The sequence below is a fragment of the Myodes glareolus genome, chromosome 4, assembly GCF_982192425.1.
Source record: "Myodes glareolus chromosome 4, mMyoGla1.1, whole genome shotgun sequence".
NCBI lineage: Eukaryota > Metazoa > Chordata > Mammalia > Rodentia > Cricetidae > Myodes > Myodes glareolus.
The window spans coordinates 95,375,027-95,447,115 of NC_142029.1; the positions used below are offsets into that span (position 1 = coordinate 95,375,027).

The 72,089-nt window shown below is 43.2% G+C and overlaps 1 long non-coding RNA gene and 1 pseudogene across 1 annotated transcript; one reads left to right on the forward strand and one right to left on the reverse strand.

The window, feature by feature from the left end:
• The first annotated feature begins 2,254 nt into the window (after positions 1-2,254).
• On the forward strand, positions 2,255-3,369 carry LOC148122396 (uncharacterized). The gene is made up of 2 exons (XR_015737632.1): positions 2,255-2,372; positions 2,957-3,369. It is a non-coding gene; the product is annotated as an uncharacterized LOC148122396 (long non-coding RNA).
• Positions 3,370-31,211: 27,842 nt separating this feature from the next.
• On the reverse strand, positions 31,212-35,436 carry LOC125416087 (sorcin pseudogene; annotated as a pseudogene).
• Between the last annotated feature and the right edge of the window lie 36,653 nt (positions 35,437-72,089).

The following is a 72,089-nucleotide window of genomic DNA, read 5'->3' on the forward strand; positions in this document are numbered from 1 at the left end:
GGTACAAGCAGCCTCAGCAAAGCTTCCAGAGCAAGGTGCTGGTGATGTGACCGGGAGGACTTCGTGCCCTAGGGAAGTCCCAGGAACCTGACAAGGGTCACTAATATGAGAATTTGCATAACCGTGGGATGGTTCCAAAAGTCAGCTTAAACTGCGAGAGGGCTTACAACCTTCTGGGACCTGAAAGTAGTCTGGTCAGATGGGAAGTGAAACTGGGGCCAATTTGAATAGTCTTCCACTTGGAACTGCAGCTAATGCCATACGTTTATGAGAATTCCCTTTCCTCATACCCTTTTCTTTGAGTCGAGAGTGACCCCTGTGACAAGAAATCTAGAATTAGTGACCACACTGAAGGAAATATGGTTTGGATAAATATTTTTATTTGTAGAGTCTATGAAATCGGAGTCCCCATATACCCCACACAAACAATAGGATGCACTTTCACCATCAGCACACAAAGGGCTTTCAAACGCTGAAGCTGAACCAAGAAGCAGAGCAGCTGCGTATGGAGGGTGAACTGTGACATCAGGGGGGTCTGCTCCTTTAATCGCCTTTATACTCCAGTTAAAATCTTACACTTGAACAATTAGTGGGCCACATCCTAAACATTGTACTTTGATTAAAAGCAAAACAAAACAAAACAAAAACCCCTAGACTGTTTGTACAAATGTCTGCCCTACCACTGGAAGCTTCTTACAGAAAAGAAGGAAAAGATTTAGGCTTTGTGCCCAGCTCCCATTGATTGGTCTCAGCTAGGCTTCATTCTTGTGCTTGCTGTTGTTTGGCAGGTGGTGGTGGTTAGGCTTAAAATCAGATTTAGAGCAATAATTAAGTAGTTCAACCGAACAAGGGGAAGAGCCTCTTGACTCAGTTAACTTTCTGAATTGATTAAAATGGCTAGAAGTTGAAAAGGTGAATCATTTTCAGAAGAATGCATGAGCCTTTAGAACAGTTAATCACAATAGTTCTGTCTGGAAACTGCCTTTGTGTAGACTCTTCAATTGGACAACAGGATTACTCGAATCAGGACAAAAGCCTGACATCTCTGTCTCCGTATTTTATCTGTTGCCTCGAGTTTGGCCATACTATAATTTACCTCTGCATTGTGAGCACGCTGTGTCAGAAACTTAGACCAGCAGTCTTTGTCTTTCTGAGATGTCAGGTTTCATTGAATGGCAGCAAATTTACAAGGTAAAACGGTTTTACTCACAGCTGTTCGCCAGCTAAGTCTGCTTCCCTTGACAGTCTTGGCCCAGGCAAGCACTTGCTCTTTGACTCTAATCTTAATTACTCGCCTAGCTCTCAGAGATCCTGCATTACAGATCAGACCTTGCATTTATCTCTGCATATGTAGGCCAGAGAATTGGTTGTGCAGTGTTAAAGGGGCAAAGGGTTTCAAGAAGGACAGAGAAGCTACAATTTGGGAACTGATAGGTGTGGAAGATAATGTTATAAGATAATGAACTCAGGGAGGAGGCTGGTGAAGAAGCTGGAAAAGCCATGATGTCTGCAAGACAGGCCACTGTGGATTGCAGGTTTAAAATAAAAGCTGTAGGGGTTGGAGAGATGTGATGCATTCAGTGGTTAAGGGTACTTGCTGCTTTTACCGAGGATCCCAGTTCAGTTCCTAGCAGCCACACCAGGTGGCTCCTAATCTGTAACTCCAGTTCTCGGACAACCTTGGGCACCAGTACACATACACATAATTAAAACTCAGACATATATACAGAACTGAAATTAAAATTGCTGGAGAGGTAAAGGGCCAAGCCTGGACTATTTATTTATTTATTAAAAATTTCCACCTCCTCCCATCCCCCATTTCCCCCCTCTACCCACCACTACCTCTCCCCTTCTCTCTCCAGTACTAAGGGAAGTGAGGGTGCCCTGCCCTGTGGGAAGTCCAAGGCTCTCCCCCCTCCATCCAGGTCTAAAAAGGTGTGCATCCAAACAGACTAGGCTCCCCAAAAGCCAGTACATGCAGTAGAATCAAGACCTGGTGTCATTATCACTGGCTTCTCATTCTGCCCTCATTGTCAGCCACATTCAGAGAGTCCGGTTTGATCACATGCTCATTCAGTCCCAGTCCAGCTGGCCTTGATGAGCTCCCATTAGATCAGTCCCACCGTCTCCGTGGGTGGACGCACCCCCACCCCTCGCGGTCTTGATTTTCTTGCTTATGTTCTCCCTCATTCTGCTCCTCATCTGGGCCTTGGGAGCTCAGTCCAGTGCTCCAATGTGGGTCTCTGTTCTCTGTTTCCACCCATCACCAGATGAAGGTTCTATGGTGATATGCAACCAAGCCTGGATTCTTGAAAAAGAATTGGAAAGACTAATGGATTGTCCAGACAGGTGAATAAGAAGATGGGCAGAAGGTAATTAAGTAAGCCAAATCAATAGCTGAGTCTGAGCAAAGCCCAAAACTAAGGGGCAGCTAGGGTATCTTGGAAAGTGGGGAGTTCTCTGCCTGTTGGTGTACTTGATGTACATACCAAGTGGTCAGACAGCAGGTCAGTGGGGCCCAGAACCTTTGCAGTGCTAAGTGTCCATCTCGGTAGGAGACCCAGGCAAGGGTGTTATATCCTTTTATCTTTTTCTGGTATACCTTATAACGTCTTGGGCTGGTTCTGATATAATTTTAGTATGTGCCTACGCCCTTGCAGTTTTAAGTAACCCCAATACATTTGTAGGGTAGCATTTTTCTACTCCCAGGAATAATTTATTCCTCCGTCGATGCTGCGTGAGCAGTGCTGTGCAGATGGTCCCATTTGTGTATCCATTTGGGTGCACAGTTATCCTCTGTATTCACAATAGAGTCAAAAGTGCCTTTGTAAAAATGGAGTCTCTCTGGGCAAGGCACAGTCTGTACAACCACTGCTTTATATATTACGTTGTCACTTAGAACAGGGCACAGCCTGATCCTAACATCTACCTCCATGTGTATGTGCTAATCCCTCAGGAGGTGTCTGTTTACATTCGAGTGGTGCAGCACTTACCGCACTCCCCGTCAAGGCTGACTGAACGCAGATAAGAGCAACAGGACCTCCACTGTCAGCTTCTGCCACGACGTTCTCCAGACCCACAAAGAGTTCCTCAAGGTCTCCAGTAATTGCACTAGCTCTGGAGCCACCATGGATAGCAGAGCCTGCAGACAGCCCAATCATGAGAATGCATTGTGTTCTCAACTGACACCGACTGGTACAGCCACTTTGCAGAACCAGGACTGAGAAAATAAACCAGACCACACTTTGACCCAACCTGCTTAGTTATTATATCTCTCGTCCCTTGCCCTGTTGTTCTAAAACACATGGCAATACCCTGAAGATGGACTGAAAAGATCCAACTTCTCCAAAAGCCCATTTTTATATATATATATATATATATATATATATATATATATATATATATGTAGATATATATTATATATACATATATTAGATATATATATTATATATATACATATATTATATATATATATATATTAAAAAATTGTTCCTGTTATTACTTCTGTTTGCTTTCTTTGGGGCAAGTGGCCAGACCGGGTATGTTGGAGCCCTGAATAGTGGGTGTCTGGCCTAGGGCTCTAGTTGCTGAGTTGTGGTGACCTCTCATTGCCTGTGCTATGCTAGCCTTCAAAGGATTGACAGCAGCTAAGTCCCCTAGAAGGATCTATAGAAATGGAAGGGAACACAGAGGCTTTGTATTTTGCTCTTTTCAAGGGCACTTGATTTTAACTAACCAGTGTACTGAGTCAGGGTGCGTTGGTGTGGTATGTTCTGAACCCTTCCCATGGCTAACTTGGTTTAGTGAGCTATTCAAGGCTAATGGTTAAGAATGAGTACATTAAGTGAGACAAAGATGGAACTTTGTAACGAGCCTGCCATAGTTTCATGAATCTCTTCTAATAATATGAAGTTTGGAGTTCTGTTCGATTAAATTGTAGATCTTTATTTTAAAAGTTTGTTATTTTGTCCATTAACCAAGCTGAATGACTGTGTATGGAGTAGTACAGCCTGAAGACAGGATTCATGTGGTTCTGAGTAACGGTAACTTTCTGGATTCTGTCTGTTGATAAGGGCAAGTTACTAGAAGTTGTTCTGAGAGAAAACAATTGTTCACTGCTTTAACAGAGAAAATCAGCAGGTCTTGAGTAACTGGAAAAAACCACCAAGCAAGGAAATGAAAGGTTAGCTGAGGAAGAAACAGTAGATTTGTGGAGTGGACGTCAGACCATCTGCATAATACATCTTACTAGGCTACAGATATGATGGCAACCAGAGTAAATGGTGTTTCTTCTTTTATGGAAGACCACAGCTAAAACAATGCAGATATAATAAATGACGATATGATGCAGATCACTTGAACACACAGGCCAAGGAGGGGAACAAAGGACGTTGGGAACAGGACTAAGTGCCATGAAGGAAAGGACTGTCTGCTCTCATTGGGCCACTCTCTGCAGGACCAATGGCTGACTGAACTCCTTGTAGCAGCTATTTTATCTTTGCTATTCACTCAGAATTAAGCATAATTCTGCTCTCACTGTTTAATATTTGATGATATATTTCTAGTGGGCTTTCCTGCTTTTATGTGGCTCAAGGTCCATTAGGAGACTTGAAAAGGTCGTATTAAAGAATGTAGGCCTCTAAAAGTATGAAATTGTACACATCTATCAAATGATGATATAAAACAGGTAAAAGTTGCTTTTTGGTAGATTATTACAAAAAGTTAAGATTTTTAGGTGCTTCAGATAGCTAAGTAATATGTCACAATTCAAAACAGAAGCAACTCCTTATATGAAGAGTGTAAGATATTTTTTGGTAAGCAAAACTATAAATTATAACTATAAATTTAGAGTTTGGCTTTGTTGGAGAATTGGTGACCTCTTAAATAGGTTATGGGGCTTTATTTCTTCCTAGTGGCAGGAATTGACATATTCTGGGTAAACACTCTGCTCTTGGTTGTTGAGACACCATTTTGCTTTGTAGCCCAGGTTGGCCTGAACTCACAATCCTCCTGCTTCAGTCTCTTGAACGCAGGGATTACGGGTATGTGCCACCATGCCGACTTTATGAAAAAAAATTAATCTTTTGATTATTTCAGAAAACTGAATTCTGTCTATTAAAAAGCATCTTTTCCTGTGGTTGTGTGGCTTTTACAATCGCCTTTCTGAGATATGCACTTTAAATGAATCCCTTAAAAAAACACCCAAATTCGGTTGTCTCTGCTGCCCTGTGTTAGGAGAGCATGATACACCTATACACTCGGTGTTAAGCTGGGACAGCCACCTGCTGTCTCTCCTGACACTTTTTGTCTTCCATTATTGACAGTTTAATTAATAGACAAAATGCCTCAAACTTTGGGAAACACTAATGTGGTGATTGCCTTCAAATTCCTCAGGTAGTTATGGCCAATATTTGATCTCTCAAGCTCAAAATTCCAGGGAGGTGATCAGAAGTTAAAGTGAGACGTTCTTTTTCCCTGATGGATTGTTCAAATATTTGCAGGGGATTTCATTCAGTTGCTGTCCTCAGTGAGCTAGGATTGCCCCTGCATACTAGGCTGCTCCCTGGTTGTCTAGAAGCTTCCAAAGCAGGAACGTCAGTGTTGTAACAGTAGTTAGAAGGTTCCTGGAAAATGTGTTTTCCTTGTAAGAGGCCCCTAGAGAGACATCCAGCAACAGTGAAACCGGTTCACTAGAGGAACGATGACACCGGGTATTCGGCTGCACAGTGCTGCTATTGCTCCTGTCACTCTGGTTCTCGTGTGTAGTAAGAGTCAGTTAGCGCTGGCAAAACTGGATTGCCTTAACCAAAGGCGCTGTCGCTCATTTCCGTGGATAAAAGAATCACTAGAGAGCTCCTGCCCTTTGTAATAGAACTTTACATAGGCCCCGGTCCTCCAAACTCCAAGATGACCAAATACTACAGGGATTTGATGGCCTGGGCCAAGACATGTATTCACCTGGCAAAGGAAGCACTTTATGGCCTATCAAGTGGTGACAACCAGACCTTGTGTAACCTTCTACAAGACCAGCCTTCTGGGAATGAGATCAGAGGCAACTCGATGCTGCTATTGTATGGGCTAACACTGAGTGAGTTCTTTGTAACCCCATCCTGCAGTGAAGCCCCAGGGCCTTGGACCTGGGGTCCATATATAAACAACTTAGGGACTCCCGCTGGGTTCCTACAGCTGCACACCTTCTGGAAGCTTGAAAGCAAAGCTGGCTAGGGAAACATTTTGTTCAAAATAGACGATATCCTAGGTGTGCAGTTTTTCTCATCAGTAAGATTCTCCAACACCGTGAGATTGTTTCTTTCACTTCTCCTTTGCTTGTGCCTGCCTCCTTTGTGGAATAATGCTGTAGGCAGGTTCCTGGACCCTTTTAAATACTTGTTTTCACTCCCTGTTCTGAGCTCCCTGTGTGGAGAACTAGATTATGTACTGGCCGATCAGGGAGATGCTTGTGCGGTTGCTAATAATTAATAATAATGCACAGAGTAAAGTATAAGAAAACTAATATATAGGTTTTGGATTTAAATGGATAAATTAATTGTTTTGCTCAATCTTTGATCACCTGGTTTCATTTGGTTTAAGTATGGGGGACCTGGCTAAAGTTCAGGGAGGACCTGGCCAAGGATTATTTTGAAAAGGTCTTTGTATTGCCTTCTTAATAGTCCTAATAGTCTGGTGTGTTATACCCTCTTGGGGTTTTAAATATCTACATACAGGCATCTGCTCAGTGCTAAATAAGCTGCCTTTGGCTAGGAAGATAGAAACTTAATGAAATTTATGATTGTTAAGACACGAATCAGTGGGTGGTGGTCAGAATCGTAACCCAGGACAATGGTGACCTAGAGTGATGCTAATACCCTAAGTTTAGGTTAAATTCATACTTAGAGATTAGGTAAAAGGGTATGTGTATAAAGTAAAATACATGGATTTGGACTGGGGGGTCTATATGGAGCTCTAGGGACCGAACCAATACAGAGATTGACAATGACTGAAGAAGGTGATTTCAGAATTCCCTGTGGCCAATTAGCCCACCAAACTGTAATCAATGTCTCTCTCCATGCCTCACCTGTCTTCCTATGCATTTCATCAGGTAACACTTGGTGGAATTCTCAGAACATTTTCTGCTCTGGAAGCTACTTGATTCTTATGTGATTTCATTTCATTTATTTTTGTTCAAATAAACCTTGCATGACATAATTGGCCTTGGGAACTTCTGCTTTAACACCAATACCTGAAACTTTCTCGTCTTCATTCTACTGAGTATTCACTTGGTGCCACAACCACTTTTCCTGAGCTGTTTCACCAGCTCCCTTTCCTGATTTGGTGGTTTTCATTTCTAGCATTTTGAACTGACTATGGATGCTTTATGTTTCTCTGCAAAAATTCTCTATCTGTTCATACACATTACCCACTTTTTCTGAGAACTGTCAACAATTAACCATTTTTATTAAAACCGCAGTCTAATATTTGGGTTATCTGTGGATCCAGACCAAGTGGCTTTTTTATCTTGTGATGATAATTGTTTTCTTTTGGTTTGTGCATTTCATTGTTTTTTTTTAAATCAAATAATGGATATTATATCAGAAGAACAGGAGAGACTGAGGTAAATAGATTGTGGGTCCGACTTCTTCCAGGTTCCCGTGTTGAAAGGTAGTCACTTGAGCCAAAAGATGAGCTAAGCTGTTTTGTTTGTTTATTTAGTTTTGTTGTTTGTGAGATGCGCCATCTCAGCCAACGGCTGAGCTATCTCTCCAGCCCAAATGGAGAGAAGCAAGTTCCACTGAGATTTAAGTTCAGATCACTGGATTCAGAGTGCTACCCAGCATGCCACTGTAAAACACTAAACTGTGTTTTGCATTTTATTGCTGCTATATTTGCTATCAATATTGTACTGGTTTGAATAGGTATGACCCCCCACAGATTCACATTTGAATGCTTGGCCTATGGGGAGGGGGCACTATTAGAAGGTGTGGCCTTGTTGGAGGAAGTGTGTCACCATGAAGGTGGGCTTTGAAGTCTCATATATGTTCAAGCTACACCCAGTGTAGGATGGTTCACTTCCTGTTGTCAGAGGATCAAAATGTAGAACTCTCAGCTCCTTCTCTATAACCTTGTCTGTCTGTATGGCACCATGTTTCTTATGATTCCAGTAATGGACTAAACCTCTGAAACTAAATCCCAGTTCCAATGAAATCTTTTCCTTTATAAGAATTGTTGTGATAGAGCTCATCTACCACCCAGGGCCACAGCTGGGCATGAAGTTTGCCTGTCATAACATCTACCCTATCTGGGACCTACTGGAGCTTGTGGAGGGACTGGTCCTGTAGAATGATACCTGCAGGATCTCCATGACTGGGAGTGGCCTTGGGATGTCCGAGAGGAGTCTCACTGAGACTCCAGTGATGATGGTGTACCAGAGAGTAGAGGCCTTGAACCAGACCAATTACTCATTGCAGTGAACACTTACTAGTAAAGCTGACTGGAAGAAAGGGTATATTATGTCACACACCACAGCTCCCAGTGCAGTCAGGATGAATGAAGAGGTGTGGAGAGGCAGGAAAGATGGAGAAGTGAGGAGGACTTTTTGTTCATTTGGTTTGTTCTTGGTTTTATCTGTTGGTTTGTTTGCTTGCTTTTGGTTTAGTTTAATTGTTTTTTAATTCTCTTTTGGGGGTGCTGCAGGGGTGAAGGAGGACATGGGCGGGGGGGACTGGGAGATGAGTGGAATGAGGATGCATAATGTGACATTTCCAGGGAATCAGTACAGATTTTTTTTTTTTTGAAGAATTGCCATGGTTATGGTGTCTCTTCATAGCAATAGAAACTCTAAGACAAGTGTGTTGCAGCCTTCAGTCTCCAGCAGTAGCTGCTGCTCCCTTGGATTTAGTATGGAATCTGGGATCCTTTCAGCAGGTCCTGCACAACGGTGCTGTTGGAAGCCTTCCTGCTTCCATTTGTCTTCCACCTGCAGCTTGCTCCTCACCTGTTATCAGGCTTGTGTTCTCCATGGGGTGGTGGCGCTGCTGGTTCTTAGACCTTCTGCTCTAGTCTCTGTTTGGGTCACCAATGCACCCCGGATTTGGACATGAGCTTTCCTTCTATCTTTTCTTCTGTCACAGTGGACTGACATGGTGACAGGAATCTGGGATATCGAGTTTTCCACCTCTTTCTCACTCTCAGTGGGAGCTGACCTCTGCTCGTGACCAGTTTAGAACCTTCCCGGGCATACGGTATTTGTTCCCATTGCTCCATCAGTGACAGGTAGCTTGGCTTATGGCCGGAGATGGAAGGGGACCTGTCTGCTTCTCTGACAGATGCTGCTGCTTATTACTGGATACCAAGCTCATGACGGACGCAGGGGGCACTTGCCCCCTTTACTGCTCTTCCTTTCTCTGCGGCAGCTTCTCTTTGCTAGAATTTATGGGTGGGGAGGGCTTCTGGCCTCTTCCCAGAAGAACACGAAGCAAACTGCTCCAGTAGTATGGTGCCTGGGTACTGCAAAAGGGGCGCTTAGGTTTCTTGCCTTCTTGCCTGGTCCCTCTTCCTTGTAAGCACCCAGAGGAGGCCGTGGCAAAGCACTTGTGGCATCCCCTGGGATGAGACCTCTCAAGAATTCTTTTTAAAAGTGATTGAGTAATATTGCTCTTTTTTAAAAAATTATTTTTTCTTTTATCAAAAATAGATTTTTTTTCATATATTATATTCTGATTATGGTTTCCTTCCCTCTTTTCTTTCCAGTCCCTCCCCACTTTCCTTCTCATCTGGATCTATGCCCTTTCTGTCTCTTATTAGAAAGAAGTCTAGTGAGGAATGAAATAAAATCTAATAAAATAAAACAAAGCACACACACTGTAATAGGACAAAACAAACAAGCAAAGGAAAAGAGCCCAAGAAAACGCACAAGAAACAGATGTCTAGAGAGATCTGCTTGTTCGTGTACTTCTTTGGAATCCCATAAAAACACAAAACCCAGGAGCCGTAATATATGGACCTGTAGGATAAAAGAGAGAGAGGGAAAGGAGAAAGAGAGAGAGAGAGAGAGAGAGAGAGAGAGAGAGAGAGAGAGAGAGAGAGAGAAGGCCTTACATGATATTATAAGACAAGGAATTGGCAAAAATGCCATTGAGTTTGTTTTTTGTTGGCCATCTACTGCTGGGTATACAGCCTACCCTTAAGAATAGCTTGTTTCCCTGGTGCAACTCCTTTCGAAAAAACAAGATTTTCATTTGTAAGTGGTTATCAACTGGAAGAAACTTCTGGGTTAGGGATGGAGGCTTGCATCCACTTCTCCTTTCAGCTCTAAGGCCCCTCCCCGGGCAGACCTGTGCAGGCCCATGCACACTGCCTTATTTCTCTGCGGGTTCGGTCCTGTTGTGCGTAGATGGCCTTGCTTCTTTGGTGGCCTCCAGTCCCCCTGTTTCTCAGACTATAGCTGCCTCCTCTTCTGCAGGGTTCCCTGAGCCTCGAGGTGGGAGATTTGACTGAGACATCCTGTTTAGGACTGAGTGGCCCAAGTTCTCTTATTATCTGTGTATTGTCTGGTTTTGGGTCTCCTTATTCGATCTCATCTGCTGCAGAAGGAAATTGCTCTGATGATGACTGAGCGAGACACGGATCATTCAGTACAGCAGAGTTGACTTGACAGCTGATATCCACATAGAAGTGAATACATGGCTACTATCCACATCATACAAGTGGATACACGCAACATTTGCTTTTCTGGGTCTGGGTTACCTCACTCAGGAGGATCTTTTTCTAGTTCTATTCATTTACCTGTAAATTTCATGATTTTATTTTTTTAAAAAACAGCTGAGAATTACTCCATTGTGTAAATTACCACATTTTATTTATATTTTCATTTGTTGAGGGGCATCGAGATTGTTTCTAATTATGGCTATTATGAATAGAGCAACAATGAACATGGTCCTACCACAAGGACACTTGTGGGTAGGTTCTTTAGGTAAATGCCCAAGAGTGGTATAACTGGATCTTGAGGTAGAGCAATTCTTCCTGAAGAACGACCACATTGATTACCATAGTGGCTGTACAACTTTGCTCTCTAACCAGCAGTGGATGAGTGCTTCCCTTGCTCCACATCCTCACCAGCATGAGCCGTCATTTGTGTTATTGATCTTTTGTTTTGTTTTGTTATGGCAATTTTTATGTATTGGATTGTTCTTTCAAATCCATTGCTCTTTTTTTCTTTTTCATACTAATCCCAGTTTCCCCTCCCTCCTCTCTTCCCACTCCCCACATTCCCCCCATCAACTCCTCAGAGACAGTAAGGTCTCTCATGAGGAGTCAACAAAGTCTGGCACATCACATTGAGACAGGACCAAGGCCCTGCCCCCTGTATCTAAGCTGAGCAAGGTATTCCTCCATAGGGAATGGCTCCAAATAACCAGTTCATGCACTAGGGATAAATCTTGATCCCACTGCCAGTGTTCCACAAACTTCCCAAGCCTCACAAATTTGCAGACAAATGGATAGAACTAGAAAAACCCACCCTGAGTGAGGTAACCCAGACCCAGAAAGAAAAACACGGCATGTACTCACGTATAAGTAGATATTAGACATAAAGCAGAGGATAACCAACCTACAGTCCACAGTCCCAGAGAAGCTAGGTAACAAGGAGAAGCCTAAGAGAGACATACATGGATCCCCCTGGGAAGGGGACATAGAAAATTCCTGAGTAAATTGGGAACATGGCAGGGGTGAGAGTGAAAGGGGAGAGAGAAGGAGATCATGGGAAAACAGGATGGTCAAATTGGAGGAAGGACAGAGAGGGAGATCAAGAATCCACAAGGATGACCCCAGCTAAGACTCTAAGCGGTGGTGAAGAAGGTGCCTGAACTAACCTTTCTCTGTAATCAGATTGATGACTACCTTAATTGTTATAATAGAACCTTCATCCAGTAACTGATGGAAGTAGATGCAGAGATCTATAGCTAAGCACTGGGCCAAGCTCCCAGAGTTCAGTAGAAGACACGGAGGAGCGAAAATATGAGCATAGGGGGTCAAGGCTATGTTGGGGAAACCCACTAAAACAGCTGACCTGAGCTAGTGGGAGTTCACTGACGCTGGACTGACAGCTATGGAACCTGCATAGGGCTGAGGTAGGCCTTCTGAATGTGGGTGTGTTATTGATCTTAACTGTGGAGGCTGAAAATGCAGGCCCATTTCCACCTTGTCTGACAGAGAGTTTGGAGACTGACAGGCAGAACTATACACCTCAGGAGATAGTTGTCTGGCTCTTTTTTAAAATTAAGTTAGCTCAGAGCCATCCTGAGGGGTGGTCAGGATGTGCAAATGTATTTCTGCTCCCTCAATTGTCTAGGAAAAGGTGGTCTTCAGCCTAAGTGACTTAGAACACCTTAGCTACCTAGATGACAGAATGCTAATGATTTGATGTCTCAGAGTGATAAAACCATTGACTGTGTGAGTTGTCCTTTTGTATCATGTTAATAAAGTCTTTTGTTACCTTCACACCCGCCCCCCTTATGCTGAATAACAAACACAGGTGAATTTCAGGATTTCAGACACTGGAATGCCCTCTTGATACTTTCTATGTTTTCTGCCTTTTTACTCTGTCTTCATATTCTTTACTTATATTTCTTCAATTCACCCTACCCTGGTAAGAAGTATTTTTGTTGAGTCTGGTCCTCAACACTTAACCATTCTGACAGTTGTAAGATGAAATCTCAAAGTATTTTAATTACATTTTCCTGATGGCTAAGAATGCTGAATATTTTTTATTTCTCAGCCATTTAGAGAATTCTGCCTTTAGGTCTGTACCCCACTTTGAACCGGGTTATTTATTTTCTTTTTACACATTAAGATTTATTTTATTTCTTGAATATGGATGGGGTTTTTTTTGCATGTATATTAGTATATTTCATGTGTACTTGGTGAACTGGGAAACCAGAAGATGATATTGTATCCCCTGGAACAGAATATTTTCTTGATACCTAGTTTTTGGAATTCTTCATAGATTTTGAATATTATCCCTTCAGCAGATGTGGAGTTGGTAAACAAACAAACAAACAAACTAAACACAATTTCCTCATTCACTAGGCTGCCACTTTGTCAGAATGATGGTGTCCTTTGCTATCCAGAGCTTTTCAGTTTCATGAGGTCCCATTTATTAGTTGTTGATCTTCGTGCCTGTGCTGTGTCTGCTCAGAAAGCCCTTTCCTGGGTCGGTGCATTCAAAGCTACTCAGCACTTTCCCTTCCGTCGTCAGGTTCAGTGTGTCTGGTTTCATGTTGAGGACTGTGATCTATTTGGAGTTGAGTTTTATGCTGGGTGATAAGTGTGGATTTATTTGCATTCTTCTGTATGCCAACTTTCAGTTTGATCATTTGCTAAATATGCTATCTTTTTTCTAGTGTGTACTTTTGACTTATTTATCAAAAATCAAGTGCCCACAGGTATATAGACTTATGTATGGATCTTTAACTCTATTCCATTGATCAAGGTGTCTGGTTTTGTGTAGTGTATGATATTCTTATTCCTATAGCTCTGAGTACAATTTGATTTAGGAAATGTTGATATCTTTCACAGTTTTTTATTATTATTATTTAGGATTGCTTTTGGTTTTTTGTTTCCATTTGAGGCTTTTTTCGGTATTGTGCTTTTCCTATCTGTGAAGAATTGTTTTGGGATTTTTATCGCTTTGAATGCGATTTCTAAATTGTTACAGTAGCCCAAATGTGGCGCTGGGGAAGTCTCTTCCTTTCTGCTGCAGTGACAACTGTGACAACTGCGGAGGGTCCCTGGGAACTCGGTCTACTTTGTTGTCTTACCTTCCAGATGTGCCCAGAAGAGTTGTGTTGATTTTCCAGGGTTTTTCTGGCTAGTAGAGTGTAAGATGTGAGCTCTGGAGCTTTCTATATTGTGAACAGAAGCTGGATGCTCAGGAGAGCTATTGTGTGTCACAAATCACTGACCAGCACCATTTCCTACACAACATCCTGCATTGTTCTCTTAGGAAGTCATTTATCCTCCAGGATTGACCAACATTACTCTTCTTTACATTTGAGCTTTTAGCTTACAGAGCGTTTTCTCAAATATTCTTTGTGACTCTCGTTCTTAGCATGCTTAATAAGAGCATTCAAATGGAAAGACCCTTGCTACAGCTTACCTTGGCATATGCTGCTCAGAGCTATCTGGAAAGAAATATCCCAGTGGTAAATAATCACTGTGCCTGTTCTCATGAGCTGCATTTGGGGGCCCAAATTGAAGTTTTTTTAAATGGTTTGGTGTCTGTAAAGTCACATTATGATGTTTGGGACACCACTTAGCCTCTGTGTCTTCTTCCTTCTGGCTCAGAAATCAATTAATAAATATAAGCTTTATATTGGTAACAGGTGGCTGCCTTAGTTTTATACATTATATTAGTATGCACTAACAAGGACATGGCACAGAAATTTTGTTTATGTAAATTTAACCCATATATCAAGATGAAAAGAAGACACAAAAACTAGGTAACTTAGTCAAGACCACTCATGGTCCAAACTCAGACTGGATGGCTTCAGAGCCTGGGTGTGTAATGACTGGGCTATGGTATAAACCTTGCATTATTTGATTAAATCTTTCAGAAGGGAGAGAAAGGTGAATCACCCAGCTAAATACTCTAAACACTCTGTGCCACTTTACACTAGAAATATTAGCCCAAAGGAGGCTGTTGACATGAAGTACTTTGATATTTTTGGCTATGTATGTGAGCATGTAGAAGAAATGATACCACACCATCCTAACTATTATTTGGCCGATCCAGTATTAGTTAGGATACTTTATTTGAAACTTCATTCATAAAGGTCTCTTTAGGGGAATGTCAAGAGCAACAGAGGTCTCAGACACTTTCTTAGTTTCAGAACTGCTGTAAATGAATGATAATGGATGATAACTGCTTGACCGTTCCTCTCTGCCCCCGCCACCCCGTAGAGAGATGCAAGGCCATGCCATGTGTGCAGGCACTAGAGTTTGCTCAAGTTTTAGAGTGCTGACACAAACAGATGGTTGTGAAACTCAACACTTATTTTTAAGAAGCAGATGTTTCTAGAGATAGAAAGAGCCCAAGAAAACAGCTGGGGTGTCTCAGTGACTCCACGCTGGCCCATTTCCAAGAGCAGAAAGTTTCATATCTATGGGTGCTGCTGATCTTTGGAGCCTCCAGGAAGGATTGTCTCTGAGTTTCTAAACGCTTCAGATCCAAGGGAATGGAGAAGTAGAAAAAGTATCAAAAGGCTAGGTGGATACAGTTCAGGATAAAAGCTGGTAGCAAGGCAGAGAGGAGCCACTGGAGTGGAGATGACTGCCAACTATTCAGTTCAATTGTCGAGACACCTTCTTCAGTATTCTAGGATACAGATAAAGAAAAAAGAAACATAAAAATGGATGCAAGAGTGAAATGCCAGTTGGGAAGCTGCCTCCATGTGATCCAGTAAATGAAAAGAATCATAAGAAAATGTAGACTCTACTCCAAAAAGCAGAAGAGGAGAAGAGTGTTAAAAATTCAGAAAGACAGTAAAAGGATAAGTGAAAACTAAAAAGAAAAAGACAAACCACTCATAGAAGTCATGGCTTCCTTAAAACAGGAGACGGGGCAGAAGACTCTCCCCAAAATCAGCCTGGTGGTCCTGGGGGAAGACACTGGGAGTCTTACCCTACAGGAGATGCCCACAACCCCAGTAACCCTGGAAACCAGTTGTGGATTTTTGTGAGATAAGAATTGGTATAGTGAAGGGATCAGCAGTGAACAGGACTCCAATTGTGTCTCTCTTTATGGTTTAGAGGGAAGGGACAGAACACCATCTTGAGAGACAACCTATTATTTGAAGTAGAGATACTCTGAGAAACTAGGGATGTTCAACAAACATGTGACAGAGACCCTAAATTTAACCTGCCACATCCCTGGGGCAAGAGACAGCCCTGGGAAGCAGTTGTGCCTGGTAGCCCCAAAGGGCAAATGGCAGAAGGCTCAGCTGAGAAGCAGTTGGTTCGCATAAGATCCAATGCTTTCTCTTTACTTTATGATGATTCTGCGGGGGAGGCTGTTATTTTCCTCCTCCTCCTCCCTATACTCTTTTTGATTTTGTGGATTTATTGGAGACAGACAAACAGCATGAAGTTGGGCAGATAGGAAAGTAGAGAGGATCTTGGAGGAATTGGAGGAAGGGAAAGAATATGATCAAAACATATTGCATGAAAACCTATTTAAAAGAAGCCAATAAAAGAAGAGTAAGCTCAATAGGAAGAACCACAAATAAATTAGAAGAGATAAACAAACCAATAGATATGCAAAATATATCATAGAATCATAAGAAGTATGAGAAAACAAGATGACACGACTACTTCAGAAGATCAAAACTTGTTCCAGGTGGTGAGGACAAAAAACAAACAAACAAACATACAAACAAAAAATGTGACTCCGTGTTGTCGGGGTTTCTGTCCTGCCTGGTTCCCATAGTTGTTAAGTCCTAAAGAAAATCACACAGAGGTCTACATCAACTATAAACTGATTGGCCCATTAGCTCAGGCTTCTTATTAATTCTTAGAACTTATATTAGCCCATTATTCTAGTATATGTTAGTCACATGGCTCAGTACCTTTTTCAGTGAGGCAGTCACATCTTGCTTCTTCTGTGTCTGGGCCGGGGACTGCAGAGAAATGGGCTTCCTCCTTCCCAGAATTCTCCTCTTCTCCTTGACCCACCTCTACTTCCTGTCTGGTTGTCTTGCCTATACTCTACTGGCCAATCAGTGTTTACTTAAAATATAATTGACCCCCCACACAAGATAGGTATTTTGAAAATACCTTGACTTCAAAATTGAAATCAAAAGATATGCTACTTTGGAGAAGAGGATTTGCTTTTGTTTCCAAAATGAAAGACTGTGGATTCATTCTGAGTTAAGAAAAATCAGGTTCGATTAAGGAAGATCACCTGAGAAATCTCCAGTAGGAACAAATGGCCCAGATGTCTGAGTTCTATATCCAGAACAGATTCAAGATGTTGCCTGAGATGATCAAGCCTCACAGGATACTCCAGTCAAGACTTGATCATAACTCTAAATTTTCTTTAGGTCCACATAAGATTATCAGCACCCCCAACCCGTAGGAAGTAGTCTGGAAAACAACGTCCACATTCCCAAAAAAAGGACTATGGGTGTTAAAAAAAAAGGGTGAAGTGGTATGGGACCCTATATTCTGTCAATTATATTTTAAATCAATGCTGATTGGCCAGTAGTCAGGCAGGCAGGAAGTATAGGCAGGACAACCAGATAGGAAATAGAGGTGGGTAGAGGAGAAGAGGAGAATTCTGGGAAGGAGGAAGCCCATTTCTTTGCAGTCCTTCCCCAGTCACAGAAGAAACAAGATATGACTGCTTCACTGAAAAAGGTACCATGTGGCTAACATAGACAAGAATAATGGGCTAATATAAGTTCTAAGAGTTAATAAGAAGCCTGGACAAATGGGCCAGTCAGTTTATAGTTAATGTAGACTGTAACATGAGGGGGCCTGCTTGTTGGGGTTTCTGTTCCACCCGGTACCCCACAGCTGGCAAATCCCAAAGAAAATCACACAGAGATCTCCATAAGTTATAAAACTGATTGGCCCATTAGCTCATGCTGCTTATTAGCTCTTGTAGCTTATATTAACCCATTTTTCTCATCTATGATAGCCACATGGCTCAGTACCTTTCTCAGCAGGGCAGGTTACATCTTGCTTCTCGGTGATCTGGGCAGGACTGCGGGAAGAACTTCCTTCTTCCCAGAATACTCCTGTTCTCATCGTCCCGCCTCTACTTCCTGTCTGATTGACCCACCTATACTTCCTACCTGGCCAATCAGCATTTATTTAAAACATGATTGACAGAATACAGACAATTCTCCCACTCCAGTAGACTTCTGTGTGATTTCTTTGGGACTTAATGACTGCAGGAACTGGGCAGAACAGGAAACCCCCGAAAACAACCCTGTCCAGTGCCATTAAGATTGAGCAAGAAAAAGAGGCCCACATGTCTCCCTGGATGACCTGCCCTGGGCCTTGAATAGAAAACACTGACTGTTGGGCACGATTGTGGTGAGCATATATTTGGTGGGGTATGGGAAAGAGAGAGAGAGAGACAGAATGGTTCATATCCTGCACAGAGAGGCAGACCTGAAGAGGTAAAGGCAGTGGGGAGCCTGCTGAGGTGGGTGACTTGCTTGCCACCTGGGGCCATGGTGTTAGCCTGGGCTGCCGCTAAGGCATCTGTGACTCTGCTATAGCCGTGGTCTGTTTTGATGTTCGTGGCCCCTGTTACCACTGAAGGCTGAGAGGATAAGGCTGCACAGCGTTGGTCCCTCCCCTCTCTAGCTGTAACTATAGGAAGAAGTGGTCCTGACCTCACCAGCTGCAGCACCAAAGAGAGTAGTCCCTGAACCTTGCTTGGGCAATGCAGTAGAACTGGCCCTGGTGATACAGGTTTGAGTGAGTTGACCTTGAGGGTGTGAAAGCAGGAGAACCGGCCCTGCCCCCTGCTCCTTGCTGCCTAGGGTGAACTTGCTAAGGCAGTGCTCACCCTGGTGGTGGGGGCTGGTGGGCTGATTAACCCTGCAGCCATCCGGTCCCAGAACCAGGGTTATGAGTTGACCCACCCCAACATCCACCCCATCTATGATCTGCTGGAGCACATGAAGGGGCTTATCCTTCAGACCCAGCGCTGCAGGACTGCCATGACACAGGGCAACAACAGGATATCCAAGAGGAGTCCCAGTGAGGGACCCGTATTGATAGTGTAGCAGAAACCAGAGGCCTCGAACCAAACCGATGACTTTCTGCAATGGACTCTTTACTTGTGAGTAAAGATGTATGGACTAAAGGGTATACTGTGTGGCTCACTGCATCTCAATATAGCTTCCATGATGGGATTTTTCTTTTTCTTTTCTCTTAAATCTTATTATTTTATTTTATTGGGGGGGGGAGTTGCAGGGGCAAAGAGTGTATACAAAGAGACAGGGATATGAATGGAATTAAGATGCATGATATAAAAGCCACAAAGAATAAATAAAAAGTTAAAAAAAATGAAAGATCATAGCTTCTCATCAACTGAACTCAAAGACATTGAAATGGCCAAAGGCCTGAAGACTCTTTTAGAAATTTATTAGTAAAATGATCAATGACCTCAAAGAAAATACAAATAAATTAATGAATTCAGTCCAGGTCCTGGGGAGGAAAATTATCAACATAGAAAAAAAATCAACAAAATGTATGAGAAAAAAAAATCAACAGATATAATACAGATATAAAAGTAAGCAACATGGAGAAAATATCAGTAAGGAAATCAAGTTTTATAATAAAACCAATGACAAATAGAAATTTTGGAAATGAAAACTCAGTGAATCCAGTGTGTGTGTTTGTGTGTGTGTGTGTGTGTGTGTGTGTAAGGAGGGGTTGGAGGCAATGGAAAGTCTCACTAATACACTGACCAAGCAGAAACAGAATATCAAGGTTAAGGACAAACTTGAGGAAATACTACATTCAGATAATAATAAGGAAGCAAAGAAATGTCTATGAACTATGGGATACAACCAAGAGATAAAGAAAAGAATTCATGGGATAGAAGAAGGAGCTGGAATAGCCAATAATGGCATAATTTGACATATCGTAGCCTAAATTTCCCCAAATCTGAAGAAAGAAATGATCATTTAACGCTAGAGCACAGACATAGAAGCGCTCCATGTCATACTATACAGTCAGGATTTGAAAACAGAAAGTAAAGAAGCAATATTAAAAATTTTAAGAGGCCACGTGTGGTGGTGCAAACTACTCATATTATGGCCAGAAAGTCAAGAGGAAGAGGACAGTAGCACCCAGTCTTCTTTAAAAGAATGCCACTCCAATGGCCTAAGGACCTCCCACTATCCCCTTCCTCACAAAGGTTCCACCATGTCCTCAGCACAGCTGAACTCTGTTTTGTTACTTTAACACATGAGCCTTTGGGGGACACAACATCCAAGCTATAATAATGGTTATTGAATCTAAATTTCGTAAAGAACAAGTACCTACATCCCTAGGCTTCCATTATAAAGTACCAGAACTGGATGACTTAACAGGACAGAAGTCACTGTCTCATGGTTCTAGAGGTAGAAGCCAAGGTCAAGGTGTCTGTATGGCTGCTGCTTCTTTTGAAGGACTGTAGTGGATCCTGATCTGGGCTTCCTTTCCAGCATCTTGGGTATTGTTGTTGAGGTTTTCTTAGTCTCTTAGCTTGCTTGTCTGTCTCTGCCTTTGTCTCTGTTCTTTCTCTTTCTCTGCATCCATGTCTATGTTTATAAGAATTCAGCTATGTTGGATTAGGGGCCCACTCAACCCAGTGTGACCTCACCTTAACTAAGTCACCAGTGATATATTTCCAAATAAAGTTATATTTAGAGATATTAAGGGTTGAAATGGATACATATAAATTTGGGGCATGCTATCTGCAATTATCATTTAGAAAAAAGAATCTTGGAAACAATACAAAACATGGCATTGATAACTCATACTTGGGGTGGTTGGCATGGTTGGCAAAAAGTCTTCTTAGATTCCATAGAGAATTGGCCTAGAACACGACAATAGTGGGAACGTGGTAGGAGTAAGGCATGCAGCTGGGGTAAGGTACTCAGTCAGTGGAACAAGAGGAGATCGACACGTGAAGGATAGTGAGGAACACAGCCAGCTGGACTTCTGAGGACAGGCAGAGAACACATTGGAGGTCCTTTATGGCTAAAGGAGTTTGCACTTCATACTCTTGGCAGGAAGAAGCCACTGAAGGATTATGACGCACACCACTGGGACAAATAAGCAGTTCAAATTAGACCTGTAGTATGTAAATATTTGTTCAGTTATTGAGAATGACACTGGGGACCCATGTGACTGGCGCACCCACTTTAACGTCTTTTGCGGTGGTGAACTGGATAGCCACTCTGGTGCTCTTTGCGCATATTTGGCCTCTTGGCCTTGGCTGTGAATAGTCTGTGATCAGATGTGAGCCAAGCGATCTGATTTATATGGGGATCAGACCAAATGAATGGAACACACAGTGTTCTCAGGACTGAAGGGATACACAACAGAGGCCTGGCAGACTGCGTCCCAAAGTGCTGGCTAGGAATAGGGAAGTCAGACAGGAGCAGGTGGCCCATGGAATAGAGACCTGATTAAAAAAGAAAAGAAAAACAAAAAAACTAATAGCAATCTCAAGAAGCTCGGGTTTCATGGCTTGCCAGAGCACACTGTCCAGAGTGTCATCCTCTTCCTACTAGGAAGGTCACACGGGAACCAAAACTTCATGGAGAAGTAAAAACTTAGTCAGCCAGTCAATTTGGTCTGTGTGATGCCAACTCATTTCAAAGGAAACCACTGTTTAACTTAGTGGTTGGTTGCTGTGGCAGCAGCTCAGCACAGTCCCAGTGTCCGTCACTTTGGTGTGTCATTCAGTGCAACAGCAACATCTGGCATCACACAGCTCGTGTGGGCAACCCCACCGTCACCACAGACTATGTAGAGTGATAATTAACTCGTCAACACCCCCACCCCCAGCAATTTCCACTCTTCTAGGACGGCTTAGCTCAAGGTCTGAGCCACTGCAAAGAGAGGTTTCTAGTCCTGACTCTAGGATCCATCAGCGGCTTTTCTGGTGGGGGAGTCTGCTGAGATACCCATGTAGTCCTCTGCCTGGGTGATTTCAGTTCTGCCGACTTCAGAGGAGAAGGGCTCCATTGTTATGGTTTAGAGATTGTTACTATGGAGAAGCTAAACTCAAAGCAAATGTAAATTGGCAACACCCTTCTGACACAGAAGTGTGTTCGTTTGTGTGCACTTGGAGTGCCGTTCACTGTAATTTGAAGGACACTGGTCCCCACTGGGACTTCTTCTCTAAGGTCTTCCATTCACTTCGGAACTGAAGAAGATACCCATTTCCCTTCTGGAATGCCCTGACCTGTCCCCAACATTGAAAAAAAATGAGTGCAAAACTTGGCACTGTACATGTAGAAAGCACTTGGTAAATGGTGGATACAAATAATTATAATCTATCTCTCAATATGTCAAGTAGTGAGCTGGGCATAGTGATGCACACCTTTAATCCCTGCACTTGGGAGGGAGAGGCAAGTGGATCTCTCTAAGTTCTAGGCCAGCCTGGTCTACAGAGTGAGTTCCAGGCCATCCAGGATTGGGAGAGATCCTATCTCACAAAAGAAAACAAATAAACAAAAGTTAAAAACAAACAAAACCACAAAACCAAGCCTAATCAAAAAACAAAACCAAACAAAAAGCATGCCAAGTACCGTCAATCTACCTTATGTTGACTTCTTCTGAGCACTCATGTCTAAATCACATCACTGGCTGGAGGTATCAGGGAAGGAAAGGTGTTGATGGCTCTGATGAGGCCAGCAGTCATGGTATGGTCAGGATAAAACTATTGTGCAAAAAGAGTATCTGTGCCTTCCCGACACGTCAGGAATCCATGATCTCTTCTGTTGTCTTTGTCAATTCTCAGCAATGCACTAGAAACTTTTAGTGCTGGGAGGGAAGTTTTTACATAGTGATTGATTATTCCTCATTCCCCCCATTAACATATACAGTTAGAAAAATAAGTATTCAACTTTTTGTTTATGGTTTAATGAGATAGAAAAGATGGGAGTCATAGTTCTCATGGTCAGAACCGTGTAATTTAGTTAAAGAAGTTTGCATCAAAATGATCCTCAAAGGTCATATGCTAGAGGCTTGGTTGCTACTGGTGGGCTTTTGGGAGTGTTTGGATCATAAAGGCTCTGCCTTCATCAGTGGATTATTGGGAGGTGATAGACACACAGGAGGTCCCAATTTAAGAGAGTAGATCTTTGGCAGAACAACTTTAGGAACCATATCTTGTCCCTAACCCCTTTCTGTTTCACCCTCTCTGTTTCTTGATTGCCACAAGATGAGCAACTTTGCTTTGCCACACCTTCCTTGCTGGGATGCACAGAGTTGACATAGAACCACAATGGTGGGGCCAAGTAGCCATGGACCAAGACAGCTGAAGTTATAAGCCAGTCAGTCAGTCTTCCATCCTTTTACACGCATATTTTATTCACAGCTATAGAAAGCTGAATAGCACATACAGTTTTAGGGAAAAGCTCTCAAAGCTTCCAGGAATTACTCAAAAGGACCGATTTATCGAATACAATTGCTAGAAAAAGGTCAATGATTATTTAGGCAAAATTGAAGAAGCCATCTTAAAATTCATATGGAATTGTAAAGCTATTTTGGAATAACTAAAATAATCTTGGAAAGGAACGAGTTGGAAGACTCACGCATCTTTAGTCCAAAACTCACTACAAAGCCACATTAATGAAAACAGTGTGCAACTGGCATAGGCACCGTCCTATAGGGAGACAGAGGAGAGAGCCCAGAAAGAAACTATTTGATGTGGTCAATGACTTTAAGCAAGGGTGCCAAGACCACTCAATGGGAAAAGGACAGTCATGTCAACAAGTGTGACTGGGAAGCCTAGATACATATGCAAAAAGAATGCAGCTAGACCCTTACCTCACACTACATATAAAGTATAACTTAAAATGCATCAAAGACATCCATGTACCAACTAAAACTATAAAATCTTAGAAGAACATAGGAGTCAAGAACTTCATGACTTTGCACTTGGCACTGATGCTTGGGAATGTAATACCAAAAGCACAGGCAAGAAGAGAACAAATAAATAGAATGTAATCAAAATTCAAGGCATTTGGCCCTGGGTATGATGTAGATAAAAGCTATAGCACTTGCAACCAAACAAACAAAATATTTGTTCATCCAAGGATCTCATTAACACAGAAAACGCATGCCTTGCAGTGAGAGAGAATGCCAGCAAGTCATATATCTGAAAATGGAGGCAAACTCAGGACATATGAAGAATATAAATAGTATGTACATGGTCTACAAAGTACTCTTGTAACTCACCTTTCCTGGAGCAGTCTTCATGAAGGTCACGGTTACTGTCTCAGTCAGTAAAGTTGGAGATACCTCTCTAAGACAAAAGGTCTCAGGTGGGAGCTAACAAAACTTAAGATGGAGATGGGAGGCACACGGTGAGACTGGGACCACCACCCTGGTATTTCTGAAGTACAAAGAGGAGTTTCAAGGTCTGCGGAAGGGGAAGACTATGCAGGCTCTTTTTAGAGAAAGTGTGTGTTGGCAATCAGTGGCAACTTCTCAGCGTGGCTTTTCTTCATGAGTGGTCAGTTTCCTTGGATTACACTTGGTTAAGACAGTTTCCTTTCTTTTTTATAATTCCTTTTTTTTTTAAAAAAAGAAACTATCTTTTTTCATTTTACATATCAATCCCAGTTCCCACTCCCTCCCCTCCTCCCATTCCCTCCACTTTCTCCCCATTCCACCCCCAATCCACTCCTCAGGGAGGGTAAGGCACATTGCTTTGTGGAAGGACCAAGTCCTCCCTACTATATCTAGGCTGAGCAAGGTATCCATCCAAAGAGAATGGGTTCCAAAAAGCCAGTACAAGCAGTAGGGATAAATCCTGGTGCCCCATTCATAGGGTCTAGTTTGATCTTATGATGGTTCCCTATCTGGCCGGAGTTGGTGAACTCCCATTAGCTCAGGTAAGCTGTTTCAGTGGGTGTTCCCGTCATGATCTTGACCTCTTTGATCATATTCTCACTTCTCCCACTCTTTGAACTTTGGGAGCTCAACCCAGTGCTCCTCTGTGGGTCTCTGCCTGTTTCCATCCATTGCTGGATGAAGGTTCTTTGATAAAATTTAAGATAGTCATCTATCTGACTACGGGGCAAGGCCATTTCGGACACCCTTTCCAGTATTTCTTAGGGTCTTCGCTGGGGTCATTCCTGCAAATTCCTGTGAATTTCTCTAGTGCTAGGTTTCTTGCTAACCCCATAATGCTCCCTCAATCAAGATATCGCTTTCCTTGATCTCCGTCTCTGTCCTTCCCCCATCTCAACTATCCCATTCCCTCAAGTTCTCCTCCACACCCTCTTTTCCCCTTTTGCCTTCCCTCCCCTCACCCCTCGCTCCCAATTTTGTTAGGAGATCTTGTTCCCTTCCTCTTAGGGTTCACCTTGTTACTTAGCATCTCTACGGTTACAGACTATAGACTTGTTTTCTTTTGCTTTACAGTTAGAATTCTCTTATGAGTGAGCACATACCATGTTAGTCTTTTGGGGGCCAGGTTACCTCACTCAGGATGGTCTTTTTTTTCCCTAGTTCCATCCATTTACATGCAAATTTCAAGATGTCATTGTTTTTTTTTTACCACTGAGTAGTATTCCATTATGTAAATTGCCACGTTTTCTTTATCTATTCTTCAGTTGAGGGGCATCTCAGTTGTTTCCAGGTTCTGACTATCACAAATAATGCTGCTATGAACACAGTTGAACAAATGTCCTTGTAGTATGATTGAGCATCCCTTGGGTATATGGCCAAGATTGGTATTGCTGGGTTCTGAGGGTAGGTTGATTCCCAGTTTTCTGAGAAACCGCCATACTGATTTACAGAGTGGTTGTACAAGTTTGCATTCCCACCAGCAATGGAGGAGTGTTCCCCTTACTCTGCATCTTCTCCAGCATAAGCTATCAATGGTGTTTTCTATCTTAGCCATTCCGACAGGTGTAAGATGGAATCTCATAGTTGTTTTGATTTGCATTTCCCTAATGACTAAGGATATTGAACATTTCCTTAAGTGTCCTTTGCCCATATGAGATTCTTCTGTTGAGAATTCTCTGTTTAGATCTCTACCTCATGAATTATTTAGAATTTTGATGTCTAATTTCTTAAGTTCTTTATATATTTTGGAGATCAGTCCTCTATCTGATGTGGGATTGGCGAAGATCTTTTCCCATTCAGTAGGCTGCCTTTTTGTCTTGTTGACTGTGTCCTTTGCTTACAGAAGCTTCTCAGTTTCAGGAGGTTCCATTTATTTATTGTTGCTCTCAGTGTCTGTGCTAGTGGGGTTATATTTAGGAAGTAGTCTCCTGTGCCCATGCATTGAAGGCTACTTTCCACTTTATCTTCTATCAGGTTCAGTGTGGCTGGATTTATATTGAGGTCTTTAATCCATTTGAACTTGAGTTTTGTGCATGGGGATATATGTGGATCTATTTGCATTCTTCTACATGTTGATATCCAATTATGCCAGCACCATTTGTTGAAGATACTTTCTTTTTTCCATTGTATAATTTTAAGTTCTTTGTCAAAAATCAGGTGTTCATAAGTGTGTGTATTAATATCTGGGTCTTCGATTCAATTCCATTGTCAACCTGTCTGTTTTTATGCCAGTACCAAGCTGTTTTCATTACTGTAGCTCTATAATAGAGCTTGATGTCAGGGATGGTGATGCCTCTGGAAGTTCCTTATTGTACAGGATTGTTTGGGCTATTCTGGGTTTTTTATTTTTCCATATGAAGTTGAGTATAGTTCTTTCAAGAAGACAGTTCTCTTAAAATCCATAGCAGGCCATTGGGGCACAGAGTTCCTTGAGTGAGCACTGTTGATTGGTGCATTTCCTACTGTGATTTCTAGGGTTTTTTTTTTCTTGTTTGTTTGAGACAGAGCCTTGGTGGGTAGCCCAGGTTAATTTGGAACTCATGTATCCTAGCATGGCCTAGAATTGAACGTTTTTCTGTCTCATCCTCCTGAGTACTGAGATTATAGGTGAGTGCTGCCATTCCTGGCTCTAGATTCTATGCTCTCTTGACAAGGTTGGCAGTTGAGTCTGCTTGACTGTGTGAGGAATGTGCAAAGGCCTGATAGGAGCAGTAGGCGAAGAAAGGACTTGGAGACCAAGACTGGGTGAGCCCGTGGGAGGAGCTAGGAGGTGGGAGGCAGCTGGGAAGGATGTTCCTTCCTGAGAGGGAACATCATGCTATAGAGAGGAGTGCTGCTGTGTTCTCGGAGTCATCTGGGATGAAAATCAGAGGAGAAATATGCAGGGCAAACCCTAGGATCTTACTGAGACCACTGTTCAGGTCTTAGCACATGGAAGTTTGGAAACATTTGGATGGTGAATCTCTAGACTCTGACATGAATCTCACCGCTCTTTTGGTTTGTGTCCTGCACAGTGGGGAGAAAAGAGTCAAAACAGTCCCACCTTCCTCCATGTTCAGCTCTTCTGTGTGGGCCTGGAGAGCCTGTCCCTTCTAAAACACGAGTGATGCTTATGAGGGATAGGTGGGAGTGTTTTTCTGTAAGAATTTCTCCAGTGGGCCTTGTGTGCAGATGAGAGAACTGTGGTTCTTTCTTGCTTTTAAACATGGTGACTCATGCCTTCAGTAACAATTTCTCAGCTCTCACTTTGCACTAGGCCCTGTGTGAGGTGAACTCAACAGTGAGCAAGATGACAGGCATCCGCTGTCACGTGGCTGCCTCTCCTTAGTGTATGTCATTCCTGGTTAAATGAACACACAGATGCCAGGGTGTCTGCCTTATTGCCTGGCATAGACAGGATGCTGAAAACGGTGTGATTGTTACTTCCCATGGCTCCAGGTCCCCTGTTGGCGTCATCCTTCATCACACTGTCACTTCTCATGTGCACTATTTGCGCGCACACCTTTCCCCCTCCCTCTCTCCGTTCTGGTTATTATAAACCTAATCCAGATCACCCACAGCACAACCATGAGCTCACCAGGCGTGAAGCACGATTGACATTGCCTAGCAACCATGAAAATAGCTCAGCAGGCCCCACAGGGGGCTGGGCAGCCTCATCCTTGGGGCATGTGGGAACGGAAGAGTTTTAGTTGAAATGAAGACACAAACAGACTGAACTGGTCCCCAAACATCACGTTTCTTGTTGCCTGACACTCGAGGGGATTGTTTTGTTTGTATCCCGCCTATCCGCTTTCTCAAGCGCCAACATGTACCTAGAATGGTCAGCTAGGATGGGATAAAAATAATTAGTCATAAAATCTAGGATTCCCTTTTATACTGCACAAAGATCCACATGAATGCACACTGAGATGTGGACTGGATCCAGATGCAGAAGTAGTTTGGTTTGATGTCCTATTCTATGTTAAATCGAAGTCAGAGGCAGTGTGTCAGAGCCCATTAGCCATTCTTGGTGATTAGATCAATGAATGAAGACAGAGCTTGGTTCAGAGATGTCATGCAGCTAATACAATGAGTGCCTGCCCTCATTCTTGGTCCTTCTGCATTGACACACTTTGTCATAAGTGGGAAGGTTTAAATGGGGCCGTCAGTCAAACCAAACAGTGAGGAAGAAGTAGGCATTAAAGATCTGCTTCTGGGAGTGGCTGTGGTTCTGGACTCCTGTAAAGGATGGAATCAAAGAAACAAGAAGAGAATATGCAGCTAGGGAGCTCAGAAGAAGCATTTCTGTTAGACCGGGGCTGGGTGAAGCTGAGTGACTCAATGACTGGGTGTGGATTGCCCAACCAACACCTTACTGATGTATCAATAGAATGAGGCACAATGTGCCTTCTTGCCTGAAGAACACTTATCTCTATCCCAAAGTGATAATTTGTCACACCTCATCAGGTATGAAGTTGGTTGGGCACGTATATTACAAAATCACATTCTAATCTAGGATAAACTATGATAAAGTATGATGTTTCATTAATGGAATGTAAAAAATACCAAGACTGATGTCCAACTGTTAAAACCCAGGCTCTGGAGCCGCAGTGACCTCTCTTATGCAGCACGAGAATTCCTGTGGGTTTCTCATGCTCTGGACTCCAAACAAGCTTGCCTTGAGTCACATGTCACTGGCCCTCCTGTTCATCAGTCTCTTGTCTTGACTGGTTAATTTTTGTTCCACCACTTTTTAAATTGGCTATCTTGCTTCCCCTTGCCTTGCCCAGCTCTCTTGGCATCAAAACATCTCTTTTTATGACCCTGAAGTCAACTTCTAGCTTATTGGAAGAGTATCATTCTCCAAGGTTACATGCAACAAAAATAAAATAATATCACAAAGTTTCTTTTAAAAAAAAGTATTGACCCAATTCCTAGTAGCTTCATCTCTAGTGCCTCCGCTTCTTTGCTCATTATTTTGTTCTTGGGACTGGACTGAAGCTAGGCATTTTCGTTTCAAGTTTCCAACACTTCCTCTGGTGGAACTGAGACGGGAGTTAAGGTGAGTGGATTGTGAGATAAATGTATACCAAGATAGATAAGCATAAAATTGAAAGGGGAAGTAGAAATTCTGCTCTCCACCCGGTGTGTGCTGTTTCACTCTTGTCTGTCTCCCATCCTCACTAACTTATTGAAGTGGCTTTTACTGAAGCCCGTCGTACGTTGTTCTATCCATGGACGTGGCACAGCCTGAGTCATTATATTTGTTCTGAGTAATTTCATGTCAGGCGTCACAAGCTGGAGTCTTTTGGGAAGCTGGCACCTCAATTGAGAAAACTCCGTCACCGGATTGGCCAGTGGGCAATCCTGAACAGTTTCTTGATTGATGAATGATTTGGAGGGCTCGGCTCACTGTGGGTGGTGTTAATCCTGGGTAGGCAGCTCAAACTGCTATCACAAAGCATGCTGAGTAAGCCAGGAGCCTAAGTCAGTAAACAGCACTCCTCCATGGCCTTTGCCCCAGTTCCTGCCTCCAGGTTCCAGCCCTGCATGAGTTCCTGTCCTGACTTCCCTGGGTGATCAATTGCCACCTGCAGTTCATCACCATCTTCAGTGAGTGAGAAAGACCATTTCTTCCCCACGTCATGTTTTGGTAATAATGTTTCAGCACAGCAATAGAAACCCTAACTAAGACATTATTATAATGCAAACGTATCTATCTTAGCCGCAGCACAGAGCATCAGATCCCTCTAATCTTCAGTAGTCAATGCCCGGAGGGAAAAATAGACTGAAATCAAAAGGGAAGTGGTCTCACCCATTAGCTCATCTTTAGGAAGACTACAATCTCTAGAAGGCATTAAAATGAAAAGAAGTTAGATACAATTGAGTTTTTGAAACAAGGCATACCTATTTATCTCAAGTTGGCCTGGAACCCCAGGCTTCCTGCCATTGCCTGCTAAGCTGGGATCATAGACTTGTGATACCACGGTTAACATACTTAGTGAAGGCCACTTGACATGAGATTTACTCTCCCGACAAAGTTTTACTTGTGCCATTCAGTACTGGCAACCATAACCCAATGTTGTACCACACACCTAGAGCTTGTCTTCCACGCTGACAGGTGAAGTTTGTTGAGCAGCAGCTCCCATTTTGGCTAAATGTAGCCACATTATACTTGACATCCTCTTTTTTATTGTTTTACTTCTTTTTATTACTTTTTAATTATATGTGTGCATAAACATTTGTGCTGGGATCTGTGCATCTGAGTGCGTGTGACTGTGGATGTCAGAGGTAGCAGTTAAGCCACCGTAGGGGGACCTTGGATCCTCTGTAAGAGCAGTGCATGCTTTTATTGCTAGGCTGTCTCTCCACCCCTGGCATATTATATTGCAAAAATTTGTAAGATATGGAAAGATATAAAGATAATTAAAGACATCTAGAACCCCACTAGTCAAAATAAACAGTTCATTTATTTTTATCTACCTTTAGTCTTTTCCTGACAATTTAAAGATTACAATATACAAGACTTTTAAGCTTAATTAACAAAAGTTTGGATAGATGACAAAGACGGATGCAGTGACAGTATTTTTGCCACTCAAATTATCCATAAGTTTTTAAAGAGTCAGACAACAGCCATTCAATATCTCTGTCCACAGTTCTAAAGCTTATACTTTCTTCCTAGGAAGTGGATTACCGTGTGCACTGGTTTGATTTGCACCCCTGTGAATCAGTGTCACTTATATAAGATCACCCCACACAAAACTTTTACGTGCATTCCTAAAGGAAAGAAAGGATGACAGCTAAGTCTGATGAAAAGATTCCATATGTCATGAGCAATATCTAATATGCTTTAAAAATTATGCATACTGAAGTTTATATGTAAGAGAGTTGGCAGGAAAATAAGGCCTGGTTGACAATGGCTCAAGGAGGTTCTGAGTGGTACAACAGATTTCTTCTTCTTTTATTAAGCTTCAATAATTTATTATCAAAATTAAAAATGAAGCTTCAGTTGTATATAAAGTCGTGCTCCTGTTCAATAGTTGTCAGGGAGGTGAGACTCTACACACAGTACTGAAGGATGGAAGGAAGCAAGGACCGGCTCCAGTTGGAATGCTGAGTTTATTCAGACAGCTTGCTTTGACTTAGATGGTTATGAAACACTGAATAAAATCATCATATGAGAAATGCACCTTTCCTTGTTGACCAGGATCCCAACTTTGAATGCTATCTGTGAGAGTCCTCAGTTTGAGCAGAAGGCCATGTGGTCCTCAAAGGTAATCTTCCCACTGGCTGTGTTGCTTTGCAATGGAATTCGCAGTTTAGGGGCTCAACCTGAATACCATTGTCAAAAGCCCTTCTGCAGTTTCTGGGGACCCACTGTTTCCCTCCTATCACCATGGAAACTGATGAAGTGTTGTCACCAACTGCTCAGCACAGCCCAGAGCTCTTTAAGTTCACAGAATCCCATTGTGACAGACATATCTTTGTCTAACATTGAAACAGTAAGGTGACAAGTCTCCAGTTGGAAACATTTGTATCCTCCTGCAATGCCAGACTGCCATTAGACATCTCTACAACCTGTCAGCATCAATTTGTCCATCCTGTCCAGTCACAGCAGCTACGTAACTTTACAGTGGATTCTGAATTTGTCCAGGGAACACAGGCCCTCCAGGAGCCCACCACGCCTGCCTGGGTAGTACCTGCTTCCAGTGCCGGGATGCCCGAGCTATGCCACGGTGCAGACTGCGCCTCCGCCTTGCCCCACTTGGCAATACTCTTTGATCACAAAACTTGCATTAGTTACTTTTCTTGTGACTAAACACCTAACAAGAAGCAAGCCTGGGGAGCGAGGGTTTGTTGTTCACAGTGTCCTGGCTGGGGATCCATGGCAACACAATAATTCACCACTGTGGTGGTGGGTTCTTGTTAACATCTGTAGCTAATCAGGAAGCCGAGTAAAGGGCGTGGCAGTGGTCAAACTCATGTCTCCAGATGATTCTAGATAAGTCAAACTTTTGGTAATTTTCCACAAAAGAGCACTTTTGAGCCCTGTGTTCACACATGCAGCTCATGTCTCTTCTACCCATCCCCTGAATTCTACTCATGTGTCTTTCTTCTCAGCCTCCTAGTGTCTCTTGGTGGGGCGACTGAGAAAACCTCCTTGGGGTCTCTGCCTGCACTGTGATGGCGTCTGCCTTTAGCATCGAAAGAGTCTACTTATCAGCACAAATCACATCGTGTAAAATTTCTCAGGGACGTCTCATTATTCTTAGGATCGAGTCCAATCTACCAGGTTTGAACAATTCAATTCATAGTCATGTCTTCAGTCTTCTGATTTCTTTTTTCAGTTTCTTGAATTTCCAAAGCTTCCTACCATCTTGGAAACCCCTCGCATTTCATGTCCTCCCTGGACAGGCCTCTTTGATTCCCTACTATGGTACTGGGTACTTTTCCTTTGTGGCACCTAACACAATTTTTACTAAAAAATATTTGTGAAATAATTTGCACATTGTTTCTCTACCGCTAAAAACCTTTTCCTATGCTCCCTCTCCCTTTCTTCTCTCTCTCTCTCTCTCTCTCTCTCTCTCTCTCTCTCTCTCTCTCTGTTAAGAAACAGATTCTTATTGTGTAGCCCAGACTGGCTTTATATTCATGAAATTCTCCTGTCTCAACCTCTGAATAACAAGTTCTTCACGCTTAGCTGGGATTACACACGTTCTCCGTGAAGCCCAGTTTGAAATTCTTCATATTTTATCTCTGAACTAGGTATACTTTTATTTGATTCAATAAATACTTGAGTGACTGAGTAAACCAGAGAGGGACTAAACACTGAGCCTTACTGTGAACCTTGGAAGTGATTGCTCAGTTTGGTGCCTGTGGATAAAGGTGAAGCTTAGTTTTCTTCTAAATTCAGATGTTAGATTCCCATCTTGCAAGCATCAAGGCCCTCAGGGAGATCCCAGGACTGCACCATGTAAATGAGACCGATGACAAATCTGGGGTTCCAAAGGGCCTAGATTGGCTTAGTTGTGTGAGAGAGAAACCTGACACTGTCTTGCTTTGGCAAGTAACGCATCGGTAACACAGTCCTATAAATGAGCACAGTCTGGGTTCAAGCAACAAATAACCTTGGACTTGCTTGCGAAGTGAGCAGAATTGTGTCTTTGAGACTATCTCACAGGTTCTGGGGAATGCAATAACTTAATGCACATGACTTTGCCAGTGCTGGGCATGTCAGAAGAGCTGCCTAACTGTGCTGTTGTGGTTTCCAGTTGTCTTTGTCATTTAATAGCAATCTGCTTGGCCTTGGTTGGCTGGCTTCCTTCAGTTTTAAGATCATCTTTTTTTTTTTCTTTTGACACTCTGACCTCTGCTTTCTCCAGCTCTAGGCTGCAATGGTCAAGGGACTCTTAGGTTCCATCTACTGTGGGATTCACGGAAACATTTCCATGGGAAGAGCAAGAGTCACTTCTCTTTGCAGCCAGGCTCAATCGAACTTGTCCTGGAAGATAAGCAAAGATGACACACAGGAGGGGAAGTCCAGTGCAGTCTGGCTTGGCCTTTCCTGGAATCTTGCACTTTTGGGTGGGACTGGAGACAGATGTTCCATGACAGCCACATCATGTACACCAGACCTTATGAGAATGATGGCCGGAGAGGGGAGCAGGGTGACTTGTACTTTCTTTCTTGGAAAGGCGATATTGTTGGCAAAGCTTTGGTCTTGCTTCATAGATGGACAGGGAGGAGGACTGGGCTGGGGGAACTGGTTGAGCTGCGCCCTCTCTGGAAGTTGGGTCTGAGCACATTGACTCTCGAACGGTGGTTCCAACTTCGGCCCGCACTTGCCTTCTCTGAGGTTGTGGATGATCCTCCTGATGTTTGGTGATCTGTCATTAATCTGATAAGTGTGCAAACTGCATCCATTTGGGTGTGAGGAAAAGTTGAAGATGCATGAAAGCAGGAGAGATGAGGCCAAAGAGGAGGGGTGCCTTGTGCAGTAGATAGAATTCTATCCAGAGGAGCAACAGAAACCCTCAGATAACAGTGTTTAAATAAAGGTTTATTTGTCTCTCATGTAAAATGTTGGAGAAGGAGACCAAGGTTGTGATGGTGTCATCACAACTCATCAGTGAGCACATTGCTATAGGATACCTCTGTCATCCTCAATATCTCCTTCTTGTAGTTCAGAAAGGTGACTCATTGTGTGTGTGTGTGTGTGTGTGTGTGTGTGTGTGTGTGTGTGTGGTCAAATATGCATTCTAGCCAACTAGAAAAAGCGAGGAAGGAAGAAAGAAACAAGTTTTCTCTTTTAGAACATTTCCTAGAAATTGAACACTTTGCCTCAGTGCATATCCCATGAACCAATATTTGGGTGTCTGGCTACAAGCAGCTGCAGAGAAACTGGAAAGTGTGTCCTTATTCCGAGTGAAGCATGTCCAGCTAACTTTTGTGTGTAATGAAAGGAGAAATGGGGGGGGGAGTATGGGAGGGCACACACTACTTCCTCCCACACCCTGAAAGCAAGGATAAACACTGATGTTATTAGAGTAGCTCGGGTCAGTTTTGTCTTGAGGCTGGAGCAAGCCACTCCAAGTTGCTTGGCATCTTAATTTCGCCAGAGGCTAGCTGTGCAGCGCTGGGCAAATTGTTTAGTCTCTCTGAACGAACACCAGTTTCCCCTTCTGTAAGTAATAAAAACAATAACTGCCTCGGACAATTGTCCATAGAAGCAAAAGAGAGGTCTCCTTCCTGCGCAGTTGTGGGCTCCTAGACACGCCAGTGATCACTCTGGCTGGCTCAGAGCCTCCCAATGACGTCCTTTTCCTTTGGCTCACTTGGAAATGGGATTTCTAGCCATCATTGTTCTGCGGGCATTACCCACACCCTTCAGAAAGGTCATCATTTTCTCCTTGGATTAATCTCTTGCTTCAATTTTGAGTACTTCTGAAAGCCAAAATTTCCTGGATGGAAAGGAGCCCTGATGTTTCTAAAGAAATAACACACACAATAGAAAATATTACTGAGTTCTCTTTGCGGGATTGCTTAATTCTCTCGAACACACATTTAATTTAGTCTTGCTGAAATAGTTATTGTCCATTCACCAATAAGTGCTTATGAAATGCATGCTGGGAGGGCACGGTACAGCCAGAAAATGCCAAGAGCAGCTAGCCCCCACTCACTTTCTCTTCCACCTAATGGCTCATACTGGTACCTCTCCAAAAGGATTGTCGGGACTGCTATTTGCCTGAGGGGGGGAGGATGCCTAACGCTAGTCCATCTATCAGGTACCCCAGCCTGTGACTCTAAAACCGAAGCATTGCAGGCAATTCGGATCACCTTCTCGTGCAGGTTATAGACTCTGGTCATGGCTTGTAAATATTGCCAAATTTAAGTGGGGCCAACCCCTGTGCGTTTTTGCACAGCGACAGAAGTGGTGTGTGTGATGTCTGATAAAATGGAAGGCCACCTTGTCACGCTTTATACTTATGCAGTTCAGTAATCATAAGCACTTGCTTATATCCATAGAGAGATAATATCAACAGCAGTGAGTATTTTAGGAATTACATACGTCCTAGTTTTTCCTTAGTTTCTCACCCAGCATTGCTGAAACTATTATCTGTCTGTTTTATAGGAGAATAAAGGGAGGTCGAGAAAGTGGCCTTTCAAGGACAGAAGCTCAAAGGAGGTAAATTTTAAACAGGCAAACTTGGATTTCATGTCTCCCCCCCCCCCTTTTTTTTTCTTGAATCCATTATAACTTTTAAGGATGCTAGGTAGATGAGAGATGAGGAACAGAGAGCGGGAACATCCTGTCACCTGGAAGAAAATGTGTCAGGATTACAGCTGAATAGCTCCTGGAGGGACAGCCTCGGGGTCTAGAGGACACGAGCAACCGTCTCAGTCACTTGCTTTCTTGCAAACCTTGTTCTGAGCAAGGTGAAGAGTGGGAAGCTGTTCTTGAGGCTTGCTGATGAGGATGGGCTACAGAGAGAGGCTCCCTTCCGCCCCTTCAAGTAGGACAGTCCCACAGCTCGTGATTGGCAGGTTAGGCTAAGTTTTGAGTTGAGAACTTTACAAATCCCATTTCACTGAATCTTCACAGCAATTTGAAGGGCACATATTATCTGCTTTTAAAATGAGGAAACTGAGGCTCTGAGAGGCCAATGTCCCTGGAACATGACTGAATATTAGTAGATCGAGTATTTTCCTTTGGACAAATCATTTGGTTCTTCCCCTGTGTTCGATTACCATATAAAATGTGAGTAAGTGCCCAGCACAGGGAATTACTTGGTAAAAATAGTAGAGCCGGGAATGTAGTGAGTACCTGGTAACTAGCAATCATATCTGGTTAACAGAACTTGAACCTCTTGGCAGCAGGAAGCGGTCTCCTCACCGGTGTCTTCGTCTCCACACGGGATGGAATTGGAAAGCCTTGCTACGCAGTTATCCATGATGACTTCAGAAGTATGAACACTGGGTGACAAAGGGTCAGTGTAACTAACTCAGCACAGCACATAGCCTGAGATGTGGACATGTTTGGTGGCCCACAAATGACAGCTCCCTTCTCCCAGAGGAGCCTGTCTGGCTGGACTTCAAGTCCCAGGCTGGGGTTAAAGAGCCTGGGAAAAGCTGTCATGAGGACCAGCAGGGTCTTTACCAGCTGCAGAAGTACTAAAATTTGGTTTCTAGAGAAATAACGAGGATACGGGTTAATGAGTTTCAGAACTTCAAATAAGCAAAAGGAGTCTTCTAATTCCAGCTACTGGTGACTCTGCCGTGAGTGAAGGGAATGAGGAAGAGGCAGGAGAGAGAAACAAGAGCTGAAGACTCCGCGGGGGGGGGGGGGGGGGGGCAGTGGTCCCAAAGTACGCTGTCTTAACCGTGCTCTCAGTCATTGCAGGAAAAAACCATGGGAACCAAGAGACAGGGATCTTACATGTCCTGAGCCAGAATCTCCCAGCCCTGGGAGCACTTCCTGGACAGCGCTGACTCCTCTTTCTGCAGTGTGTCCCCAACAAGAACCAGTGGCGCTTGGTTCTGTGCCCAACCTCACGCTGTCTGGTCTGTCTTGACCACTTTCCTCTTCATCTGAAGGAGGCACTGACAAAGACAGCACAAGCTGTTTGCCAAATTGCCACTGGGTCGAAACCGCTTTTGTTCTGGAGAACTCATCGTAATGACCAAGGCACCTAGGCAAACCCGAGTGGGGTGTGGGCAGCCATCTAGAAAAGGTTTATTTGCTTTTGTTAATGGGCCTCCTCCTGTCTTTACATGCTAACAGCCAGAGAGAACTCCAAGGAACCCCAAAAGTTGTATTTGGGGTGCTTTTGAGAGTTCCCCCTTACGCTGCTTTCCTTTTTAGACTGCTCCGCATAAGGGGCCAGTCTCCTGCCAAAGGCCTCGTAATGCCACTCTCAGGAGACCGAATTTATCCACTCAGCTGTCCCTTGTAAATTTATTCCTGTGTGAGACTTTCCCCAAACCATTCATTCCTCCGCTTAGCTCAGGCAGCTGGAATGCAGGGGGGAAAATACATTTTTTTTCCCTTTTCAAGAATGTGTCTTTTGTGTGCTGAGAGGGGTTGGGCTAAAGAGAAAAAATTCAGACCTGTCTCTCACACACAAACATGCATATATGTATGTATACACAAACATACACTCTGTCTCTGACAGTCCCACCGAGGCAGGAAGGCAGCCCCGGGTTGGAGAGGGATGTTAGGGGGCTCCCTGCATACCAAGCAGTGAATACTTTGCAGTGTGGGCTGTGGGTCCTCAGTCTGGGCCTGAGCCAGAGAAACACCTCACTGGTTGTTTCCATGGCAACATCACAGTTTCCCTGGAATGGAAAGGTCTGTGATGGGTTAGAGCCAGAATGGGCTTTCTGGCTACACGTGTGTGCGGTGAGGGGCTTTGGGAGGAGAAGGCACTGGGAAGTTTGACTTAATTTTTCCTTGACTGATTAGGGTCTCCAAGAAGCAGGTGACTTGAAGGTGACCTATGTGCTTCAGGAATGTGGCTGTCTTTGGGGCAGGCAGAACCATCCTCTAAGGCAAGATAGATGGGGAGGGTTGTTGGGTGGCAATCATGTGCATGTATTGATGGGGCAGTACTGTGGTCTTTCTCCTCCTGGTACCCAGAGATGGCAGAAGGGTGAATGATGAGTGTGTCTCATTTTCTGCAAGACTTATGCACCATGAAACAGTCTCAGGAAGGGCTTCCGGGGTAAAGAGGTGGAAATAGCGACTATCTTTCCTGTGCTACTACAACGAAGAAGAGTCAAAAGGCAACAAAGGAGATATATCCTAACAGACACAGAACCAAAGACGAAGCGACAAGAAATTAATAAGCGTGGGAGTCGCAGGGTGGAAGAGCCGCAATGCAGAAGTCTAGAAGTCCTGCCTGATAGTCTAGCCACAGGGGAACGAGGCCAGCACCTGGGCTCAGGTTGATGCCACCATGTTTGCTGAGGGTTTCTGCCCCGAGGCTCCCACTCGGCTGAGAACCCTGTCCTCTCATTGCAGGCAAACAAGGTTTAGAATCAATGCGCCCACACCCACCGTTTTCTGCCTGTCTGGAGAATATACTTTGGAAGTGAAAGCATCACTTGTATCCCCACAGCATAAGCATGTCTGGGAAGCTTGCTGTGGCTGTTCTGACTTTTCACACTCTCCCAAGGGTGTGCCACAGGCCTGGAGGGCCCAGGCTACTGTATCATAAAGGTTTTAGGGGAGGGTCCTGTTTGTTCTTGTAAATTGGGTTGACAGGGCTCAGATAACTGTATGCCATGCCCAGTAAGGGATTAAAGAGTAAAGGGGAAAAGGCCCTACCAGGAGACTGATCATGGATGAGGAAGATACAGGAGCCAAATTTGAGGATGCAACTCCTCGAGAACAAGTGAGAGAGGCATGTGTGGGCTTTTGGGATCTCTGTGGCCATAAGAGCCCGAAGGTCAGCTATATAAAGGGCCAATCAGGAACCTCCAAGGCTTTGCTAATTTATTTATGTTTTCATTGAATTCATCCTTTGACATTTTCCTACATGTATAAGGTGCATCCTGAAAACTGTCGGTCCCCCACTCTCTCTAAACCCCCTCTTACCTACTACTCACCCTGTTCCCTAAGGGTTCTTCCCCCACATTCAAGTCTTTTTTAGTTTATCTTTTGACTTTTAGAGTGGGTGTGTGTCATATGTGTGCAGTGCCTGTGTTGTGTCTATGTGTGTGTATGATATATGCTCATGTGTTGTATGCAAGTAAATGTGTCCGTGCACTCTGGAGGCCATGGGGAGATGCAGGTGTTTCCTTTATCATGCTCAGGCCTATTTCCTTGAGACATGACCTCTCGCTGGGCCCAGAGCTTGCTGTTTCAGTTACAAGGGTGACTGGCAAGTCCTAATCATTCTCATGCCTCTGCCCCACCACGGGTTATTTGTGGGCATTCTTAGCTTTTTATGTAGGTACCGGGTATTGAACTCAGGTCCTCATGCTTGTGCAAGAACTCTTACCCCATAAGCAACTTTCCCAGCTTCAAGCCCCTTCCTTTCTAGTGTGCCCCTAGATATTGCTAATGCTATGGATCCACAAGCCACCTTTGAGTACTAAGAGATTTTTCTTACTCTGTGCAGAATGGAAGACTATTATTAATCTCCTGCTATTGTCCTTGGGCAAGACGGTAATTTCTGCTTTGTAAGGCTCTTGCTCCAGGGCTTGTCTTCCTACAAACACTAAGCAATTGAGACACCGTTGTCACTGCCATCGGGTCGCCCCCTGCAAAGGACATGTCTGAGGTCATCAGTCGTGCATTTCTGCAACTGAATGTCTCAAAGCATCTGACAGCAGGGAGACCTGTATTTGGATCTTTGCTTGCTCAGTTGTAGAGCTATGCAGGATTGGAGGAGTTACCTCTAAACATGGTTTCATCAGCTGTGCAGGCAAATGAGGGCAGCATTGGTTATGTAAAGGCTGAGGCATCAGATTACACGAGGAGCATGCTCATAGGCGTGATCTTTCTCTCCCCTAGAAGGGTTTTATCTGCCTTTTATGGTGTTTAAATAATACTGAGATAGTTTCCAACCTCTAAGAACAGTTAAATTTCTCATAAAACTCCCAATTTCAGACTTATATTGAAAAGTCATTATCTTGGGCAAACTTGGCCTGGAGTCCATGCATGGTTAACAGTGGTGGGACTAACCAGAGCAGGTGGCATTTATGGGCTCTACCTCCCCAGTCTAGCATAACCAAATCCTCTTCCTTTGGGCACCATACTCTTGGGTTTCCACACTTAGGTTTCTTCTGACTCTAGAATTCTAGTTATTTTGGCTTACGTATGTGTAGCAAGGGCTTCTGGGACTCAGGGAGTGGATTCCAGGATTCCCTTTTCAACAACATGTTAACAGCCCAAGTGAAGAGAATCTGCTCACCTCTGCTTGACTTCGACAGAGCCATTGTCTTTATTGCTCTCAGCAGTTTCTCTGGGGACCAGAACTTGCTGACTCTAGAATATTCCTTCCTTCCTCAATGACCGCGAGTCATCTCAGTAGCATGTCTTTCTTGCTCCCTCCCTGAAGTGAAAGATGCTCACGACCTTGTCCTTGAAGCTTGGGTAGGTGTATCCTATGCCCCGGGGTGCTGACATCTATGTGATTTAAGACCATTGGTACCTTTCTATTGGACTTTCACAGTTTTGAGTCTCCAGAGCTGCCTGGGGCTAGTGCCCACGAACTTTGCTTTGTGAGTTAATGAAGATGCTGGACACATGCTGCTGGCTGCTTCCCAAGGTCCTGCTGTGTGCACAGGGCCATGATGGGAAGGGATGGGAAGGATGAGCTGTTTCCTTCCTCTTCTCCCGTTACTCTCTTTCATCTCCACCTTTCATGCTTTAGTTCACGGGACTCGCGACTGCAATGCAGAGAGGAGGCATAGCTCGAGGACAGAATCCCAAAGCCCCATCTCTGTTTCACAGGTCCTCAGTGGACACATGACCTTACAGGTGTTCTGTGGACTTTCCCGCTCGGCCATAGATGGGTCTCCAGAGGTGGGCGAGCCCTAGAGCATGGGATCCCTGTATGGTAAGAGAGTTGAACTGCAGGTAGATCAGTCTCCTGGATCCATATTGCTTGTGTGTGAATTCTGTCCCATTCCTCTACCCTCTTCCTCTAGGGTAAGTTTCTCAGGAGGTTGGTGGTCATGGGGACAGACAGTGAGAAGAATTGGGATGAATGCTCTCGGGACACGTGACTTTGAAGACTCTCTATGTGTGTGTCAAACTGGCCAACATCAAAGAGAGATGTACCGCAGAGTTTTGGTTTTTGATGGTTTGTGATCTAAGAAACTTTGAGATTCCTGCCATGCCCTCTAGGCCATGGGAGTGGCACGGCAGGGAGTTCTCAGCAGATCAGAAGAATGCACGCTTCTATGTGGAATTAAACTTGCAGTTCCTTAAATTTTTGCACAACCCAATAGGGGAGCAGGGAACAGTCAAACTTAGCTTCGTTTTCTGGAAGATGGATAGCCTAAGCCAATGCATTCAAATGCTCACTGACTTAAAGTCCAAGGTTCCTTTCTACTGGAAGTTGTGTCTGTGCATCTCGCTGAGTTGTGTACCGCTGTTTGACACGTTGTCATCGGGCCCTTCCAATAACTGGCTGTATGTTGGTCTCAGAGGCTGGAGGCTGACAGGTGAAGAGCCTGTGCGGACTCTCTAATGTCTCTCACAGCCTCAAGAAGCTGGTGGAGGGAAGGCTCTGGCGTCCGGCTAAACCCTGTCCCTGCAGAGTGCAGGCTCCTTCACGCCAGCACATGTTGCTTCTCACCTCCGATCTGCACCAGGATCACTGGGTGCCTGTCAAGATGGATTCTCAGGGGCTGCCCAGATTCCCAAGGCAGAGGTCTGGAGGAGAGCCAGAGGTGACACTTTGAACAGGCTCCCCAGGTGAGTGTGCTTAACAACCCAACATCTCAAGCATGCGCTTAAAAAAAAAAAAAAAACTTATGTGGAGAACATTTCTCTTTACCCAGTTTTAAAACACCCTTTAATAGTATCATTGATCATAGCGGAGACATTCCGGAGAGAGAACTCCACACCAGGGACCCTCCAGGGCTTGGCCTGGAGGAGACTGGATATGGGCTTTATAATCCTCTTGCTGGTTCTTACTCATCAGGCAGGTTAGCAGAGCCTCATTACCTGGGCCGCCCACTGGGAAGGAGCCCCTGCAGTCTCCCGGGGATGGCCCAGCTAAGCTTGGGTAGGTTGTTTTTAAAGGCTTGACCCGAGCAGGCCTTGATTCCAGGTGGAACCCATTTCCACTTAAAACCATCAAATGTGGGCCCTGAAGGGAATTCAGAGATCTATTCCAGAACTCTCATTTTATATATATATATATATATATGAGGAATTAAAGGCTAGGAACGGACAGAAAAATGCAAGGATGATAAATTCCTGAGTTTACCTTGAAGGATCTTTGTGGAGGAAGAGCAAAGTCCCTTTCTCCTAAACCGGGGTGGAGCAGGCAGAAGTGAGCTCAGGTTTCCTGAGTATCTTTCCAGAGACAGAGAATCCACCATGCAAGATTTGCACGTCTGCCCCCACCCTACCCCCACCACCTTTGAGGAGAGTTTGCCTCACCTCAGCTGCCTCATCTCAGCAGGATGCTTCTAGCCGCTTCACCCAGAAACATCCCAGCCCCTAATTTGCATGTGGTGGGATTTAGCCCTTAAATCTTTAGGGCCAGTACCAGGCTAGGCTCAGGCAGATGTCACTAACAGGAGAGATGCGAGTGGCTGCCCCAAAGATTACATGAAACTTCTAAACTTAGTAAGTTTACTTCTGCACTTTTTAAAATTTGTCTCTTATACACTATATCCTGACCACAGCCTCCCTCCCTCCACTCCTCCTAGACACACACCAGATCTACTCCTCCTCCATTCCCTTTCAGAAAAGAGCAGGCGTCCCAGGGACATCAACCAAACACAGCTTAGTAAGATGCAACAAGACTGGGCATAAAACCTCGAATCAATCAAGGTTGGACAAGACAACCCAGTAGGAGGAAAAGGGTCCCAAGAGCAGGCAAAAAAGCCAGAGATACCTCCACTCCCACTATTAGGAGTCCCACAAATGATTCAGTAGGTTTAATTGCCCGGTTTGGGCTGTGAGAGAAACATTGTGATTTGGACGTGGTAGATGACACATTTGAAATGACAGTTGAAGGGTAAAGGAACATCTTGAGAGAAATGGGACATGAAATAGCACGTGCAAAAACCCTAAGTCAGAAAGAAATTTGGTCCAGGCTCGGAAACCCAGGGAAACTGAGAGTGGAGAAGAAGAGATTGGATTATAGGAGGGAGAAAGTGCAGTGGTGGGGGGAGCTTAAACCGTGGGGAGATGATCTGACTTACGAGTTTAAAATGCCTTCTAGTGTATAGAAAAGAAGAGATACAGTGTGGGAAGGGGAGCGGGAATAGCACTTAGGAGGCTACAGAGTCACGCAGGCTGGAATGGCAGATGCTAGAGCCCCAAGGCTGCATGGGGTCTTGGAGAGCACCTAAAGGTTTAAGAACTGACAGTGTCTTCCATGAGAACTTCGAAAAGTATGAAATATGGAAGAGAATTTCAGCCATTTCCTAGATAAGTTTCAGAAGAATGGGAATTACACAACATTGTATGTGTCTGTGCGCACACTGTATGTGCCTGTGTGCCATTTGGGAGCAGAGGTTCAGAACAGATGCACAGGGAACCGTGGCACACAAGTTAATGGGACTGCCAGTCAGTTCCTCTGTTTCCATATTAAGACCAAGTTTTCAAAAGTGAAGGTGGATAAACTAACACAAAGTTGAAGACATGCAGTTGAAGTGTTCGGCGGCATGCATTTCACTGTGGCCTTTCAGTGGCCAGTTTTGTCCAACTCTGGCTTTACAGTTCAAACTGTTTCCCCTCTTTGCCCAAATACCAGACTAGACAATCTGCATATGAGGAACAGCCCACGGTGGAGCCTTTGAAGCTTCTGCTGCTTAGCATCAGTGAAGCATTGTGATTCACAAGCCAACAGAGCATCCTCAAATTCCCACACCTGCATCCCATGGGATGAAGGCAAGGTGGCCATGCAGGGTTCCCAAGTTAGCTATTAATGTGATTTGGACTGCAGATTACTAGAGAGAAACGGGCTAAAGAGATCCTTGAATTGTCTCAGCTGGGCAAAGGGACAAGGAAGGACCCGAACCAGCCAGCCAGGGGTTGGAGCAGGCTGGAGAAAAATTACTCAGCGTTGGCCCTGGGCATGCGAGACCTGGGTGTTCTTTAAGTTGGTTCCTGCTTGCTCCTTTGGTGGTGCTCCTTCTGTTGCCTTGGCTAGTTTACAGTTATGCAAGGGATAGGGGACAGCTTGTAGATTTCCTTGTCCTGTAGAGATATGAATAATTTCTGTCTTGTGAGAAAAGAAGCCACAAAAGTTAATGGTATATGACCCTGGAAGACTTTAGCCAGGTTAGATTTTGCTCTGTGATCTTGTCCTAACTTTTCTCGATTGAGCTGCTGATAATAATCAAGTTTTCTTCAGAAGCAGCTCTAACATTTTACTGTTTCTCTCATTCATGCATCAGGTAAAATCGATGACATGGGTTCACTTCTAAAAGCTATATTTTGTATAGTGGCTTTTCAATCAATAATGGATTAACTATATATACAAGAAAGCCTAGGTATGTACCAGGCACTACCATTTAGATCTGGTATACTCTCTAATGTTTGTACAGTGATGAAGTCACTGTCACTGATGAGGCGTCTCTGAGCAAATGGCCCCACTGTTTCCAGACTCCTAGCTGTATCATGTGCCCAAGAGTTAAGATTTAGCCTCTTTGAAAATGACCTTGGGCCTCCCTCTCTCTGAGACTGTGCAGCCTCCTTCCCTTACCAGGTGCCTCTTTCCTGGGACTCAGTAAGTCAGCTCTAGTTGGCTTCCCAGCTCTTGTCCTGCATTCGGATTCTGGGACAAGTGGGAGTCCCCTCTGGGCATGGGCAAGCAGGTGGTATTTAAAGTATGGCTACAAGCATGGGACCTGAAAAATCCCTTCAGTTTTCCATTTGCCAGGTTGTTCCAGAGGCCAGAGTTGTCCGCTTCTGAGCCAGAGACCTAGGCTGAATGGAAATACTTGTACAGCGAGCACAACTCCGCGTCTTTCCACCCCTGACTGGGCTGCAGTCATCCAACCAGCTTGGCACCTTTGTTCAAGTCTTTAATGCAGCCATGGGAATCTAGAGCCCTATCCTCAGGGCTTTCCTGAAACATTAGCCCTTGGAGCCTTGCGGAGCTGCCAGGTGGGATGGAAGGCAAACAAGGGTGGTTCTTGAGGAACTGAGATCTGACCTTAAACCCTGACACTCCTGGAGTGTGAAAAGGTCTGAAGGGATAGCCAAGCTGTGGTGAAGGTGTAGCAACCTGTCACTCAGAAAAAGGGGCGGGCCTACGGTGATTTTCTGGCCTTGGGCAGCCTGCAGCTGCAATAACGGCTTGTAAAATAGCACTGCCTGTCAGCGTCTGCAAGGCAGCTGATCGCAGGGGAGTAACCCCACACACGACAGGGTTCTGTAAGCAGTTTGGAAGGTGTAGCAGCCACATCCAGGAGCCGAACCAGGAGGGTCTAACTAGTTCCTCAAGATTTGCTGACCTTCTGTTGTGTTTTGCAGGGACCCCAGTTTGAACGGTTGGGATGGCGATGAAAGTGTTTTGTATGTATAACTCAGGTCGTCTCCATAGCTACGCAGATATTATCATTGTCACCACAGAAAAGAGCCCCAGAGAGGTTCAGCTATTAGCCTAAGGTCACATAGATGGCAAGGGAAAGGGGTAGGACTTGGATTCTGGTCTGTTTGACTCCCAAACACTTTATTACTTTATTAAACCTATGCGGCCAGGTAAAGCTGTGAGCCTGGCTGTATGGAAATGCTTTAATAACACAAAAGAGAGACTGCCAAGTTTTTCCCTCCAGCAGGATCAATTTCGCAGTGGACTTAATGAGAGCAGAATCTCAGGCCTTACGCACCTTTATGTGCCCTGAAGACCCCAGAAGTGACAGATATGTAGGAGGGGGACAATATAGGTATTGCGGCTGTGAGCTTTCCTTGGGAAATTCTGTTATGTGTTTGGAATGAATCCATCATCTCAAGGGGCTACATAATGCTCAAAACAGCTTTAGAAATTCTCCCTGAAAATTGCTTTCTGAACCCCAGGCACAGAAGCATATGCATACATTGTCTATCCTCGATCATGGCAGGTCTCAGTCCTTTCAGGGTTTGCGGGAATGACATAGAATTCCAGCCATAGCATTTGATAGTGGAGCTAAATGGCCAACTCTAACTCTTTGGTTTTGTTCGACAAGAAGTTGGTACTGATGTGGAGCAAAACGGCTGATGGATTTGCATAGTTTGTGAACCCACAAAGCAGACAGTTCTGTGAAGACTTTATTTTTTTTATGTTTTTGCTATAACAGGAAGTGAACCCAGGGCCTTAAGCAGTTGTGCAAATTTTCTACTGTTCAGATATATATTCCCAGCACCTTCTCCTCCTCTTTTTTCAACTTTTTATTTGAGGACAGGGTCTTGCTAAGTTACCCAAGTTGGCCTTGAACTTGTAATATTTTTGTCTCAATTTCCTGAGTAGCTAGGATTACAGGTCTGTGCCACTAGGCCTAGCTAGCGGGATTTTTAACAAGGTTTTGAGTAAGAGCCCTGGCCAGCCTTACCAGTCTCAATCACGCTTTCCAAGCGCTCTCCCAATCGTGTCTCCTGGTGGAACCATTGCGTAAATCCCCGTCTCTGTTTTTTTCAGTCTACCTTGTCATTCAGGTCCCAGACAAGCACCACTTCCATAGAGACCGGGCATCTTGCCTAGCATTCCCTCCATAGTACCCTGGTCGTTTTCTTTATAGACGTAATACATATACTAGGCATTTTCCTAAGCCACACCGAGCTCTAGGCCACCTGCCAGCTCCAATGGCTTCATTTCTCTTTTAATTGTGTCTCTTCCTTCAACCGAGAGAAAAATGGATACTACAGTGTGAATATGTTCCCCAAAAGTCCTGTGTTAGAAACTTGTTCCATAAATCCATGTGTTAATGGTGTTTAGAGTTGGAGTCTTTGGACGATAATTAGGATGAAATCAGGTTGTGAGAATAGGGCTTCCTCATGGCCTTTGTGGTTTTGAAAGAAGAGGAAGAGAGCACTGAGCTGGGACCCTGGACGTCTCACCGTATGGTACCCTACTTATGTCATGATGGAGGTCAAAGGTCATCGCCTGAGGTCCGTGCTATGTTCTTGCACTTATAGAACTGTGAGTAACATAAACGTGATGAACTATTTCTTCTCAGGTGCTTTATTGTAGCAACAGCGATGGCCGAAGATAGTAGGTGCTTCATTTGTCTAAGTTACCGGTCGTCAAAACAAATAGCTCTGCATCCTCCGGAGGATCACACACTTCTCTGAAGTCTGCTCTGGCTTCCCAGAAGCCTTCACTCAGAACCCTACCTCACATCTGCCTTCCTTTAGTCCACGTCAACAGTCTGCTTTACCTGCTTGCTTCTCCTTAGGTTCTGTTCTTAGCTGTACTTTCTTTGCACACCAAATTTTACCTTCAGCTCCTGCACAGAGTTTGAGCAGTGTGTCTAGGGACCAATTGGTGATTTCTATACATTTGTTCCCTGGGTACCTGACGTTTGTCTCGATGGCCAGAGTCATGCTTCCCTCCATTCTTTTTAAACATTTTTTTTTTCTCCTGAAGAGTCTCAAATTCCACAGCTTCTTTTTTAAGACTATTGATATAGACAATAAATACATAATGGGTAAAAAAAAAACTTTAAAATTTATTCTGAATATTATATGGCATGACCTCGTCTCATCTATTTATCTATCTGTCTACCTATCTGTCTATTATCTATCTGTCTATCTATCTATCTATTATCTATCTATCTATCTCTACATATATTATTTATCTATCTATCATCTATTATCTATCTCTATATCTATCTCTCTTATCTATTATCTATCATCTGTCTATCTATCTATCTATCTATCTATCTATCTATCTATCTATCTATTTATCATACAGCAATGAGTACAGTCTCTAAGTCCAGTTCCTCATACACAACCCCAGCATAGAACCCGTCACTGTATCATGTAACATCAGTGGGTCTCTCGCTCTCTCTTTCTCCCACTCTCCCTCCTAGGATCTCACTAGTCTAGGCTGTGGTCTTTTTGTCTCATGCTTACCAGTACTAGGATAGTAGGTATGTGTTACTGCACCCCTCTGACTTTTCTTGCTCAAATTCCACAGTAACACATACCTACAATCCTAGTACTGGTAAGCATGAGACAAAAATAAAGTGTCCTTCTATCCTCAACTTGTCACAAAGGGAAATTAATTGTGCTTCTATAAGGTCACCTCTGTCTTTAATTTCCACCATAGACCAAGGAGAGAAGATCCTAGAGAGACGTGCAATTCTCAGTTCCATAGTTGAAACAATTCAGACCAAACCCCCTCCTGTCACACCACCGGTCCCTCCAAGTTACAATTTACTCTTCAGATTTCTAAGGATATATAATAGCAGTCTCCATTGTTTGAGTTCCATGTACCATTTTAGCTCTTTTGTCTTGAAAATGTGGTCCATAGAATATGTAAGAAATATAGATTCTTGAGTCTTAACCTTGGCTTCCCGAATCAGGATCTGCAGTGTGGGACCAGGTGACATGATCTAGCTAAGAGCCTGAGAATTCCCAGGGCCAGTGATGGCAGGTGCATCTGGAAAGTACAATATATCTATGCTTCAAAGACTTAGCTCATGCTTTTCATCTGAGGGGAACCACTTGCTTCCATTTTCTGTCTCCTCCTTTCCACACTTTACTCCTCAAGTTTTTATTCTTTACTCAGGATCCTACCCAGAAATTAGGTCTCTGTAAATGGAGACTGTACTTTGGTTTCCCAGCTGCCCAGACCTGAATAATCACATAGAACTGCTTGGCCAACAGCTTAGGCATATTCCTACCTAGCTCATATATCTTAAATTAACCCCTTTCTGCATCTTTCTCCTTTTGCAACTACATGGTGTCTCTCGGAGTCCACCTTCTTTCCTCCTCTATCTCTGCTTGGATTTCCCACCTTGCTATATTCTGCCCTGCCATAGGCCAAAGCAGCTTCTTTAATAACCGATGACAATAAAACATATCCACAGCATACAGAAGAAAATCTCACATCAGCTCTCCATGGCAACCACAATTCTTCCAACCAGAAAGACTTGATTTCACCTTTAAGCTTTCCCTAGCAAGCCTCCCTGTGTTTCTTCTGTCTGCCTGTTGAGTGTTTTTGTGTCTTTCCCACCAGACTGTGAGTTCCCTGGGACTCACAGTTTTCATTCCTAATATCCATGGCTTCACACAGAAAAAGCACTTGCTGAACTGACTTGAGTGAAGGGTGGTTATTTTAGATGAATTAACAGAAAATGGAAGGGTTTGTTCTAGAGGGGGTCAGATGTCCTATAGCAGGTGGACTGTATATACCTCCCCTCAGCAACTGGGTCATACAACATCAAGGAGCTTGACTTTGGAGACAAATTCAGAGTAACAGGAATTCTCGACTTCCTTCTAAGGTAGAATGTTAAGGAAGAACAGAAAACATGTCATCAGAAAAACAATGAGAAGAAAAACTCAACAACTTTCTTGCTCTATCTGCAGAAACTGACAAAGCAGAGACTGGCACCCCAAACTTCCAAAGCAAGGAAAGACAGGTCACTTTACCCATCCTTCCATCCTCATTCCCATTTATACAATCTTCATTTTCCACTAACTTGAAAAAATAAAAATAACAACAGAGTAAACACAGAGGTTTAATATCTTATTGGATAGTATGGAACCAGCCACGTGGCAGATTTGATTTCCATGGTAGCAGGTCTTCCCTTAGAAATAATGATTCTCTCCCTGACTCATGTTCCATTAAAGGTCCTAAAATACACATGCCTCTATGCTGTGGGACAATGATCTGTGCCCTGTCACTTGTATTTTAAATTAACACTGATTGGCCAGTAGCCAGGCAGGAAGTATAGGCAGGGCAACGAGAATTCTGGGAAGACGGAAGTTTCAGTCTGCAGTCATCACCCAGACACAGAGAAAGCCAGACATAGAGCAATCAAGATGTGACTGCCTCAATGAAGAAGGTACCAAGCCACGTGGCTAACAGAGACAAGAATAATGGGTTAATGTAAGATGTAAGAATTAATTAATAAGAAGCCTGAGCCCCTAGGCCAACCAGTTTATGATTAATGTAGACCTCTGTGTATTTCTTTGGGACTGAATGATTGAAAGACTGGGCAGGACAGAAATTTCAGTCAATACCTCTAAATAAACATATGTGCTTGCAATCACTCTTCCCTATCTAGTTCTGGACTTTCACCTAGTCAAAGGATGAAAGAGTTTAAATGCATTCATTTAGGGGATCATTCTAAATGGTCCCCTAATTCTAATTAATTCTAATTCTAAATCAAGAATTCCCATTCATGTCTCTTGTATCCTTCCTCTTCCCTGGAAATTCAAGTCCCAGGAAATCATCTCTGAAGGGAAAGCATTCGTGCTTTTAGTTCAGTTCTTTCTGTGATTTCTGGAATAGATAAGGCGCATTGCAAAAACTGGAAGAACCGCACAATACAAATAGAAAACTTTGAGAAAGAAGCAAACATGCAACCCAAGTGAAATCTAATTTTTATTTTTGCCAATTAATAATTTATTCTGGTGCGTGCAAGATGTGGAGATTTCATACTGCCCTACTGTAATAGACTGGAGCAACACAGTCAAACAATAGCAATGAGGATAATCATGATAATTTTAAGGTGCATTCTATATGATTTTAGCATATATAGATGTTTATGAAAATTCCAAAGTATGAACCTTACTACTTTTCTTTTACAGAAGAGGATAAATGAAGACTAGAGAAGATAAAGGATTTTCCCAGGTCATGCTTAACCAATAAATATCACTGAAGAAAACTTACTCTCCCTCGGCAGCAGCCATCGAATGCCAGTAGCTTCTGAGTTAGTGGTAGGATTTTGTGTGCACCTTCTCCCCTGCACTGAGTCTTTGACTGACTGGAGTTTACATGATCCCCATGAGACGGAGGCCATTCTTGGCTCTGTTACAGAGTCTAAGAACTTGTGATTAGATAGGCTATATCGTCTCCCTAGGGGAGAAGCCAATCCTAGTGCTCTGCTGCTGTGATTTTTAAGTTCCTTCTAATGTGATTGGCTCCTATGAACCTCAAGGCTACAGAAGGTGTAAGTCGCCAGTGCCTACGCTTTCAGGATGCCAAGCCAAAACCAACCTCAGGAGAAAACCAGCACCACACCCGGGACCCATCTAGACGTCATTCTGAAGCTAACCTGCAGAGCTGGGCAACACTCCTTGGGGTTTCCTTGTCTTCCACATACAACAGGCTGCTTCTCAGACACAGTCTCAGTTCCCCCTTGGAGGGGGACTTCTGGTGCCTCACCCACTGCCTGTTTTTGCCCAGTGGACTGCCCATTCTGCTAGCCTCTTTGCCTCTATGATTCTTTGAAAACATGATATTGTGACAAATATTTTCCCTCCAGCTGTTGCTGGCGGGGGGGGGGGGCATACTAAATCTCAGTTAGAGTCAAACTCTAAAATCTGAAAGGAACTCTATTTTTTTTTATCAGCAACAAGGAAAACCCCAGAATAATGTTTTTGCTAATATTTTATTATAAAAATTTGCAAACATACACGGAAGTGGAAAGAGGTTTATGGCGAATTGCCCACCCACCCAGCTGTGTTCAGCAGCGTGGACAAAAACATAACTCTCGCTTGTGTTGTTCACTGATTCCTTTGGTATGCGTGTTCCCACCGTCAATAATTACAAACTTCCAAAATGACTTAGGAAAGATCCATGCCAAATCAGCTCCTGGGAGCCTATGTGAGCAGGCTCAGACACACATCTCATTCAACGACGACTTAGACTCTGCCGGACTACTTTACTGTAAATGTTGGGTCACGTGTTTATTCAGTATTCTCCCTGTGACTAGTCCATCTTATATTTTGATATATTTCAATATAAATTTAAAGTGTATGCACAATTCTCTTTGAGAGATTCGGCATTCATATTAACTAGAATTCACTGTTTGGAGTATATTTTTTGTTGGAAAAATGAAATTTCAGTCAATTGTATATGTGCTAAATTTTGACAAATCCATATATTTGTGTAAATTATTTTTACATTTGTGTAATTTAATGAGATGTGAAAGAATAGCCTCACCACAGAAATCTCTCTTAAAGTTTAGCTAATGAACACCTTTAGGGTTTCTAGATACAAGCAATTGCTAAAGCAAGGCTCGTATTTTTTTCTTTTTTATTTATTTTTAAAACAATCTTTTTTCATTTTACATACCAATCCAAGTTCCCTCTCCCTACCCTGCTTCTGCTCCCCCTGCCTTCCACTCACATAAGGCTTCCCATGGGGAGCCAACAAAGTCTGGCACATCACTTTGAGGCAGGACCAAAGTCCTCCCCCCTATATCTAAGCTAGGCGTGGTATCCTTCCATAGGGAATAGGCTCCAAAAAGCTAGTTCAAGCACTAAGGATAAACCCTGGTCCCACTGACAAGGCTCATATCTGATGGCGTATGCTACCGCAAATGTGTGCTGTTACACTAACTCCAGTTTAGACTCACCGTAATGAATGATCAGAAATCTGTTAACAGGTAGCTTTAAAATAGATGCAGGGCCGGAATTGAGAGCTCCAGGACCCAAAGTATACACCCATGTTGAGTCATGGTCCCAAACATCAAGACTTCAAACATGAACTAAGCCCGCAGTCCCCGGGAAGCAGAGGGCTGAACAAGCAGCCTCGCTCTGCTCCCCACTGACTGCCTCTAGCTCCAACTTCCATACAAAATCTATGTGAATCATTCCGATAATATCCTATGACATAGTTGTCATCCCAAAGATCAAGCTTTTCCCACTTCCCACCCTGGCTGGTTCTGACCACATTTGACTTGGCGCTGTGTGCATTTGGCTTCCACCTGTTATAACTCAAGGAAAAAAGTATCAGACCACAGTGAAAAACAAAAATTCAGAAAAACGGCAAGAAAAGAGAGAAAAGAATCATTTGCCTTCAATTATGGGGCAATTTTAGACTCAAGTTGTGAGAAGCACTGGACAGTGTTTCCAGTGCTAAAACCACAAAGCTGTATTCCAGATGAAGAAGAGCAAATGAGAACCTTTCACCCGGAGGGCTGGAATGGAGACCGTTCTCAGAATCATTTGATATATGTGGGATATTAAGTGTGACGGTGAGGGGACATGATGGCTGTTCTTTATTATTTGAGAACTACGAAGATCATAATATTTTGCACATGTAACATAGTTTAGGGAGTTTTTGTTCTGATTGCCTCACTTTCCAGACCTGGTCAGAGTAGATGGACGTTACCAGCAGGCAGGTTTCTGTAGCAACTGGAGCTGTGTAACGGTGTTTCATGACTCCACGACCATCTGACTCTCCAGTGGCCATATTTTCCCAACTGATTTTGGGTCATTCCTTTGTTGAGTCGAAGTATGGTATCTGTGGATAAAAGAACATGCCAACAGTCTGCTATTGCTGTTTGGATCTTTGAAGAGACGTATATATTTTCTTTCTATCCCGATACTAGAATCTACACAGTGATGCCCTATAGACTAGCAATGTGTGAATAACAAATATCCCATTGATCTTTACCCACCATTGCACATTTTCCCATATGATGAATATTGCTGCAAGCAGCGTCGCAGCACAGTTGAGTTATTATGTTGAGTTGTTGTGCGTAGATTGAGGGACATAAACCTTGGTGGTACCCTGAGCAATGAAATAAAATCTCCTTCCAAAAGGGTTGTATCAGTTTACAAGCCTGTGAAAAAGTGCACCAACGTCTACTTCACTGCACCCTTACCGGTCTCCAGTGACATAATATATCGAGCATTTCAAATTGGGGTCATCTGTCGGGAGTCAGACTGGCCATGTTGCCATACCAACTTGGACAAGGTTATAAAACAGGCCTCGATCTGTTCATCTTAGCTGGATAAACTTTACAGCCTTGTCTAAGCTTCTGCGATTATATTTATAATTAATTTTAATTATACAGCCAGTTCTATCCTGATTGATTATATGATAAACCAATTACTTCTCACAAACAGTATTGTAAATACATAGGGAAAGTATGAATGAGTTCACATGAGAGATGCTAATTTAATCTTTTGTCTTTAAAGATTTTAGACTCTAACATGGTCGTGCTTAAAGTTCATTTATCTTAAGACACACATTATTATACGTGTATATATCTTATTTCTACACACTTAAATTGTCTTTAACTACATAAATGCATTTTGTACATTTTGGAGGCTGGTCGTCTATTATCAGGGTGCCCACCCTGGATGGGGAAGGCTCTGCTCTCTTGTGTTCTAACATGGTGTCTCCACTGTTGTCATCACAAAACACACAGAGAGCGGATGGGGAAAGAGTCTTTCTCTTTTCACAAGGCCACAATACCGCTAGACGCTACTTCATCCTTATGACCCCATTAACCCCAATTACCTCCCAAAGGTCTCATCACTATAGTCTCATTCTTAGTCAGGGCTTCACCATGAATTGTGAGGGAAACGCAGTTCAATCCATACAAATCTCTTTCTGATATGCTGCTTTATGGAAAGCATACAGAATAACACTGAAAGATTTAAGTTTAAATCATTGGTGTGGTTTTTAATTTCTTGCTTTGGTTGTCTCTCTCTGACCGCTAGTCCGGTTTCTCTCAAGAACTCTGGATAAGATGGATGCTAACTGTACTCTCCAAGTAGAAAGAGATAAGCAATGCTAGAATTCTCTGCCAGAGATCTAGCAGGCCTTATCCCCTTTAGACTAAGTATTAATGCTAAGTCCCGCTTGGTTGACCGATGACTCACAAACTGCCAATCATTAGTGGCTGCAAACAACAATCACTTTATTAGCAACAATCAAAATATTACCTGTCATGGCTTCTGGGACTTGGAGGTTGAGGGGTGGCTGGCTAAGTGATTTGGGCTTGAGATCTTTTGTCTAACTGGATAGTGGTTGACAATGGAACAGAGGAGTGGCAGACTCGAGTAGAACTGGTTGAGCCCATCTTTGTCTTTGCATGTGGCTTCAGAGCTTCTTACTTTCTGCACGGTGGCCCTGAGGCAGCAGACACTTTGTGTGATGGCTTAGCACTCCTGCAATCAAGCACACCCCCTCTAGTACCTAGCCTTCTAAAACCATACGTACTCCTCATATTCTATCAACTACAAGAGAGGCACAAGTCCTGCTGGTCCCAAGGGAAGGAGACTTGACCTCTGTCATTTCATGGGAGCACGGCAAGAACCTCAAAGGGCAGATGAATGCTATTCATTTCATGCATCTTCAGAAGACACAATCTGCTACACTTCCCTTCTTTGAGGACCCAGATCAAGAAGGGAATGCTGCCCACCAAAGTCCCTGTGGACAGTCCCAAACCTGAGATACAGTACAGTCTGGGCACCTCTGGAAGTTGAGCTATGTAGGAGGATGTGAAAGTTCATCCAAGGGCATTGATCATAGAGGCTTGCTTCATTTTTCCTGGAGAAGAGATGTAAGAGAAGGCTTGGTTGCTGTCCCAGCACATTTGAAAAACTATCATGTAGGAAAATATGTTTTGTCCTTAGCTGTTCCACAGAGGTTTCAAGGGCGTCAAGTGTTTCAATCAGAAATTCAGCTTCCTTGGCAGACTGCTTTGCCCCTGCCTTTCATTGTTATTGGAAAATAAACAACAAATGAAGCTTTATAGATTCATGGTACCCTTGGGGTAGTTTGATAGTATGAATTATAAAATGTTAGCTACATTCTAGCTAATTAACGTAATTCTTACTCTGTGTGTGTGTGTGTGTGTGTGTGTGTGTGTGTGTGAGATGACTTGACACTCAATCTTTTAACAAATTTCCAAATGTATAGTTTCTTACCAGTTACTAACCATGGGTGCTCTTTTACAAAGAAGATCCCATTCTTATATGTCTCTGGTTTCTAGGCTCTGCCTGTTGATAACCAACAACTATCTAATTGGACTGAAGACCTACTTAACAAGAGGGAAACCATGCCTGGTGCTGGAAACCTAGGCAACTACCCAGAACTAGTGAAGCCATGGGTCTTGGAGGAGAAACTACAGCTTCCATTTTACTAAACCAGTATAACACCTAACTACATTCTAGACATTTGTCCTTGTCCCCACAGGAAAGTGTACTTCTCAACCCTCATCAAGGAAATTTCTCTTTGCAATGAAGGGAGACGATTAACAGAAAACCACAGCCAATCAAACTGCAGAGTTCTGGGGCTCAGTCCCAGCGACTACATCTACCGCACAACTCCTACACCTAAGGCTCAGAGATCCTTGCGGAAGTGGTGATGGGAAGATTGTAAGAGTCAGAGAATCAGGGAGTTTGCTGTGAAAGTGAGTATCCTAATGGTCAAAAGCTATGCTCATAAAATCTCGTCAATATGACTGCTTAAACACGAGCTGAAGAGCGACAACAACAGTAGGCATCCTAACATATGGAGGGTGGGAAGAGCCCACGTGGCCTCAACCCTACACAAAGAACTAGAAGCAACTAAAATATGCTGAGAGCAGGAGAAAGTCTTACCCAGGGAAGAGCACACCAGTTGGTTAACCAATGCCAAATGGTCAGCTGTAGGCATCTCTCTGACTCTGCCTACTTTTTCTCTATATCTCTGCATTTCCTGTCTGGGTTTACTCTATTAAGCCATTGGCTGAAACAGCTTCTTTACTAACCCATGCTAATAAAAAAACATTTATAACATACAGCAGGGAATCTCACATCAGTCAGCCCTGCAAATATACACAGACAGACATTATAAATACTAAGAAGTTTGTAGTTATGTATTTGGGAATATATTATATATTTTATTATGTATGTAGCAACAATTAATAAAAAAGAGGCTATGAATTTGAAAGAGCACAGAAGGGTTCTATTGTAGAGTTCAGAGGGAGGAAAGAGAAGGGGGAAATGGTACAATTATAATATCAGTTCAAAAAGTAAAAGAAATACATATTTTTTAAAATACCAGGCATGGAGGAATGCATTCATTGGTAATCTTTATGTCTGAAAGGCAGAGACAGGCAGATCCCTGAAGATTGCTAACCAGTCTATTCTATTTAATGAGGTTTAGCCCCAGACCAGTAAGGGGTTCTGTTTCAAAATATGTGAATGGTACCTGAGGAATGACACCCAAAGTTGTCACTTGCCCTCCAAATTACCATTTAAACACATGCACCAGGCATATTTGATCATGAACACATATGCATGTATATTCATGCGGGCACACACAAATCTACTACTTACCATCTTTGAAACAAACCATGATGTTTATTCAGATAAATGAATGTGTCAGATTTGAGCGAAGTAAAAATTTACTTCTCTTGCAAAAAAGAGAAAATTTTTTTCTCTTGCAAAAATAAACTAGACCTATGCTTCTTAAAGTAGGAGTGTCCCTAGGGTTACTAGAAGATGTAAGATATAGTGCATTGTTAACAATAGTAAATTTGTAATGTTTGTGACAAAATAGTATTTTTTAAGCTGGATATAATATTCACACATTTCATTTGTATGTGTGCGGTGTGCGTTAAGTATATGTTTTCACATGTGTACACATATGTGCTTGTATGTATGTATGCATACGCAGGTCTGAAGTTGAGATTGGGAATTTTCCTTATTGCTTTTCTACCTTATTCTTTGAGACAAGGTCTCAAACCTCAAGCTCATCTATAGGGCTTCTCTCCCTAGCTAGCTTGCCCCAGGGATCCTCTGCTTCTATCTCCTGAGGCTGGAATTATATCTGTGGGCTGCCATGACCACCCGGAAGTTATGTGGGCTCAAGGAAAGGAGCTCTGGTCATCTATCATGCAGAGCAAATGTGTTAACTGTTGAACGATCTCTCCAGCCCCATTTGCATGTGTTTTAACTCAGAATCTCTGAGAGAATTTCCAGATGATGATAGCTGATGCCACTCTACAACTGAGGGATATGGTACAGAGAAGTTTGGGTTGACACATCGAAGAAAGAACAAGGACTGAAGAGCCATGGTGCCTGAGCTCCAATCATACTCCATCACTTACCGGTAATGGAATCCTGGTCACTTATTTAACCTCTGTATCATGATTTTCTCATCTGTAAAACAAAGAATAACAGTGCCACATAGAGTGACAGTAAGGACAAAAATGTGTAAACACTCCCCAATTTACAGTGGCATGACTTAAGTTTTTTTTTAACTTTATGATGGTGTGAAAGCAATATCTACTCCAGAAAACACTTCAAATTTTGAGTTAAAAAAGTGTGTGTGTGCACGGGTTTGTATGTGTGTGTGTATGAGAGAGAGGCAGAGACAGAGACAGAGAGAGAGAGAGACAGAGAGAGGAGGAGAGAGTCATGTTTATGCCTTGTGCATGTGAACATTTGTGTGAAGGACAGAAGTTGATGGCACTCTTCACCTTATTTTTGAAGCAAGGTCTTTCTTATCAAACGTCAGGCTTGGCATTTAATCTCGACCAACTGTCCAGCAAGCTCTAGATCTTTCTGTCCCCGTGCTACACCCTAGAACTGGTATTACACACACACCACCTCACCCAACCTTCATTTTAGCTACCAGGGAATCCAAATTCAGGCCCCTGTACTTGTACAGAAGGCATGTTGTCAATGAGACACAGAATTTTGAATTTTGATTTTTTTTCCCTGCATAGCAATTTGGAGTGTGGTGTTCGTTTGCATTGATGAAGTCAGCTATGTAGAACCAAGTTAGTCAGAGAATTATGAGGTAAAATTGCAAAGACAGTAGAGTGTATGGTGTTGCTAGCCTTTTCAGACACTATGTTTTGTGTTTTTACATGTCATCATCGCTATGGAATGTCCCTCATTGTATGTGAGTGATATTTCTAGTACTTTATCACAAAATATGATTGTGTTAGGTGATTTTACCCAACTGTAGGCTAATTTGCATGTTCTGAGCACTTCTAATGGAATCTAGGCTAAGTTGTGAGGTTCAGTAGTTAGATGTATTTAATAATAAGTCTGGGGAGAGGATTCAGTGATTACATTGCCTAGTTTCATGTCAACATGACACAAACTAGAGTCCTTGGGAAGACGGGAACTCAAGTGCGAAAACAGCCTGAGCATATTGGCCTGTGGGTGCTTTCTTGACTGGTGACTGATAAGGTAGAACCCCGCTCACTGGAGTCAGTGCCATTCCTGGGCAGGTGGTCCTGGGTTGTACAAGAAAACAAGGCTGTGCAAGCCAGGAGGAGCAAGCCAATAAGTAACATGCTTTCCCCACCTGACTTCCCTAGATGATGGATAGCAAGCTGAAATAAACCCTTTACCCTCCAGGTTTCTTTAGTCTTGGTGATTTATCATAGCGGTAGAAAGCCTAATTAAGACAGAAATTGGTACCAGTTCCTAGAGTATTGTTGTACTCAACCTGGCTGTGTGTTTTGGGGAGGATTTGGGTGACTTTTAAACACAGGTCTGGAAAAATTGCTGAGTTCTCAGAGCTTAAAGAGCTCAGAGTTCTTGCAGGAACTAAGAAGATAAACCTGGGAGCAGAGAAGACAGTGGGAACCTGGTTCGTGAAGATCGGAGCCTCTTTAAAACTCCAGCAGAGTGATTTATGTGATATTTTGAATTAAGAGTCTGTGGTTCTGGTCAGTTGTGGTTAAAGACTAAGTTGTGGTTAACAAGAGACCAGATCTGCTGGAGAGAGACCCTAGCATCACTGGGATAATTGATACTGGTTAGGTGACGTTGAGACATTAGTGGTGATTAAGAAAAGACCAACTGTATTGAGGACTAAATCTGGGAGGATTTACTCAGGGTCAGCGCACAGAGGCTGTGGTCCAGAGGGACTGAGGCTGTCTCTCAGGCTGGCATCTGGACACGGTAAAGTGTGAGGGTTTTCTGGGTGATGCTGGCATCAAAGGCTCATGGGAAGCAGCTGAGTCTTGACACGGAGCGAGACCACTCAGTTTCAGTAAAAACCCCAGGACTGAAGAGACCATGGACAGAAGTTAAAGCTTGGTGCAATATGGAGTGGTCAGAGTTCCTAAAGAGAGCCCAGGAGAAGCTACTGGTGAAAGGGTAGCCCAGTTGAAGCAGGACACCCCAACATTTTGGCATTGTCAGTACTGTGGAATGACTGCCAAAGACAGCTACAGACAGGGAGTGGAGCTGGCTTGAGCCTGTGAGACAAGCGTGTGTGCTGTGGACGGCAGAGCCCGAGAGTGGTGCTTGCTGCCCAGGCTCTTCAGAGCCCAAAGGATAGTGAGTGAGTCCCAGATGTCAAGTACTGAACTTTCTATAATGATGACGTTTGATTTTGCTTTGGTTTAATTGTGACTGTACTTTTATTCCTCTGTCTTGAAGTAAAGAAATTATTTAATTTGCTTTTTGATTTTACAGGAACCATCAGTTATGAGACCTTAGATGTTTTAAAAAGACTGAACTTTGAAAGCGTTTGAATTTTAAAATGTGGTAGAACTTTTAAAGTTTAGAATATGTTTCATATTGTGATAATCTTAGCATGTCATCTTAGAGGCAAATAAGAAAGGAAGCATTCGGATAGTGATATTTTTGTGTGTCAGTCAAGTTGACAAGGGGTCACTTTTGCTGCCTGACACAAACTAGAGTCATGTGGAAAGAGGAAACCTCAACCGAGAAAATTGCCCTACCACACTGGGCTGTGGGGCATTGTCTTGATTGATGGTTGATGACTGATGTGGGAAGGTCCAGCTCACTGTGAGTGGTGCCATCTCTGGACAAGGAGTCCCGGACTGTATAAGGAAAGAGGCTGAACAAGTCAGGAGGAGCAAGCTGGTAAGCAGCATTCCTTCATGACCTCTGCTTCGAATGACCTCTGCTTCAGTTGTGATATCCAGTTTCCTGCCCTGGATGATGGTCTACAAACTGTGAGAGGAAATAAACCCCTTCCTTCCAAGTCTCTTAGCTGTGGTGTTTTATCACAGCCATAGAAACCCTAACTAAGACAGTGAGTAAATGTACTAGTTGTGCAAGTTTGAAAAGGCTAAATAGGTCATAGCATCCTAGCTATGAAAGCACGCTGACCTGGGTTTAAATCCCTAACACCCATGCAAAAAGCCAGGTGTGACCTTGCATTCCTGTAACTGGAGGGCGGTGGGAACGGGAACAGAGACAGATTTCTGCGACTTGCTGGCTGCCAGCCTAGCTCCAGATTCACTGACAGACGTGTCTTAAGAGAATAAGGCTGAGATGACAAACCAAGGCATCTCTGACATTCTACTGCAGCCTCCACATGAATATACATGGGTGTTCACACACACACACACACACACACACACACACACACACACACAATGCATTCAGAGAGGGGGAGAGGGAGAGGAAAGGAGAGAGAATATCTGAAGCGTGATTACTAAAAGCTCAGTGACAGATATTGGGGTTCAACCTGAAGACCAGAAAAGCAAAGCAGTCAGCCACTGACTCTTACCTCAACCTCAATCAGCTCTAAACCCTTGGAACAATGTTGTCTATTCTGCGGGCACCCTGTGATCTCTTGCTGGCTGTCTTTATTTCTTCACCTGCATTAAGATCCCCGTGGGCCCATATGGAAATGTAAAAGTTCATAAGGGACTAATTCAATGAGACCCATCCAGGGGAAGTGCAGACCCCGAGGGAAGTGATTACACACTGATGGAATTTTTGCACATGGGATAGAAAGATGATCTTTGCCTCTTGGCTGTGTCACAGTAATAAGTGGGAGACCGATTATTTCTAAGACTGCAGCTCTTCCCCAGCGCTGATAAGAATGGAACGCAGGCTACCATGGAGATTCAGGTCACTAAATTAGTCCCAGAAGCCTCTATGCCTCGAGTCGTTGTTATATTAATTATGCATCAAATTAGAATGTTTGCAAAGGCATGACGCCAACTGAGACAACATGGAGGGATCAAGGGGTGTCCCGCCCAGTTACTGCAGGGACTAGCAGATGAAACTATGTGTCCTGCGTGAGCATGTGGTGACCTGGCCTGATCTCTAGGCCAACTGGTAGGAACCTCCCACCAGAGAGCCTCTTATCAGCACTGAGCAGACAGAAGAACGGAAGTACGACTGGGATGGTGTCTCTTCCATCCCCTCAATCCAGGTTCTACAGCAGTGGCACCAGCTCCAGGAAGATACAAAACAAACCTCTGAGACTTTATTGCAAGTGGAATGTGCTTCCAGATGCTTACTGTCATGGAGACAGTATGTCTGGTCTGTTGTCCAGCACTCAGTTTTTAGAGTTGGGTGGACACAATGTATCCTATCCCTCCTCCTTCATCTTGTTTTCTTTCTTGTGTTCTTTGTGAGCCTAAAGTCAAAATATACTTGATTCTTGGTTGTAAAATAAACAGATGCTAAACAGCATCTCCGTGACTTTTGGGTTATAGTTCCACCAAGGGCCGGGGTTGAAGCCATAAACCATGGGAAGTGAAGCGTGACCCACAAATAGCCTTCAAGATGGAATTACAACCCCATAATTCAGAGTAGACCTTTAAAAAAATCATCTTTCAAGCTAGCTTTAATTGAGTGACGGGGGCCAACTGTAACATCTTTTGATCAGTCCATCAGTGCAAAAGTCATCTCTGTGTTAATCTGATGTACTGCTGTGTGCATGGGCCCCCAGTATGCTCTGTAAAGGGGTTTTCTATTGAAACCGAGCTACAGGGCTCCAAAGAGAATGAAAGCAAAGAACGCTGGGTTTCTCAGTAAGGAAGTCTTTATCACAGGAGAACCGAAATGAGCATGAAGCAAGGAGATGCTTTTGTTAGGACTGAGGGCAGAGGAGTTCCTCACGAGAGGGGGCCGGTAGTCTCTGTCTTCAGCTGTTCTCACTGTTCCCTTCCTCCTCTTACAACGGATGGTCTTTGGTGGCTGGTTTGAGCTCTGTGGAGAGGAACAGACAGCCCCAAGTTCCATCTCTGCTGTACGTCTGGATGTGTTTGTTTGAGGTTTTCCAACCCTGTTCTGCTTGATCTCATAACTCATTAAGGCAAGTTGATCTCATATGGCCCAAGAAACCTTTTCATGACGTTTTCTTGTATGATAAATATTCACACATCGCAGAGAAAATAAACCAAATCCAGCAATTCTCTAGGAGGTGGATGTTTGAAGGCAGCTTCTTGTAGTCATAAATTACACCATCAAAATCCCCTAAAGTTTCTCTGCAGCATTGGTATTAAGTGAAATAACATATGAGCGTAGGCTGGCAGCATGTGAAACAGTGTGTGTTACAGAACTGAGGGGATGAAGGCAAGAAAACAGCGTAAAGAACAATTTAAGACCATCAGTTCAAAATGAGCAAAAATTATTATTATTTTTTAAATTACACACATGTCTATAGCTATGTATTGGCACATGCATGTGAGGGTAGGTTCCCACACAGGTCAGAAAAGGCTGTCGGGGCCCCTGGTGCTGGAGTTATGGGCAGCTGTGACTGCCTGGCCAAGTGCTGGGAGCTGAACTAGGGTTCTCTTTAAGAGCAATTCATGCGCTTAGTCACCCAGCCAGCTCTCTGGCCCATAGATAACTTGCATCAGACTTGTTCAAGTATATTTTACCTATCGCCTTTGTCTTTTCTCTTCTAGTTCCTTCAAGAGGAAATAAATCATTGATTTGAGGACATATTCTTCTAACAAAAAATGTAAAGTTATGAATTTCCCTTTAAACGCTACATGAGCGGCTGAATATTTTCTTTCCTGAGTTACATTTTTTCCTTCCATTGGTTCAATTTTTTTTTTCATTTCTCTTGGAATGAGTTTGGGTTCATGTGTCATGGTCACTTATGAATTTTTTTTCAGAAATCTTTCTATTGTCCATTTTAATTATTTTGTGGTCAAAGAAACATACTTTGTATGATTTATGATCTTGGTGAGCGCTGTTGTGTATATTAAAAAGAATTCATATTCAGCTCTTATGGGAAAGAATATTCTGTAACAGCTAATTGATAGGTTTGTAACAATGTTCCACACTTTTCTGGTCACTTGTATATCAATTACTGAGGAAGAGAGATTGAAATTGAATCTATGTCCTTTGGGAGGCTCTAGCATTTTGTGTTTGTTTTCACGTCTGGGTGTAGTTACATTAAGTATACTTCCAGCAGCAGATACGGTTATAGTTAACACATTTTGTCTCTGTTTCTTATCATTATAAAACTTCTTTCTTTATTCTGGAAAATATTTGTTCTGAAGTCTTCCTTGGTATTGATTGCAGTTTTTGAAAAAATGTATTATTTAATTAATTGTATTAATTAATTAATTAATTAAACAATGTATTAATTGTTTTTCATTAGTTTTAAGATGTGTTCTTTTTCTTAAACTTCTTTTAAAAAATCCATTGTCTTCCTTATAGACAGAATAATTTTACTTTCAGTTAAGATCCCACATGGCCATCTAGTTTTTAATTAACATGTAAGAAGTCTCCTTAAATAGTTCAGGTCTGCCCTTGATAGGAACCCTCAGTTTTGTTTGTATGAACTGTTTATTTTTATCTTGGATTTATGAATCTATTTTCTATTTCTCTCCATTTTAGAAAGACAATTTTTCTGGAAACACAGATATATGATTATATGATGACAATTATCTCTGTCCGCATTTAAGTATTTGTTTTGTTCAGGTTTTTCCTTATTTGCCCATTGTTTTCCTCAGAGGTCTGCTATTTTGCTTATGTTTCTGACTCTGTAGGTAAGAACTGTGACTCTATGTCTTTGTGTCTGTCTGTCTGTGTCTCTCTCTGTGTGTATGTACATGTGTATGCATGTATGTGGAAGCCAGAGGTTGGTATCAGATATCTTTCTCTGTTACCTAGGTTTTCGAGACAATATCTCTTGCTAAACCTTGAAGTCACCAATTTAGTTAGTTTAGCTGGCCAGAACCCCAGGATTACTGGCACTTGCTGCCATATCTGGCTTTCATGTGGGTGATGGGAAGACAAACTCAGGTTTCCATGCTAGCTTAGCAAATGCTGTACCCACTGAGCCATCTTTCCATCCTTGTTTGTGTCTCCCAACTTTTAAGATTTTTATTTTTATTTCTGCTTCTCAGCAATGTGAATATGTTGCCTTATATTTGTTCTGCTTGGGTCTCATTGAACCTTTTTGACACTGGGTTTAGCAGTCTCATTAAATTTGAATAATATTGTAGCTATTGCTTCTTCAAGCATCTCTAGTCTTCTTTTCAAAGCCACCTTAAGGTGTATTAGTCCACAGGGACTGGATATTACTTTTGCTTTTGTCAGTCTTTTTTCATGACATTTATTAATTACAATTCCTTTCTGCTGCTACATCTTTAAAATTCCATTTCAGCTTCTCTCTGTCCAATCTGCCTTTCCTTTCTTCATGTTTATGTTTTCCCACATTAAGCAGATTTGTGTAGCTATTTTAATGCTCTTCTCTTTAAATCTTGTCATGTCTGGTTTTGTTTCTAGTTATGGCCTTCTCATGGTATGAACCATTATTTCTTCAAGTTCAAAGCCAAGCTGGGAGATATGAAACTCTGACTCAAAACCCCTCTCTCCCAAACATATTGTGTTTGTGTGTGTGTGGATATATATGCATATATATGTTACATATGGTTGTAACATATGTATGTAAGTATATATAATATGAATATTCTTCTTGTGTATTCTTCAGAAGCCAGCAGGAAAGATTGATCTGTCTTAATATCAGTTCTGTTTCTGTCAGGGGCTGTTAATACATACATACATACATACATACATGCATGCATGCATGCATTAAAGTAAATATAACCTAAATAATATTTTGTAAAGCATCACCATCAAGTGAAAAAAGAAAGTATTAACATGAGTAATTATACATGGCCTGGAGAAATTTATTATTTGACACTGGATAGTTCCTTTGGGTCTTGAAGTAAGTTCTACTACCCTTAAACTTGGATGTACCATTTGATGTTTATCTTGGGGAATACAAAGGAAATGGTAAGAGCAACAATTTATATGATGAGCGTGAAATTGGTAAATATAAACAGGACATTGTCAAAGTCTTCTATTTTCAGGAAGAATTTATGTTTCCCTACTTCTTAAGCAGGGGTTACAAAGCTGAAGAAAGAGCTCAACATGGGCTAGGAAGCAACCAGCATAGACATGGTTGAATGTTTTCCCGTGCAACCTTTAACCTAAGCCACTTTTAGCGACATCACAGTTGCTTTCTACTGAACTTGGATACGTTATGGCATAGACAGAATACTATTGCCACGTGAACATTTAATATTAAAGATGAGAATAAAAGCAGACTTGTCCTCAGACAAGAGACAACTAAGATGCAGAGGGAAGACCTCTTCCATTCCTCCAGTATTCAGACAGAAGTCCGGCAAGTGCTGAGCTAAACATTTGAAACCGTGCCCATTGTGTCAGGGCTGCAGCCACCACCACCACCAGGGCAGTGCCACCAGTGTGCTGTGTTTACCCAGACAGCTGCTGTATTTGTTTAGCTTTAGTCTGTGAGAGAAGATTTTTTTTTTTACTCTGCATGAGGTACTGCCCTCAGAAATGCTGATCTGTTCATTAGTACACCTTCGGTGGGTGGGTTTGCAGGACAGACATGTTTCCCTGAACTCATCCAAGGCCAAATACTGTCAGCAGCCTAGATATGCCTGCCTCTGGCAGAGCCGACGACAGCACAGACTGCTCTTTCCTGCTGGCTTCTTCAGGGCGCACTGTGATTTAGGGGTTTGTCCACCATACGCTGGCGCAGTGTTTAAAGTGCAGTCCATTGGAAAAGGAGAGCAGTGGATCTTGAGGGCCAATACTGTGAGAGACCAGAGCGAACACCCTTCTTAAGCCCTTCGTAAATACCTACCAGGTTACTCAGCCGTGATTTAAAATGTGTCCTTAAATTCTAACACTTTTCCTATCCAAACAGAGCATTGCATTTTTCTTTACCGCGTGTCCCTTTTCACAAACATAATTGGGTCAGGTCGCGTGTGACTTTTCAGACCAGGGTGGGAAACACAACAAGACTTCCGCTCTGAGAGCTCTCTCTCACCCTCAACCATGCAAATACTGGAGCCACGAGGAAATGGAAGGATTCAGTTACTCTGGGGCCATCCAGGAAAGGTCTTACAGGAGATAAGGAGAAGGAGGCTTGAGGGGTCTGCTCTTTGAGCTGAGCTCTCAGCTCCTGGAGCCTCTGGCCCACCCACAAGCAGGTGAGGGAGGGGCTTTGAGATGGTTCCAGTCTTCAAGGTACTTCAGTCTCATGGATTTTCAGCAGAAGCGGGGCAGAGATGGCTGCCCTGCTAAGTCCTGAGGAAAGCAAATATTGCTATGATTAGGCCATCATGTTTTGGGTGGTTTGTTAGGTAGCCTCTAGCAAGTGGCTGGATTCTTTCCTCTTGCTTAGCTGAGAAAAGGAGGCATAAGACAGGAAGTTTGCATTGTAGGTGACAGGAGAGGGCAGGGGGTGTTTAGCATCTCGGTGTATTAAAAAAAAAGATGTAGAGATGTGGAAACAGAATTACTTTCAGAGAGTGTTCAAACAGAATGTCGTAAGTTTTCAATTAGGATCTTGGATACCATCACACACACACACACACACACACACACACACACACACACACACACACGAATCATTTTTTTTTTTCTAAAAGTGGAATTCAAACAGTTAACTCTTGGGCAAGATTCCAGAACCAGAATACAGCCCAAGTGTCTAAACTTCACCAACTATAGCATCTCTTTTCTTGAGGCAAGTATGAGAAAACTCATTCATTTGGCAAACAAACAGAACTAAAGACAACAGCAAAACAGAACAACAAAGCCAATTTTTCAAAAAGGAACAGCAACAATAAATGCTATATAACCTACCTGCCTATTTCTTAGGGCAGTGTCCTGGTGATGCCTGATTCTGTCTTCCATCTCCTACCCTCAGGTCTCTGACAGTAAGGGAATGAACGAGAAATGACAGCTTGCTCTCCAGACCTCTAGGCAGAGAAGACAGTGTGTGTCAGACAGATTCACATTTTTTCAAGTAAGCAAGGCTGCTTGTCTGTTTTACAGTTTCATGTAATTAGAATCACCCACTATGTAAGCGTTTGTGTCTAACTTAATTTTACGTGGCACAGAGTGTTTCAGATTTAGCTATATAACTATACATCCCAGCAGTTCATTGAGTTATATTACTTTGTCTAGATATACCTTAACTTCTTTGTGTAGATATATTAGTTTCTCTACAGATTTTCCAATCTACTAAGTGTGTATGCTACCTCAATGAGGTGTTAATTTGTTTTTTTCTGATGCCTAATGGTGTCAAGTAAATTTTTGTGTATTTATTTGCTCTGTGTATATTATAATGGTGGAGTTTGGTTCTTTCCAAGCACATTCTTCATTTTAAAATTAAATTATTTTCCCTTTTATTATTGAATGGAGTATTCTTTATATAGTCCTAAGTTCATGTCCTTTGTTACATATATTTTGTGATAAATAAAGGCGCATACCTTGCCTTGCAAAATTCTGTCCCTGACTTTCTGTTTTCTTAGCACTGGTTTCCAAAAGGCAGACATTTTGTTTTCTGTGAAAAGATCTAATTGGTTTCCTTTTATGGATAGTGCTTCTGTTTCCTGTTATTTTAAAAACTTAAAGCTGAACTGTTGAGAGTGACAAGAACAAGAAGAGACTCCAAGGCCTTCGTACGAGTACAGGGTCTCAGTCCTGGGTATACACTGGACTCACCAGGTGAACTTCATGGCATGATGGTTTAGCTGGACTGTCAGCTTGCTGGGGTATAGAGTCACCCTGGGAACAAATCTCTGAGTGTGTCTGTGAGGAATGAAGTCCTACTTTAAAGGAATCTACTTCGTGGGCCGAGGTCTCGTGATGCATAAGAAGGAGAAAGTGACCAATGTAGTCCGTCATTATTCTCTGCCTCTTGATTGCGTGTGAATGAGCACCGACCTTCCCCACTGTAATGGATGATGGAATCTGCTGCAGTAAATAAACCCCTGCTCCCTCAAGTTGCTTCTGTCACATAGTTTGCTCCAGCATTGAGACATCTACTTAACACACCGCGACCTAGAGAAACTCTTTTGTGGCCTGCATATGCAGAAGACTTTTAGATACTCCTCCGGTGTTTCTGAAATGCACCCAAGTGTGAAAACTTCTTTTAAAAATAGGGCTTTATTTGGTAGATTTACAGTTTTAACAAAATTGTGGGTTGAAGTTATAACTGAAATGGCTCACAGTAATCATCTATATTCATGGTGTTTGGGGACAGCAAAGGCAGGAAAATAGTAAATGCTTCATGCCCCGTGTTCTAGACACCACAGCCTCGCAGTGTGTTCTGCGTGAATGTGGAGAGGCAAGGAAAGGTCTCATGAGGAGGAGCTGGGCATGCAACTCAGTGGACGGTGCTTGTCCACAGCGTGGGTGAGGCCCTGGATTTGACCCACAAGAATAGGGGAAAAGGGCTGCAGAAGAGACAGAAATTGCTAGCCAGCATGCTGCCATGACCATCCGAGGAGGCCTTTCTAACCATTAGAGGAAAGGGAATGAAAAGGCAAAATGGAACAAAAGTCTGTTTCATCAGGAAGTATAGAAACCACGGCAGAGAGTAACAAACGGGGCGAACAAACAGCAAGCGATGACACGTGCTGAAGCATGTATTATTTCGCAGGTGGCACTCTGTGTTATGGCAGAGGACAGAGTCTAGCAAACCCTTCTCCCTTAAAAAGACAAGCAACAAACTGGGAAAACTCGGAAAAAATAATCATTTCAGGAAATCAATCTCCGAAAGGCAACCAGAGGCAAACAAGTTGAGACATGTTTATTCCTAAAAAAAGTGCCTGGAACACTGGGCAAAAAAATAGCAGGGCCTCTTCTTGCCTGGGAATGACTCTTTCCAAGCCCTGAGAACACATGTTCCATGCATAAACTTTCTAAGGCAGGACAGACCATGAAGATTAGCTGGGGGAGCTGAAGAGACGGCTCAGCAGTTAAGTGTCCCTGCTGTTCTTCCAGAAGATCTAACGTTGGCTCCCCACACTCATGTTGGACAACTCGCAACTAAGTCTGGTTCCCAGGAAGCCAACCCTCTCTTCTGGCCTCTAAAGGCACTACAGTGTGAACACACACACACACACACACACACACACACACACACACCCAAATACATATATCAGAGAGGGCTGACTGGCTTTGAATTGGAGAACCAAAACCCAACCGTGGAAACATTATCAGTGCAAACAATAAGACATGAATGGGAGTTCCTATGAAGTAAAGCCCTGTGCATTCGGAAGTAAAATTTGCATATTGTATACGTGCAACCCCATCTTCTCCTTTGGCTCTGCTAGCTTGAGTTTTCAATCCCAGTTTCAGCAAGCGACAAAAGTAGTCAAAACCCAGGAAGGAATCCTGGAACTGTGCCACGAAGAGGCTAAATATGCTAACTATGATCCCAGGCTGACTGAACTAGAGATGACGACAGAATTTGTTACCTGTTGTCGGCAGGCTGCTTCTCTCTGCCTAGGAAGCAGGCTCTGAAAGGATCTTGAAGGGCTCTTCCTAGTTGTCTTTATCTTGCAGATTAAACGGAGGTGTCCAGAAGCAGGACACCTCCGTTTTTTTGTGCTGTGTTTTGCTTGTTTGTTTTTTAATCCTGAGCTCCTGCACCAGAAGTGTTGCAGGTTCTCAAAGGTCACCTGGGGAAGCAGCTGGAGGCTGAGTACCCAGAGCAACCACCTGCCACCTAGAATAAATGAGAGCCTATCTCAGCTTTCTCAGGCTGCTATGAGACTCTGCCCCCCCCCCCAAACAGATTGCATGCATTTCTTAAGGAATTAATCCAGTGGTTCTCAACCTCCCTAATGCTGCCACCCTTTAATACAGGTCCCTTTAATATGGTGACCCCCAATCATAAACTTATTTTTGTTGCCACTTCATAACTGTAATTTTGTTACTGTTAAGAATCATAATGTAAATGTCTGTGCTTTTCGATGGTTTTTAGGCACCCCTGCTAAAGGGCCATTCGACCCCCAGAGGGGTCGTGACCCACAGTTTGAGAACTGCTTAATTAAACTCTTTCTAGGGCCCAGCAAGGACTTTAAACACTGAAGTAAGTACTTGGCTACACTGGGTAGAGAGATGTTGGGGTTTTTCCACTTGGTTCTTCATTTGGGTTTTAAATTCCCGGAGACAAAGGCCCCAGAAAGGCTGCAGGTGATAACCACTCTGTAATGTAGGTCTCTTTCTCTGCTTTCACCTGTGCAGGATGGCCAACAACAAAGGACTCTTGAGTGTGTCTGCTCTCCTGCCACCAGGCCCCTGGCTTCCTTTGGAAGAAATGCTTCCTAAGGCTTGCTGCTCCTGAAATAGACAGCTAGCAGGAGGCAGCAAGGGCTATCTCTCGCTTGAACCCTGTGGCTCTTTCTTCCCTGTGTCCCAGTTGCTATACTTAGCTGCCCCCCAGGGCGTGCTGTTTTGCATTTCTATGCCTTATCTCAACTGACAGGAGTCAGGTTCTCCTGTTCCCTCACCTCTGAGTCTCCTTTTCTGCCTTCCCTCAGCACCTTCTCTTTGACAGGATCGGCTCACAGAGGTCCCTCAGGTTATTCTATGGATGAGTCAAAAGGCAAAAGGGAGTTGAGTGGCTGTCTCAGGTAAAAGGCCAGGCTATGAGGGCAACGCGCGTGAACAAGCCTTTTGTAGGTCAAGCCCAGCTTCAGAGTGGACACAGGCATGGAGGGTGTCTGTTGAGGGAATGCCCCACCTACATTGCTGTTTTTGTTTGTTTGTTTGTTTTTGCCCAGGGCATTCATGGAAAGCCATTGGATCCCACAGGTGGAATGAATAGGATTCCTTAAAGAGAGAACAGCAAAGGAGATGGTCACTGGGAAACAGGTGGATCCTGAGTCACATGCATTTGAGAGCATGAGGATGGGAG